The sequence below is a fragment of the Lates calcarifer genome, linkage group LG7_1, assembly GCF_001640805.2.
Source record: "Lates calcarifer isolate ASB-BC8 linkage group LG7_1, TLL_Latcal_v3, whole genome shotgun sequence".
NCBI lineage: Eukaryota > Metazoa > Chordata > Actinopteri > Centropomidae > Lates > Lates calcarifer.
In genome coordinates, this window is record NC_066839.1 from 13,330,964 (window position 1) to 13,403,052 (window position 72,089).

Sequence of the window (72,089 nt, forward strand, 5' to 3'; positions counted from 1 at the left end):
TTACTGATATATCTACTGAAGTGCATCTTAACAGTGATGCGATCGCTTAGCTTAGAAAAAAATTGCTCAAGCTACATATAGTCAGTGACTAGAAATCTTTATACTGACCTGACTGAAATGATTAAAATCCTGAGAGTGATTTGTAATTTCCACCTCAAAATCACAGGAAACTAGCAGCAATGTAAAGTGTAAGAAACATTTGAAGCTAAAATCTGGAGGCTGTTTCAAATAAAAGAACGCCTTTTAACGGTATTGTGAGAGATTTTTGGGTTGACTGCGGTAGCTCCAAATTACTCTGAGAGAGGAGCAGTTAGGATGTTGAATTTACAGGAAGTTGTGTATCTGTATGTGTGTGTGTGTGCATGAGTGTGTGTCTGTTTTAGTGCCTTAAGCCCAATGGCTAGTGCACTAATCCTACCCATGCTTCCCTCAGCTTTTCTCATGGACCACGGACAGAGCAGGAATAGGTGATGAGCTTACAGTGCGGAAGCCACAGGAAACATTCATTCGTAATCTAACAGAAGTATTGGTGTGGAACCTCTCCTGACTGACAATATTGCACTGAAAAGTGATTTTGTTCTGCAATTCTGAGATTAGATAGTTTGTCTGCATGGATAGCAGAGGAGGACCGGTATATAAAACTAGAATTCTGGATTTTTTGCGTTTTTTTGTACTGGCAGCAACGTGTGTGTGTGTGTGTGTGTGTGTGTGTGTGTGTGTGTGTGTGTGTGATGAAGAAGAAGCGACCAATGGTGAGAGACAGAGATAGGGGAAAGAGAGAGGCTGCACTGGTGCGTGGCAGGCGGGTTATTACAATAATGAGGATGGATGTGTTTATCATGAGTTGTGTATCCCATTCCAATCCTTCCTTCCCTCTCCTCCTCCCTCGATCCCTCTTTCGCTCTCTTGCTCACTTGAGCAGTTCCGTCTGCGTCCTATATCTGCTGGACCGGGACCTCATCTCGATGCCCCTGCCTCGCTGTTACAGCTTGTCTCAAGGCGAAGGTGTACTTGGGGTGTGCGTGCATATGTGTCACCCTCCTCCACCTCTGCGAACCTGAAGCCACCCCTCTACCTTTTGCGGCCAAAGGCTATGTGTAGCTATGTGGTGGGGGTAATGGGGTGTGGAATTTGGGCAGGAGAAAAAGAGCCACTCCACGATTCAGCGCTTTCTCTGACAGGGCCCATGGCAATAAGCCCCCACCCCCATCCCCGCTCCCTCTCCACTCTCAGACCCCCGTCTATTTTCCTGTTGTTTTTAGCCACCCATCGAGAGAAATCCAATTTTCAGGGCACCTTCTTTCACGCATCCTTGTGCACATCCATCCATCTGTCCATCCACTTTTGAGTCCCAGACCACTAGAGTTCCCCTACAGGTCATTGCATCTGTAGAGGATTTGAGTGACAATAACAGACCCAGAAATAACCCTTGTAAATGATCGGAGTTGTTAAAAGGTGCCACACTATATATTGAAACTTTCTCTTTTGGGAAAATAGAAGAAATGTAAAACCTGTAATCTAAAAAGTTCCCAAACACATCTTTTCTAATACTGCTTCTGACAACAGTATCAAACTCCTAGATTTAACTTCACTTGGTGAGATCAAAAGAGCCAATCTGCCAAGTATCAGACTCAGAAATATTCTAACTTTGCCCTGGATGCACCTCACAGATTTAATGATGGCTTGGTTGTTTTGAAAAGGGCTGTTGAACTAAATGAAATGGAGCGTGGCTGGGCTGGCTGACTGCTCAGCAAAAGAAGGGGGAATCTGAGAGGGATACTCTGATCCGCAACGTCACACGCTATCACTTCAATGCTCCCAATTAAATAACGGAATCTAGCTGAATAGAGCGACACTAAATCAAAGCGATCACTGGGTCAACAGATCGATACTGTGCAAATCCTCCCTGCAAACACCCTGTCACTCACATTCTCCCTGTCTAACACCTTATTCATCTCTTTTTCACTCACCCGTACACACACAAACTTTTTCTTCCTTCTCTTTCACATTGACTCTGTCTTTACCCCTCTACCCTCTCTTAGCAGATCAATTCAGTCAGCTTCATTGGTTCGAAAATAAACATTTGCTTAATGGCACACAAATAATAGGAAAAGCATGCTTTCTAATGAGTAATTGATCTTCAATTTTTCTCCCTTTTTCTCTGACACCTTTGTCCTCCTCCTTTGCACAAATGGCATCCAATACTTGTGTGGCCTCACTAAACTTCTGACACCTCACAATCAGTGTGACTGATGACGCTCAGTGTCATAGAAAGTTCATAGTAAAACTGTGCTCCTCTCAACTCCCTTTCATGATAACCTATCAGTTGTGTGTGTCATATGAGTGTTGCTGGAGTGAGTGTACGTGTGTATTTTCTGTATCATTTTCCCAGAGATGGCCTCCTCATTCCTGGAAATGAGCGCAACCAACCAAAGCAGGCTCTGAAGTGCTAATCAGTGCCTGTGTGATTGGCTTTGGGTAATCGTTACAGAAAATTGCTGTGCTTTCTTGATGAGTCAAGAACTGACATGCCCTTGAATGAGTTGCTTGAGATATGAGTACAAGTGGCTTGTGTTTGTGTGCAGTGCAAAAATGCCCATTTTTAACACAGTATTTTAACTTCTTTGCAGTACTTAAATTACACTTCTGAAGGAAGTGGATAATCTCCCAATGAGATGAGATGATGCTACCCATTTCAATATACTTACTTTAAGAGTTTTCTTATGACTGACTTTAAAGTGGTAATATCCTGCAATCAAGATGATGCTTATACATATTTAAAGATGATCTTTTAAAAGAAAAATTAAAAAGTTTTAAAAGGTGTTTATTACTGTAATAACCTACTTCTCAATATAATTATCAAGTTTAGATTACATTTAAATAACACCTTTTTGCCTGTGTGACATTCATGTTTAAGACTGTGTATTTTTGTTTATATATGAACAATTATGTTTAAAATTATGTGCAGTTACATCAAAATTCAAGTCTACAGAAACAAGGCTAAGAGTCTTCAGCTCATGCTAGCAGCTCAGTCACAGCAGTGTTTTGAGCTCACTAGCATGATAATTAGTTATATATTTCTAGTCTGGCTCCTGATAAACCCCTGAATCTAAGTCATTCAAACCAGTGCTTCATATGTCTGGCCAGCAGGTGGACAGGGTGATATGGTAGGTTTAAGAAAACCCTACAATCCTAACAGAAAGCCAAAAAAACATACTCTATGTAAAGTGCCCTTGAACTCAGCACCTACTTCAAGTACCCCAGTAAGAGAGTAATCTCTAAAAGTGTACAGTTTATGTAGTGGTGAGCCTGCTGTGCCTGTGGCTAATAAGTGCTGCCTTTCAGAGTCTTTTGCTGTCATGGCATGATGCACCATGTAATCTTCCCCTCGGACTATTTGACTTATTGTGATATTTGAGTGTCATGGCTGACAGAGAAGGTTTCCCCCCTCAGGGCCATGACAACTGATGTACGATAAAACAGCTACAAGTCAGCCGTACACATGGGAAAGTGGGCAGATGCAGGACGCAGCATACTAAGCAAGTGTGCTACCATTCACTCAACATGAATGGTTTATTGACAGTGCAGATGAAGAAGAAGAGTTGTCTGGACGTCAGCGGGGCCTGTCTACTGTGTAACAGCTGTCAGTCAACATACTTTGATACAATTAAGTGGACTGCGGTCTTAGCAGGTGTAGAATATATGCAGTGACCAAGTCACACAAAGACTTGAGACTTGGATTTGTTGGTGAAGGACTTGAGACCTGAGTGTGGTCTCATGCACCATGAGGATGGGACTTGACTTTTCCAAAAGTGATTTTAGACTTTAACCTGAGATTTGACTTAGACATGTCCTAAAGGATTTTAAATTTCACCTGATCCACTTGAGATTTGATCTTGACTCAGACTTTCCCTAAAAAGACTGGCACTACAGAACTTGAGAACTAATGCAGAGGACTCAATACATGACTTGATCTATTTTTCACTTTGTATGTTCAGTTCTGAGCGCTTCCAGACCTACAGCTTAATACTGTGTGTTGTTTAGAGCAGGGGTCTCCAACCACCAGGCCGCAAACTGATACCGGGCCGTGGATCATTTGGTACCGGGCAGCACAGAAAGAATAAATAATTTATATTATTTCACTTTATTGACTATAGGAATCTAGGGGGTGTTTTATATTGAAAAATGACCGGAATCTCTGCCCATCACATCCGGCCGTGCCTCCTGTTAGTGCTTGACACACACCTGTCTGTCATTGGTTGTGATGTCCGACAAGTTAAACTAGCTGGCTAACTAGCTAAAATGAGTTAAAAACAAATGTCCATGGGGAGCTTCTTTGAAAAGGGAAAAAGGCCCAATGATGAGACAGCAGAAAATCCCTAAGACTGTAAAGAAAAACAAAGCTGCATTTGGTGGGAAATAGCAGGAGTCCAACGTAAAATACAGCTTTATCGCGTCAGGTGATTTACATGCTTCAGGACCTCTCTACATGATATATGGCTACAGGCTATCAAATGAGACAATGGAGCCTTCAAAACTGCTTCGACACATAGAGACAAAGAACCCTGCATTAAAAGACAAGCCTGAACCCAAGTTCTTTGAGGACAAAAACGTGAACAAGAAGGACAGGAGCAAGTCTTCAGGGCCACCACAGCAACAGGTGTAGCTGCACTGAGGACACCGTACTTCGTTGCTAACCGTGTTGCTAAGGCTAAGAAGCCTTTCACAGTCGGAGAAGAACTGATGCTGCCTGCTGCTGCGTTATGGTGAGTTGTATTTATAATTCACTTTACGTTTGTTTGTTTTTATGCCGAATCTATATTCCGGTAACACCCCCCACCCCACCACCCAACGACGACTGGTTCGAGAAAATATATAAAATACACGCTGGTTTAGGCTACACCTTCTCTGTTGACATAGTATGCGACCTGACAGACTTGTATCTCGACTTGGACTTGCTCAGTGACTTGAGACATGACCTGAGCTTACATGAGACTTGATGCACCCCACCAGAAATGCACAGAAGAATGATCTGAAAGTCGAGGCACTTTTACACAGACATACTGTACTGATGGTAATAATAACCAACTATCGCTGTAACTAATGGCAAGGGTGGCACATCTGTCAGCTCTGTTGGAGAGTGAAAATGAAGCCGGAGTGAGAGAGTATGGGTGAGAAAGAAGATTTTATTCCAGTCTGAGTGAGGGCTAACAGAAAATTGTTTCTGAGCCGCTCTAATAGAATGAAGAATAGAGAAATATTGATCATACCGGTTGCTGAAAAATCTCTTCTTACTCTGTCATCCTCACGCTCTCATCTCCCCCACCATGCCTTTCTCTCCCATCTTTCCCTCATCTTCATCATGGTGTGTGTGTGTGTGTGTGTGTGTGTGTGTTAAGATTTTCCATCTCTGACTGATAACAGTAACCATGTAGGCCGGGGATTGCTGGGAGAAGACGATTTCATTTCATTTTGGATCAGCAGAGGCAGGAGTGGAAAAAAACACATTCTTAAGGCCTCTGGTCGATGGTGCAGTATTTTGGGAGGGAAATTGATTTATACATTTTTAACCAGACAGTGATGAAAAAACATTATGTATCAGATTTTGGAGGGCGAGGACGCCCACTGATGTACCCCGTCATTACCTGCCCCACTGTGCGTGTGTGTGCGTGCATTTATGTGTGTGACGGTTAATGGAGAGTAATAGCCCACCCTGTGGAGAACTGCCCTAGCTGTCGCAGGATGATGACAGATGAAGCCTCATGTCCCCTGATGATGATGATGATGACACTAACGCATTCACAGTCCGTTTCCCTCGCACTGATCTCTGCATGACGGAGCGAAGGAGAAAGCACGGAGACGGGGACGGGAGGAGCGCGTGTGGCTGCAATTGAAACAGAGAGGGGAAGAAGTGCAAGGAGAGAGGGAGAGGTCAGCCAAACATTAGAATATTAATGATGGCCTCTAGTCATGCTCTTTCTCCTCTTCCTTCCCTCCTTCCCCCAACTTTCAATCCATCTCTCTTTTCATTTCAGAGCTTCGCTTTCTCAGCCTAACTTCCTCTCTCCTGCTTTTTCCTCAGTAGGGAGGGATTAGTGGTCATTAGCTGGGGACTCTGATATAATGAGGATCATCTTCTCCCACATGAAGGACAGTTTAATAGAGAGTGAGAGCTGCTGCGCCTTGCCCAGGGGTGAGCACATTAACCCTGACTCACATTCAGCCCTTATGGACGCCCCAGATGTGCGTGGGCGCTGGTACACACAAAAAAAACACACACATACACACGCGCACACACATACACACATGCACACAAGTTCACATGTTGTGGTTAGAGCACACTGATGAATGTGCATTCATAAATGATATGCATAAAATTGAGATAATATGTACTCAAGCAAGATCCCACATGTGCAAACAGACATTAATGCACACACACACACATATTAGCAGGGCTTTTTTTTAGACTAGAAACAATTTACATTAAATTCATATATTGCAGAGATGACACACACTCACACACACGCATCGACACACACGCAAACACCTCTCAATCTAGATGCGCCCTCCCACCTCTGACTGTGAAATTTGTTTCTCGATATTTTCACCACGTCTCCCTTCGGTTCATTCTTTTGCTGTCTGAGCCAGAGCTGTAGGTGTGTGTCAGAAGTCTTTTCAGCGGCACCCATGCTTCCGGCTGAGAGCTCTATCTCCTGTGAGAGCTACCTCTCTGAACACGACAGATAAGGCCTCCTCAATGCCACAGCCTCTACCATAAGCCAGCAAACACACACACACACACACACATAGACACACGTACACAGAACCTGCACAGCAACACCCACGTGCATATTTAGAAAACACAGGAAAAGAGCCGGTGACATGCACAGCTGGATGTGTATAAACTGTAGACTGTGTAAACAGGTGCTGAAACACACACATAGCCAGAGGTTGTGACTCACACTAACACAGCCTTAATTTAAAGGGATACATGCAAATACATCCACTCCTACTGCTGCGTTACAACTTGCATCAACACGAGCATTTATAGCCTTATCCCACTGCAAACACCATCATTCGGTTTGGAAACCAATGGGTGGGTGTGAGAGAAACCAGAAATACCAGATGGCAACTATGTGTGTATGTGTGTGTGTGTGTGTGTGTGTGTGTGTGTGTGTGTGCAAATGTGTTCGACTTTGAAATGTAAATGGCGTGAGTAGATGCGCTGCCAGGTACATTGACAGAGCGCGTGGCGGGGGAAGTGTGCCCGATGTTACTGTGCGCGAAGAGCCACTTAAGTGGGTCTTTGTACAAGCAGACGAACGTTTGCAGCTGGAAGAGACACAAGCAGCTTTAGATTAAAGGAGCATTATAAACAGCCAAAGGCGAAGCTGCATCTTTTTTTTTTTTTTTCTTCTACAGTGTCGAGAGCCGAATCCTGCGCGGGGGTCACCGCTCGCCTGGAATCAAGGCTGGAGATAGCAGTTAGATTTGGTGTCAGGCTTTCAGTAGCTGCTGGATGTATTTTTGGTGTGTGAGCCTATCAAACAGCCAGGGCTTCAGCTCCATATGAGCCAAAGGGACTGAATCATCCAACATACTGAACTGAAACATCCAGTCTAAGTTGTGTTTGTTGGTGGTGGCGGGATGATCCTAACTTCCAGTTCAGTGGTGGGACAGAAACCTGCTGTAACCAGAAGAGAACTAGACACTATTAGTTTGCTTTTGCATTTTTGAAAACACGTAACTGCTGCCCTGATTATGCATCATATGGATTGATGATTATGTGATTTAATACTCTTTATTTAATTCTGTGTCCCATATGTTGTCAGGTTTAGGTTACTAAAATCTGTGAAACATAAGAATTTTTGATAAATCTTTAAAAGACCACTGAGCCTTGGAATATGCAATTCTCCTTTCAAGGTTATGTACAATCTAACATATCATAGGAGGTGTCATCTGCTTACTATGCTATTTCTAGTGTAAGTGCAATTAATGAATAATGTCAAGACACTTTAGTGAGGCAACTTATTTTTTAGACCACAAGGGGGAGCTATTCTTTGTGCAGTCTCTGCTGTGTCCAGGGGGTTACGACATCTTATAGTTCTCAAGGTATAACTGTGTTTGAACCTGAAACACGCATTTATGCACTGTTCTTTTCGGTTTTCTGTTGTTCACTTTAGCTACACAAAGTACTTTAGCACTTTAGCCCACAACAGATTTCCTTTAGGACAATAAGGTTTATCTTATCTGATTTGACTTACATCAGGCTGAAAGTGTCAGTGTCTCCTGTGGCTTCTTTGCACCTCTAACCATGCCCAACAGTGATGTCACAGGGTACTGACACACCCTGGTGTACATCACTGATGCCTAAAAATAAATATTAGTCTTAAAACATTGATTGTGCTTTAACTGCCAGGAGTGGATGAGGGAGAGAAAACAAGCAAAACACACTAAGTGAACATTTTGCAGACACATACAGTCAGAACATTTTGTATTGATGGTGAACATACAGTATGAGACATACTTACAAAAGAACACCATCAGGGTCAAAATAAAGGTAAAAGAAAAAGATTGTGCTCATATAGCCATTACTACCAAAGTGCTCTTGATCAATGTACCTAACACATCATCTTATACCCTTTTTACATCAACATTGGTGCTTATATGTTGGTTTTCTAAACATGGGCAAACCCACTAAAAAAGGCGATTGGCTCCTTTCCCATTGCCAGTAGATGCTAGTAGTTTGCCTTCCTGTCAGTTTTTTTTTTTTTTTCACATTAAACGTCACAAACATGATGGAAAACAGCCACACACATGTGGTTACAATGCAACAACAACAACAAAACATCCTTTACAGTACCTACCGGCGGTGAAAAAAACAGCATGAAACTATGAATATGCATGATGTCTTATGTCATAGCCTTCATTTGAGGGATATTCAAGGCAGAGAGGGATGCAAGTGTTCATGTTTCATGTTCCTGTCTAGCAAAAAATTTGTTCATTTACATATAGCATGCTCTTAGATGAATAATGGAATGTAGCAGATGCCCTGAAGGAAATGAATGTTTAATGTTTACAGTATCTTATTAATTTTCCCTGTTGTTGAACATACTTGACATGCCAGCGCCATGCTGACTGAATCAATTTTCAGAAAAAGAGACAGAGGACAGAGAAAAAAACATCTTTGTATTTAACTACTATCTTACTCCTAATGTACAGTACAGTATCCACAACAGAGAGTTTAAGTACACATCTGCGAGTCTCTCACATGTCCTCTGTGCAGTGGGCCTCACAAGTGATGTTACGGAAAGCAGCTGTGTGATTTGGAAAGAAAAGAGTTGCTTGTCTTTTCTCTAGCTTTCTTAGAGCTGACCTTGTACCATTTTGTTGCTTGTTAGCCTGCTGTGTGTCCTTAAGCTCCCTCAGATGTACACGTTGCTCCGATCAATACTGTCGGATGGGGTGGTTGCTCCACAGTCACAGAGCAACATCAGACATGCAAGCACAGGCAAACAAACACCAACCACGCCTTTCTCTTTAGTCTCATTTACACACATATGCATATAATGTATATCCATTATATCTTGAATCAATATTTCCTTTGACTTTTCACTTTTGCTGGATGATGTTCAGATATAAACAAAGTAGCTCTCTCAGTGTGGCCATACTGTAAATATTCTTGAAGGCTTTCTGTACCTTTGATGACAGTTGCATTTTGATAGGGTTTCAGAGAAAATGCTATGCCTCTGCTGTCAAATGTGTTGTCTGCCAACCGCGCCATCTGGAACACCAAGCAAAAGACTGTCAGTGGGTAGTATGGGAAAAAAAACACTTTTATATTAACAAGATTTGCAGACTGTGTGTCCAGAGATGATGCAGGGGATAAAATTCTTCTCAGGGACTCTTGCTGGCCTGAGATACACTCCGACATCTTATCTCTTCTCCTGCAGTCTGGAATTAGTTTCACAGCGCAATAAAACTCAATTTTACTGCAACGGTTACAGAGCTTTACAAGCCATTAAGTCTCATATTCGACCTTAAAATCTTTTTTTTTCTTCAAAACTTGAAAAGTTCTGCCACTGGAATGAGATAGTTCCTCGTGTTTCCAGTGAGGCTGAACCTTCAGGGAAGTGTCATAAAACAAGGCGGGAAAAGACGATTCACTTTACAGGTACCATGATGAGAAATTATTATTTCTTATCATGGTACATTTAATTATTACTTGAAAGAAGCTCATTTGTGCTGCACTTGCTCAACCTATTGGCAGATATTTTTAATAAGTAATTTAAAGTATTCCACTTAAAAGCAGAAGTAACAAAGGTGAGCCTGTCTATTACAGGTGCAACATTTAGCATTAAGTTTATATTACACTAAGTGGTAACAGAGCAGTGAAAATCCAGACTGTCTGTCTTCACTTTCTGCTGTAAAAAAAAAAGTGCTTGTGCACAGTAGATTTGATGTAGAGTGAGAAGAAACTGCTGGAGGAAGGTGCCTTCAATGCACTCGAATCTTTCTGTTTGGAGTCACTGAATATGAGCCAGGCTTTGCTATTGATTTTGCTATGAATCCGAAAAACATCCACATAGCCCACTCTTGGGGACTGCACTAAAGTGAGAAGGAAGTGGGCGTTAACAGTGAACATGCCTCACCTGCATCTTTCCTCTATTGTTTTCTGTGTTGCTTCAAGACACATGCACTAAATGCTTTTGACCCAATAAACTGAGACTGCATTGATATTCAACCCCACCGTCTTTTCCTTTTCTCTCCGCTCTCTAAATAGGTTACCTTTCAGGCATTCAGACACAGGGGAGCACTGGCTTCCCCATGAGTGTTTCCTCCCTGCAACTTAACTGCATCTGCAGAGAGAAACCAGTGTGGAGAGAAAGTAAAACTGAGGGTGGGGGGAGGTGGGGTGTATTGTCTAGAACTAGGTCAAAATGGCCGTAGCTGCAACTGTTTTTGGCCGGAGACGGGGGGGATGGACCAAGGGATGGACTGAATTCAGGGGTTTGGACCTGATGGGGAGGGAGAGGGGGATGAGTATGGACAGAAATAGGACTCTGGAAAAAGATGTTAAAACTTATGGCACACCTGTGGCCACTGATGAGAGAAAGTGAGTGAGTCAGTCATTGCATGAGAGAGACAGAAAAGAGATGACTAGTCAAAGGATTAGATATATTTCAATACATTCACTGCTTTGCATTTTTAGTTGTGGCAAAATCTGTAGCTGATAAAAGCTGTTTCCCCTCTGTGTCATGTTTTCCATCTCTTCGAAGGAAGAGTTGATGTCTACAGAGGTCCCTCAAACTAAGTCCACGCTTTTCCTGTCTCCCAAAAACCTTCTCTAAAGCCGCCGTCCTGCTGCTGCGGCTGGAGATAAGAGCCAAGACAGAACCTTCTGAATAATAAGACTGTCGGATTCTCACTGTATTTTTGCACGTGTGAGTCTATGGGCTGCTTTGGAGAGTATACAGCATGCATGCAGCTGTGTGTGTAGTGGTGGAAACTAACTAAGTACATGCGCTACTTAAGTACAATTTTACAGTTAAATATTGTACTTTTTACTTGTCATGTTTCAGATGTCTCTGAGTTGTTAGCAGCTTCATGCACCAAAGACTAAACTAAACCCCTCAAATGGTTTCATTTTAAGTAACTGTTTGGAGCCCAAAGAAGTAAAATCATTCAATATTTCACTGAGACTTCAAGATTCTTTTAGTGTTTACTGTGTTTTGTTTCCTTTCTGATTGATTGGTTTACAGCTGCAGCCTTACATATTCAACAACAGAAATTGAGCTTTGATGCAGTAAATCTAATCTGCCTTCAGTATCAACCTTCCTTCAAGAAACTCTTGTGTAGAGTATGTGTCGCAAATAGTTTTGCTTTACCTGAGTTTACTGAGTAAAACTTCCAGTTCATGCAAACTCCACAGTCAGCTGAACACCCTCCTCGACCGTGATTCGCACCACCTCAAGGAGTCACCGTTATAGCAGGGCTGAGGGGCCACATGTGTGGGCTGAAATAGCGCTTCTCCTTTACTCCCTGGGTCTGTGCAGGCAGAAACACACTTTACTCAAATCCTGATTAGTGGAGTGTTCTCCAGGCACAATAGCATGGTGGGTTAATACACAATGTCCACAAGACTCACTCTAAATTAGAATTATTTCAAATTAGACCGAAAGCCTTTTGCGCACCACAAGATTGCTGGCTGGCCCCTTTGACTGGTAATTTTCCTCTATTCTTCCACCGGCGCAAAGTGGCTCTCTTATAGGGAGTGATTGTTTTTCAGCACAAGTAATCAGTTTGTGTGTGCGTGCGTGCGTGTCTTGGCTATGTGTTTGTTTATCATCTACAATCATCCTAATCAAGTCATAGTTAAGTAGGCCTGGGACCTTGGTCGCTTCCGACAGTCACCCTGATTACTGTGAGTGTGTATCAGTGGGATATGAAGGGTTATTTAACTCATGAGACATGACTCTTATGTATAGACAAGCTCATGCATCCTTCTCTCCCAAACCCATTCCCACCCACATGCAGCCGCTCTCTTCCCTGTTTTCCATTCCAACTCAGATATTGCACTGCTTTACAGCTTTACTCCTTCTACAACCACAATATGGTGCCTTTACCTCCACTAATCTGCAGATGCATAGCCAAACATATGCACACATACACACACACACACACACACACACACACTCAATCTCATACTTCAGTATGGCCTCGTCTGTATAAGAGGTGTGTAAAAAGGTGCAATCTCAGCAAATCCTGGTATAAGAACAAGAGCTTTAAAGAGAATATTTCTCCTTCTGTCTGCCTGCCTGCCTATCGATCCCACTGCCTGCCTGTCTGCTTGTCTGTCTGTTTGTTGCTCCCTTCTCTCTCTTTATCCTCTTTTTTCCTAATGTTCACAGGCTGTAAACTCTCTGCATGCTACATGTTTACCTAGTTTAAGATGCATCAGATGTTTTAAGTGTGTGTGTGTGTGTGTGTGTGTGCAGCCTTGTTTGTGTGTCTCTATTCTTTGCTGTTTTTGGCTGTCCCCTGTGGGATGCTACATGTACAGGTTAAAAAGAGGACATGTGAATATCAGATTAGTTGCACACAGCAACACACACACGCACGCACACACACACACACACACACAGTCACTGACAGCCTCAGACAAACACAGGCACACAGATATAGCTCAGACTTTGTTAGCCCAAGGCAGGGGCATGTTATTTCTTATATGTGTGAGCAACTAGAGGGTGTGAGGAGGACAAAAACAAGTTGCACAAGGAAGAGGAGTGGAGAGGAGAGGAGGGGAGAGGAGAGGAGTGACAGGCAGTAGTTGTCTTCTGGCTGTAGGAGTCACAGAGCGAGAGAGGGAGAGTAGAGCGGGGACATGGAGATGGGCTCCAAGTTGTAGCTAATTAAGGCTCTCTAATAAAAAATAATTAAAAAAAAAAAACGGAGAGAGGCCCTGGACATAGCGCTGAAGAAGATGTTATTAAATCATAGCCAGTGGTGAGGGAGAGCGTAAAAACGTTAGTGCCCACATTCAAAGCGCCGCCCAGGGCCTATTGGCTAGAGTTAGATTTAAAAAGTAACTAATATGAAAAATTAATTAGGGCTCTTGCATCGTTAAGGGGAGTGTCCCTCTCTGTCTTCTTGAAAAAGAAAATCAGAGGCAAACCTCCAGGTGACCCAGCTGTCAAGCAGAGAGCATCCACAAATGATGGACCAGCTTTATTGCTAAATTTAATACCTGTGACCTGTCTAAAGAGGCATAAAGATTTAAGAGTGCTGTCCTTTACTGATATTATTTCAGCACGTGCAGGTGAAAATATGTAGCTTCCACCAGAATTTAAACAGGAAAATGTTAAATTAATTCATCAAAGCAAGGAACCTCGACATACAAGAAAAGGTTTTTTCAGAGAACAATAAAATCTTGGACTAATCCCACTGCCTGTCTGTCTGCTCGTCTGTCTGTTTGCATTTGTTGTTCCCTTCTCTCTCTCTTCACCCTCTTTTTTCCTAATGTCCACAGGCCGTCTTGTCAGGCCGTCAACTTTAATGTTTACGATTCAAGTCACAAGTTCAATCCTCCCAGTAGTCTCAGGTGTCCTGTTGAAATGCCACTGAGCTGATTCCCTGCCTGCTACCATAAAAGTTGCATGAAGGAATACATTATTCCCACTGACAAATACAAACTTTCTTTCACCTTCATCAAAAGGTGAAATCACGTTGATCAATTGAGATAGGAATAGAAATAGTCTTTAGGCTGACCATGAAGAAATTAGGTGAAAGTCAAATCTGACAGAGTATACTCAATTATTTAATACATGAGCAGTTCATAATTTATTGATTGTTTTATGAGGGGAGAGTTGAATTGAGAGAAAATCATGGCTTTGAAAAATCACATGACCTACATTTGTATTTAGTGCTTGTGTGGTATCAACTTGCTAAACGCCTTTTTATCTACTTTTTAACCTTCAAAATACTTTATCTACAGTGTATGACTATAAAATAGACTCCCGTGGCTTTCACAGTTTGAGGCTATCCTAGCAAAAGCAAAACACTTATTTGGAAATAATAATTCGGGCAAATAGATTATTTCTGTCTTCTTGTTTAAGACGTAAACAGAAAGGCTTGTGAGCCAATAGGTGTCAAAGTCGCCTCTCAGAGTCAAAGGAGCAGACGTGGGATCCATGAGTGCTCACTATTAGGGGAACAAAAGAACAAAGCGCAGGAGGGAATAATAGCTCTCTATTGTGTTGGAAAGAGGAGAAAAAGAAAAAAGTCTTTCCGCTCCCTCTCTCATCTCTGGGTCTTAGCAGCACAGAGGCTGATGATCCAAAGAGCTGCTCCGGTATGCCAGGATAAGCCGTGCCACTCGGATCCGTCACCGTAACACCGGAGAGGATGGCTGGAGGTGGGGGTAGAGGGGGGCCTGAGGGAGTGAGAGACAGAAAGAGCAGCAGGGAAAGGCCAAAGGGGAGCAAGAGCAATAAAGCCAGGTCTGGCACTCATCAGAAATCACACCTTTCCTGACCGGGAAGCCTGCACACACCATCATGCACGCTGATTACTTGTTGATGATTCACTCGCAGCAGGTTCCCAGGGTGTTATTCGTGATGGTATGAAAATGGAAAACCTCTCCCATCTGTGTTAGTGCTTTCCATTTTCTTCCTTTTTCATAAAAGACATTCAGAAAGCGCTTCTTTTTTTTTTTTACGCCTTGTGTTTATCTCGCCCCTGGCTTGCTAACTGAATTATCCAAGCACAGCTGCAAGGCATGCTTTGGTGGTTTAAAGTCTTGGTATACAAAACAGCACTGCCTAGTGAAATTTAATGTTAAATGTAAAATGTTCCAGGATCCCCAGTCACACTGATTAGATCTTTTACATCTATGAAACAGAGAGGACTGTGATTCACAGATACGACAAACACTTATTCCATTTGTCTCTTTACTCAGGCCGTTATACCACTGCCCTGTGGCGCTCTAAGTAACTCATATTGTTCTATTCAGGGTGAGTTGTTTTTGAAATCCAGACAAGCAATTTGCTGCATAGGTGACTGGCAGTTGGAGCATTTCCAAGGCTTGAATGGGCATGAAACTCTCCAGGCTTAATCATCAGCACTAAAGTTGAACAATTGTGCAAGAAAGTATTGTTCTTTAGTAAAATGTTGAAAGTAAAAGCAGGAAGCCAGGATTTTTACAGTCATCCCCCAATGCATTTATTGATTTTGCTGGTTTAAAGATGGTCAAACTGAAATATAGGAAATCTGAATATATTGGCTTCCAGCCAATTAAATACCTACAATTTGTAATTGTTTAACTGCTAAACACCCCTAGGTTGCTAAAACTCCACAAAATTCATTCAAAAGACATGACCTCTGTGTCCTACAGGGCCCTGGATACAAGCCTGTTTTTATAAAAGATTGAGGAGAAAAGTAAATTACAACTCCCATGAAGAACTGTGGTGAGAAACATCCAACTGCCAAATTCTGCTGCATTTCCTGCAAAAACCAAGCTGAAGCTAAAAATGACAATTTACAGAAACCTGAAAGAAAGTTTAAATTGATGAATTTTTGGATCTGAATTTTCTTTACTGTAATCTGTGCTTTCCTCACCATAGAAATATCATCTGAGGCTCATGGATATGGTTGTATTTAGAACCATGTACCAAACTGAGACAGACAAAACAGGATTTCTCTCAGTTGAAGTTGAAATAATTACCTGATGGCTCTAAACTAATAAAACCATTAACATGAGACCTTATATATTTATGAATTTATAGTTATAAACATTACTTCCCTTCCTCCCATTTCTATAATCTATGACATACATAAAGCCGTACGGTAAAAGGACTGTGTTAAGAGACTCAGTAGCCTAATCCATCTCCTCCTTCACCATCACTCCCTATATGGCCAGATAACATATCATACAGAGAAGGCTTTGGTAAACGTCTTCCCAAAGGAGGCTGATACATGATATCTCTCTTTTATTATATCCTCTCATCTCTCCTGAGACTCTTCTCATTAAGCAATCGCGCCACGTTGCAGTATAACAACGCTAATAGGAGCTGATGATCAATCCTAATTGGTCTCTTCAGAGCGCCTGTCCGCTGTTTGAGAATGTGACCGTTAGCTGGTGGCACCCTAATGAACTATTCATCTAGTATCAGCTTGCCCAAAGGTCAGCCTCCTCATATATCACGCCAGCTACACATAAACACGCCCAAAGTCAACAGATATGCACTTGCACACATTAACAACTGAGAACGGGAACAGATAAGGGCACTGACATCCATATGAAACCCACATTTCCTCCAGGAATGTGTGCATTTTCATGTAAATGGAAAAGTTCACATGCGTGCACACACGCAAATATGAATGCTTCGCATCTCCCCATGTCTGCACACGAGCCGGCTTAATGGTGCTGAAGTCAAATATTATTCGGAGGAAAGTGTTATCTGTATTAATGATGACAGTGAAAGATGTTCTGGGCACACTGTGTGCTGTTAATAAAAGAGATGAGAGAGAGAGAGAGAGGGGGAAAGGTGGGCAGCACCCACATTGTCTGGCTGACCGCACAAACGTGTACTTTTCTATGCGTTCTGGTGAATTTGGGCATCTGTTGAGCGTTCGTGCTGACCAACTGCATGCTGAGTGTGAACATTAACCAGTTAATGTGGGCGGAAAATGCTAATCACAGTGGCAAAATGCTAATCTCGCCTTCCTCAAGTTGTTTTGCCATATGCACAGAGCACAGTGATGGCATCAAGATGTTACGTACACACTGTGCAGTCCACTGCACACACTTGCACAGGCGCACACACATATACACACACACACACACACAAAATGACAGAAAAGGGAAAACTTGCAGAGCACAGTGAGCAGTCAGTGTGGTCAACCATGAGAAAAATAACATCAAAGATGGAACCTGCTGATATAGGAAACACAGTCACATGTATGTGTCTAGACTCTGTGTGTGTGTGTGTGTGTGTATTTCGGGTCCTTCCCACAGGCTGAGGGCGAAGCTGCTTGTACACGCTGACTGTAAGTCTGTAGTTCTGTTTCCACTTGGATGGTTAGAATAAGGATTTGGTTTAAGGGAAAGCTGTTCCCAGATCTGTGTGTCCATGAAAGAAGAAATCCTCTGACTTGAACCCCCTCAGAGTGCACTCTCGCTCTCTCTCTCTCTCTCTCTCTCTCTCTCTCTCTCTCACACACACACACACACACACACACAGAAAGAGTCCTCAGTTAATGTAATGCTTCAGTAGGATGAGCATCAGGCACTGAGGGCATGACCAGCAAACAGGCTGCAGGTTTTCTTTGACTGCAGAGGAGGCAGAGAGAGAGAGAAAGAAATATTACCTGACACAGAGAGAAGGAAGGTGAGGGCATTCTTGTGACACCATTCCTCATCTCTCTCTGTCTCTCTGCCCCTCCTGTCTCTCTAATCCTCATTTTAATTTTCATCATCCCGGATGTAGCAGCCACCTCCGTAACCTCTTTCTCGCTCCTCTTCCTTCTGCACCTCCCCCTCCTCCACACATACACACATCCCCCACTTTCCTCTTCTTTTCTCACCCTGTCTTCCAGTCTGTACATGTTTCTTATCATCTTCATCATCGCCTTCTATCCCCTCATCGACAACCTCCAGTCCACATTGTCTGTCTCTCCTTGGCCTTCTGTGTTCTGCAAAGCAGGCCCGATGAAGAGCTGCTTGTGAATACATGAGCTCGGCCTCTGCTATGGAAGTGGTACAGGCGTACATGTGAGTGTGTGAGTGTGTGTGTGTGTGTGTGTGGAGGAGGAGGAGACAGTGAGCACTTGTAAGTATTCTTGTGCGAACACTTCACTAACTGCCACAATAATCATTACAGAAGCCTTGCATCAAGCGGTTGGTGTAAACACAAACAGTCATGCATTATGAAGCGAGGTCAGGGAAAGCGGATTTTACAGGTATTATTTTGATATATGTGTGAGCACGCTCATATGCAGCACATGAGCACTGACATAAGTGTCACTGCGTACACATATCCCCAGGCAAGACCTTTTTTTTTCCCCTCTTTCTTCGATACCTTCAGTGTACACACCATTGCCAGGCCAGCAGTCCCCTAATTCCACCGTCTCTCTTCGAATGATTAGCGCACATCGTATACAGCACAGCACTTTGTTCTCTATGATGGGCCTAGCAGGAGAGTGTAAATCATATACAAACAGAGTAGATGCATTCTTTTATGTAGATCCCTTTTTGTGCACTGCTTTGTGTTGGTGTCTCTTTGTGTGCACTTGAGGAAAGCCCTCAAACTTTCCAGGAAATTGAAGGGAGAATTACTGGAGAAAGTGAATTACTTCACACAGCACATACATACTCATGAGCGAGTGCGAAACATATACAAATATTAATCAAAAAACACAGGAAAAAATGAGTGCCTTGTTATAATAAAAGTGTCTGTTCAAATGATAGACAGTGAGACAAAAGCCAGCAGTCGTGCTTATATACAGTGCCATTCTCTTAGTCACTAAGTCTTTCTGTTATTATTGATCTGTTATTTCCTTCCTCCTCCTGCCTTTCTGTCATTCTGCCTCATCCTTTACTTTGCTCTACCATTCATCCTTTGTCAAGTGTATTCCCACTTGCTTTCATTCTTTCATTCATTATCTATACCGGCTTAATTGTTAACAGTTGTGAGTGGGGGGCGACATTACCTTTACAATGTGTAGACATCAGAAAAACACCTCAAGGTCAGAGCAAATGTTAGCTGTTTACCTACCAGTCTAGAAGAAGCGTTGACGTCATTCCTTTAAAAGCAACACCAACGTTAACTCTTCTTTTGCTTCTATTACTTTTTTCTTTCATAGAACTGCCATTGCAATCTTGTCTAATTTATACAAACATAGTCTTTAACTGTAGTTAACTTGGGTTGTATTGTGTTGCTGTGTAATTTTTGGTCACTGGAAAGCTACTAATGTAGAACTGAAGTGACTTACATTTGGACTGAAACTGATGAAGTACAATGAAATAAGCATGCTGCATGGATGCAGAACTGATTCATGACAGAACTGAGATGGTAAATCGTTCTGCAGAAATTGCAGATCGTGCTCCTCACCGTGACATTGTTGATCAGTAAATAAATACATAAGGAGAGGGTACATTTACATGCAGCTAGAGGAGGAGGCTTGAGCATGGATGATGGTATGGAGGAAATGGAGCATGGAGGGATCTGTTCATGCATTTAAATGGATCAAAATTATTCTTGCTCTTGCAACATTATTCAGATTTTAAAATTTGCATGAAACGAATTAGCTCCAGGTTATTCCCTATTGCATTTTGGATGCTGCGTTGACACTGATTGTAGATGTAGCTTTCATTGAATCATGCGACAGAGTCTTGAAATCCCCACTGGTGCTAAAGGCTTTTATGCAGAGATAACATTAGATCAAATTCTTATTAAAAATATGTTCAAATTTACAGACATGTAAATAGATCCATCAATTGCCCTATAAACGTATGTGGGTATAACATGTAACATTTTAACCAGTGCTAAACCAGTGGTTTAATCCAACAGCACATGACAGTGGGATGGGTCCGAAACTGCCACATAGTTTCTGTATTGAAAGGATCTTATTTATCAAAAACATCTCTGGATTCACAGCAGTCGTTCCAGCCAAACAAGAGCTGAGTTTGTCTGTTGGAAGCAGCATTTAGTCATGCTTCATTTTAACAGACCAAATAGATAAATAAATAAATAAATAAAAGCATTGTCACAGAGGGTTACCGTCTCTACAGGGAACAGACCAATCAGAGGATGTCGATCCAAGCTGTTGCCATGTGCGAGAGTTTCTCCCTCAGAATCAACATGATGTCTGCAATAATTTCAAGGTGATAGTAAAAGAGAATCGTCAGTGTCATTGAAAATGAACACTTCGCCAGTCAAACTAATCGTGGAACAGGAAAAACATACATTTCATTCCTGATTCTTCTGTGGTTTTGTTCATGTGGGCATTCTGCAGATTTTCTTTGCATTTTTCAAGCATCTAACTCCAGTGCACTAAAGAATCAATTTAAAATTCAGTGTATTTAGTCTGATTTAAAAGCAGTACATGGGAAGACAGAATGCAGTGATAGAGGATTTAGACATTTACACATTTATATATTGGAGATTATTTGTATGATGTACTGACAGAAATCTGTTGTACCAAAGTTTGAAGTGTAACCTGTTGTTGGATTTTCCATACTCTAAATATTAAATTGCATACACGATATTTTGACAGTAATCCATTTTGATGAGCTGGTGTTTGTAATTTGTCACAATGTACACTGGAAACACTGTTTCCCCACACATACGTCATATATACCACTCATTACTACACAACCCTCCCTCAGGATTTACATTGTTTCTCTTCATTGTGCCTACTTTAATTATTGTTTATTTCCCTGCTGGTCATTACATGGGTCTTGTTATTTTCCACCATGTTGTTTCATTCTGTCAATTAGATTCTGTTATCTGGGGCAGTTTTGTCTTTGCCTGTCATCTTGAATTTCGCTCCTGTCTCATTTGTTTTCAGAGGAGATGTTTTCACGGACCTTCCAAGGTTTTTCCACCCCAGCTACTCCTACTCTGCTTTGTTTCCCCCCCACATTCGCATTTTATTGATCTCCTGCTTTTGGTTTTTTGTAATATTTTTTCCACAGGGGATTCTCTTTGTTACATAGTGGAAACGAATGGAAAAGTTCTTTTTGCTTTGCTGTTGTGTCGACATTGATTTACAGCATTACCATTCATGACTATTTTAAAGTCAGTTTCTGTTAGGCTCTTAAAATCCTTACCTTCTCTTCGTCCCAGGCCGCTCCTGAACTGTTGGTGATTTTTTGTTTTGGGGGCAGGGGCAAACGCAAGTGCACTTCAGCTGTTACACAAAACATGAAGCTTGTGTGTCACTTGGACAAACAGAACTGCCTCTTCTTTTCTCGACTCATTCACCCTCCCTCTGTGCTCTGCTGTTTGTGTTTCTTGGTGTGTAAGTAACAAATGAATGGGCCTTTTGCTCACTCGCTCATAATTACTGCTAATAGCTGCAGTATCTACAATCATGGAAAAAATTATTAGACCACCCTTGTTTTCTTCAATTTCTTGTTCATTTTAATGCCTGGTACCACTAAAGGTACATTTGTTTGGACAAATATAATGATAACAACAAAAATAGCTCATAATTTAAGAGCTGATATCTAGCCATTTTCCATGGTTTTCTTGATAATAACCAAAATTACTTAAGTTCTTACATCAATAGCTATGGCATTGTACTGCCAAAAACAGTGCTTTTAGGCATTCCATGTTTTCTGTCTCTTTTAGTCACATGATACACACAGGAGTTAGTACTTGATTGCATAACCATTGTTTTTGATGACTGCAGCCATGCGTCTTGGCATGCTCTCCACCAGCTTCTGACATTGTTCTGCTGTCACAGCAGCCCATTCCTGTTGCACAAATTCAAACAAATTTGCTTTGTTTTTGGGCTTGTGGTTCTCCATTTTGAGTCTGATGATTTTCCACAGTTTTTCCATTGGATTTAGATCTGGTGATTGAGCAGGCCAAGGCATGGTTTGAATGTTCTGGTTCTCCATCCAGGCTTTAACTGACCTTGCCATGTGGCAAGGGGCGTTGTCTTGTTGGAAAATCCAGTCATTCGAGGCAGGAAAGAGTTTTCCAGCTGATGGAAGAAGACTGTTTTCAAGAGTAGCCCTGTACATGACCTGGTTCATTCGCCCTTCACACAATTGCATTTGCCCTGTTCCATCCATACTGAAACAACCCCAGATCATCACTGATCCACCCCCAGTAGGGGCAAGACAGTCTGGTTTGTAGGCTTCTCCAGGCTTCCTCCTAACCAGTAAGTTGGCTGGAGTGGGCATCAACTCAAAATTGGATTCATCACTGAAGAGAATCTTAGCCCAATCATCAACAGTCCAATCCTTGTGATCCCTAGCAAAGAGTAACCGGGCCTTCCACTGCCTTTCGTTGATGAAGGGCTTTTCCGTGCCCTGTGTGACTTCAGACCAGCTTCAAGAAGTCGGTTTCGAACTGTCCTTGCCGAACAAGTCACATTTCTTGACAGTGCCCACTCATTTTTAAGGTCCCTAGAGGTCTGACAACAATTCCTGATACAAGAACGGATGAGTGCACGGTAATCTAGTGGGGTAGAAAGACGTTTCCTGCCTCGACCAGCTAGCAATTTGGTAGTACCATGTTCGGCTTGTTTTTTCTTGGTGTCTTGGAGATCTTCAGTTTTTTGGCTACCTGTCTCTCACTCATGCCACTTTCCAGCAGTGCCAAGGTGGCTGCCTTTGTGGCTTCACATAATTCTTTTGTTTTAGGCATTATGTGAGAGCTGACAACTTCTGAGTTGTGCTACAGCTTGAATGTAAGCAGGAAACCACTCCATGCCTTTGCATGTGCAGTGCTGCTTATGACATGAAATGGCCTCTTATATACCCGGGGAATACAATTCAGCTTAAGCATGTCAAATAGGACATAAAGTATTATGTAATCAGCTGCAGTTTTTGTCGTGTTCATTGTATTCTTCAGGTAATATACCTTTAGTGGTACCAGGTATTAAAATGAACAAGAAATTGAAGAAAACAAGGGTGGTCTAATAATTTATTCCATGACTGTATAGTGTCGCATAAAACGCAGCTTGTCCTGCATGTGCGACACTTGTGTGAGAAACATCGCTTCCTGTTTGTGACATGTCGCATTTAAATAAAAACTCTACCCATAGAGCCCAAGTTTAAACATCTACCATGCACTGATGATAAGTATAGGTACCTGTGCTTATGTGTGTCTGTATATGGGTGTGCATTTGTCTGTGAGTGTGTATTTGGGTGTGCAAAATGTGAGGGATATCAGCCCTTGATCCCCAAGCTCTCAGAAAACCTTCATAAATGAAACCAAGATTCTATTTACATGAGGAAATGGGAAGATCAGCTATCTCTGCTGCTTTGCTGTTTGCGAGCGCACACATTCACAAACACACATGCATATCCAGATAAACGCCCCCAGAAAAAGCCACCAAATAAAGTAACAATCCCCAGGTGAGGGTCGATGTACAGACAGCTCAACAGATTCTTGTCAATTATTTGATATAATGAAAAATATTTATACAGCTGATGATATTCTGTGCAGTTGAGGGCAAAGAATCCAATATCTACAGGCCAGAGGATTTTCATTCTGTTATGTGTGTGTGCGCCTGTGAATGTGACAATAATAGGGTTTTGATTGAAACCCCTCTAACCCAGACAAAATGGGTCGCAGTTTGAAAAAAGATCAAGTGTGTGGCGTGGAGAGCATCGAGAGCACGTGATTATGAACCAACGGGAGCAAGTCGGGGTGTTAAAATAACAGTTTGGAAAGTTAAAGGTGATAAACACACTGTCAGTTAAAGCTGTGATCATCCCCACAAAAGAGGATGAAAATTTCAACAGGTTAAAACGGGCACTGAATGCAAAAGCGTGGTCGGAAGAGATTGAATCATTAGCTCATGGAGAGGAGATGACAACAAAGCATTGCGAAAGCTAGAATGAAATGAGCTGAGACGTTAGCTGTGTAAAGGCTAATGAAAACCACTATTAATACAAGGCCAAAACTGCCTGTGTTGTTAGCTGATGTATGACCAATGTGAAAACAGTATTAACCCAGGACCAAAAGTTAGCAGGCTGACATAAGGGGCAGTGACGAAACTGTATTGAATAAAGGGGTACGGAGGTGAAGAACTGACAGAGTCTTTCTAGTCCTCATTATGTCTCTGGTATCAATGCTAGAACCAGTAGTACTGATACAAACGTAAACCGCACAAAAACCCTAGGTTAGTGTTTTCACACAAGTGTGATTAATAGTTAATCTTATGGAGATCGTAAAAGTGGCTATTGATGCATTCACTGTGTCAGCTGCTTCTAGTAATAGTACTGCAATAGTAAAAACAATTTCAAATTCATAGTAAAGACGAGATTAGGAGTCTACAGCCACACCACTGGCTTTGTGAGGCTGTATTTACAGTACTTACAGTGGTGCTTTGAGCTAAATGCTAATGTTAACTACAAGAACAGTGCTAACATTGTGATGTTTAGCAAGTAATGTCAATCATGTTTACTATCTCAGCGTGGAAGGGAGAGTGACAGGAAGCTCTAGCTCTAGGACCCTGAAAGTTGCTATAAAGGGGGTGGGAAGCTCATCTGGACGTTTCCTCGTGCACTAAGACGCACCTGAAAGAGCAGCTGAGATCAGCTTTTGTTTGGTGCTTGATTTGGTAGGTATGATTTTAGTAGTGAAACTGTATTAGTAAGAAACATTTCTTTTAGCTCATAGGATTAAAGATCTGTTAAGGAATTGTTTTGTTAGATTCTTAATGTTTGGTGAACGATGGTATGTTCAAGCTGAAGTGATGTTTTTCAAGTAGATTTAGTTCCTTTAATGCAATACTAACATGGCTCTTTATAAATGTAGATTCTAGTCACTTGCATGTCTCTGACTGGGGGAGTGCAGTTTGTTCCAGTCTAGTGATAAATTATGTTCTATATTGCATGTGCTTTATAAAATGTTCATTGTATAGTATCTGTATATTAACATGTATTTGCTTTTTTTAAACCAACACCCTACTAGTGGAGCCAACCACTGTTTTCCCCAGACTTATTAGATTTTAGTGTACCTTTGACTAATTAATTAAATGGGTCATTGTTTTGATTAATTTTTTTGTGGGGCTTTTTTGCTGTGTTACAGGGGGACTGAGGATAGAATTGTATGTTCTTTATTGTGTGGTTTGAGTCACCTTAATTGGCTGTGAGTAGGTACATTTGAGTTTTGTATAACAGTTTTGATTTGGTTTGAATTGGGTTGTGTGTAGTGGTGGTTTATTTACAATTTGCCCATATATTTTGTGATATGGGCAAATTGTTTTTGTGCATAACTCTACACCAACCTCCCTCTTAGTGCATGCTAGACGCACATTGTTTATTGTTTTTGATTTATGAATTAGATACATTTTAATCTCCTCCTCTATTATTATAGCCCATACTTTTATTGAAACTCTATATTTGTTGCTATATTTGTGGTTTAGCAGCAGTCTCTGGTTCCAGTTTGTTCTGGGAATTCTGTAGGGAGTATCCCCAGATCACATCAGCTTTGTGTGTTAGCATGCTAACTTTGTGTGTGCAACTGAGACTGATGACAATGTCATTAGTTTTAAAAGTATTTGCCACGAACCAAAGCATTTGACTAATTGAAAATGTTGTGTATAGATTATTAGATGTAGCCCATTTCAAACACTGTCAGCGTCCACTCTGTGTGTTTACCTGTGTCCCCTGCCTGCCTCACAGCATCACTACCACTTAATCTCTGATTTGCTGACTCCTGCAGAGAAAAGGTTCATTTGTTTTCAGCGCCAACTAGCATGAGTGGGTGGATGTGTTAATGGCTGCTCTGTGCTCATGTGAAGATACTGTGATCCAGTGGAGGAAAAGCATCCCAAAAAGTACAATAGAGCACACTGATCCATGTAAATAATGCATATACTACCCCTCCAAACCTGGGTCTGATGTTTTAAAAAGCAGCATTGTTGTTGGAAAGATAGTGAATATACAGCACATCCTGGATGACAGGTAGGTATTTTCATGTTGTCTCTTGTCGCTTGGAACTAAATGAACAGCCTGAGTACTCTAGACAGAGAGATTGCACATTTTATAGATATGTGAGATCAAGCCGATCTTTTGGGTATAGACTTATGAGACGGCAGGGGAGAGACAGGAGAGGATATATGAGTCTGAATTGAATTATTCAACTCTGGGCATATAAGCACAGTCTGTAGAATTACTAACCAGGAAAACCACTCACCTACTCAAGGTCTTTCTCAGACCAGACGACTGGGCGGCTCATTTGGCTGCATGAAACCAACACTGTTGAGTTTGTGTTGTGTGTGCCAGCACGCATGCATGTAAGAAAGAGTGAAGCACAGTGTTCTGCTCACCAGGGTGGTCTGTAATTTGCCTGTTTGAAATGACAGACTCTTAACAGGAGTCCTCTTCCTCACGCATGGGCGACCTGGGAATTAAAAGAAAAGGCGAAACAGATACTCGCAATTGGGCGTAATTACTGCCAACCCATCTGACGACGCAGGGCCTTGCTGCTGGGTGAGGTCAAACACATTTAAATGCAAATGGACGTTGTTGCCAACAAGTATAACTTTCAAGTTTAATTTCGCCTTTTGCCTTGGCTGTCTTACAAAGTGACGACCTGTCTGTGTATAGGAGAGATTAGGACCGTCCCTCACTTAATGCCGTTTTGTCTGTGTGGCTGTTCTCCTTCAGCCTCTCTGTGCCTGTCTGTCACACTCCATTCGAATGGATGAACACAGCTCACAAGTCGAGGTTTTCTGAAGCACACATGATTTCGAGAACTGAACATGTACTCTCTTGATTTATATGATCAGGTTGACATATACTTGGTCAAGCCCCTTGCCTGTTTACATTCAGTTCTGTGTGTGTTGTGCTTAAAACAGTTAGACAATCGTATGCACGGCTGGGGTAGAGATGCAAGCCCACACCTATTTTAAAACATTATTAAAGACATATATAGCAATGAGTCCTTTAAATTAAACAACCATATAGGTTGTTTGTTCCTGTACTCTTAGGTACAACCCATAGGAGTGAGAAACAAACCAGAGCTTTGTTGTCATGGTAACAATAATAAACATGCAGTTAATGTTGTGGAACTGTCTCAGTTTGGTTAGGTTTAGGCATAAAAAGTACTCAGGGATTCAGGAAAAGATTGTGTTCAAATTAATTGTGTAACGGTCATGGATTAAAGAAACAAAAATGGTGTCTCCTGTGTGAAAGTCCTATGTTTTGAAGGGACATCCATCCACCCCAACCTCATGTAACATAACATGGACTTTTTTGGTCTTCATACCACAACATCATCTTTGTTCCTGTCATAATTAGATGTTGCTTAACATAACAGGGTCGTAATGATATCAACAGGCCTTGGAATAAGGGTTGAAACTGGGATATTTTGTGCGCTGACAATTAATTGTAAATCTACAAACACAGAAATATGTGTGAAAAAGCCATCTGCTCGATACGTATAATCTCTACTGTTGCACATACACATACACACACAGTCATTCAAACATTCTACACCACAACCACTACACAAGACAATATCTCCTGGGATATTAGAAAGAAGCAGAGGGCCATACAGAGCTGAACTTGCTGTCAGTGGGGAGCATCAGTAATGAAATTGCATATGCATACAATAGCATAGGCCACAGACTGGCTGAACTGACAGCACAACAGCAAAACACATGACAGGCACCGCACGGCGAGGAAATATCACAGGGAGAAGAAAATAGGATGCTCAAATAGAGGCGAAGGAGGGATGGAGGGCAATATAAAAGACTGTGGGATGTGGAGAAGAGGGAGACAGTCACTGGGAAACAAAAGCATCCCTGCACAGAAGTTTGAATAGACGTGTCTAATCTTACACAGGTAAAGCAAAAACTAAACAAACAGCTACAGAGTGAGGTATTAAACATGCCAGATGCAGCCAGGCTTATACAATCCCTTACATATGCACACTCAACTGTAAACATACTCATGAGGTATGTGCAGAAAAACACTGTCAAGGATCCATCTTGGACTTACATAAAGAATTTCTACAAGCCAGCTGCACTGCAAGGTGTATAGAACACTGTGCCACAGTTTTCATAACAAGCTTTTGCAACACATGACAGCTTGCATGTGAAGTGGAGCCTACAGGCAGCATGACTGAATGTTATTGGGGCTTTAGACAAAAGCCTGCATTTTCAGTAGGCCCTTATGACTGTGTTTGTTAAAGAGCAGTTAACCATTCAGCCAGGTCCTCAGAGATACGACAACATAAAAGAAAAAAAAAAATCCAATATTGAAGAAGCTCGCCAGAAATGTAAGCTGAGTCAGTGTTAAAAAATGTGTCCATTCTGTCTGAAAATAAATTAAAGTTCAACTTGGGGAACGTATTGATTATTTCATGAAATTTCCAACATCTTGAGTCAACAAAAACTTTTTAAAAAGAGAACCTTGAAGAAACATCCAAAGTAAACAAGAGAGTAGTTGACTATTATTATACAGGATGTTAGCATAAATCAGTCTGTATTGTTCAGTGGCTAGCAGTGTTAAACTGAATATAAAAAAGAAACACAATTCCTACACAAGAATATTTAACATTAAAACACTGAAATACTTGAGGACTTTTGCTCCTTTTCCCTCTTTAAAAGCAGAAGTTGGTGAACACTTCACTTGCTAGCTTAGCCCCGAGCTTTTAGCTAGAAAGTGTCATGGCGATGGAGGATAGCTCTTAGAATGTTGCAGTTACAATGTGCAGTGCTTTGTATTCTAGATAGAAAGATATTTGTAGTTGTAGGTACTATTCAGGACTTGCTTTACATTGTAAATAATGATGGCAAATTGTTCCTCCATAATTGTGAATTACTGCATCTGTTGTACTGAGGTCATGGAGTAGTTTGAAGTTATTTTCTACTAAACTCCTCAAAAGCTGTTTTTTCTACATCACCCTTCAGTGGTGGTTGTTTTTCTGTTACTCAAACATAATAATATTAGTGCTAGTATTTGAATTAGTTACAAAGAAACAATCTTTACATCTACAAACCCTTGAAATGAGTATTTTTAGGATGGTCCTGGTGTAAGATGCTGGCCAGCTAGGGCCTTTATTTCTTTTTCTTTTCCTTTTTTTTGCCTTTTCATCTCCTCATTTACTGTTCATTCATACTGTTGCTTTCTTCACAACAAATCATCCTAGCTTATGACAGCAAGCTGTAGCTGTTGGTGAATATGAGGAGAGACAACAGTAACTTGTATGTTAATATTTCATTTACTGCACCAAAATCGTATCCACTGATATTCGGTTGACCTCCAGCTGAACAGATAATAATTGGATCATTCAAAACCTGCATAAAAAGTAGAACTGCAAATGCTGTTTGTGTACCTGGGCGGCTAATGTCTTCACAATAAACATCCATAACACCATCACCACAAACTATAGAGATATTTTTGAAAACGATGCTACTGCGTTTCAGAGCGCTCATGGCTTTATTGTCTGGGTAAGCTGACATTCACCTTTTGTGCTTATTTTTTGGGTGGCATTCACTGATTGAATTCTTATACTGCCAAGTTTCTCCCTCTGCTCCTTTCACACATTTAACAAAGGCTCCTTCACACAGTGAGAGGAGAGGGGGGGGGGGTGGGTGTTGATGGGAGCCGAAAGAAGGACAGAAGGAGGAAAGAAAAGTATATATTGTATGACACTGCTAGCGATTTTTTTTAAAGCATATTCCGAGAAAGCAAAAATGAAGGGGAAATGGGAAACGGACATGGGAAGCTGGTAGGAGAAAGAAACATACTGCAAGAACCAGACTGAAGCAACCCCAAGCTGCGGAAAATGGCAGACCTTTTTAGATTCAAAGCACATGGTATATCCTGAGATTACTGACTAGAATTGTCAGCAAGGAGAGAGAAAGCATTCACATGCAAGAGGCAGGCAGGAGGTGAGAGAAAAGAGACACAAAAAAAATGGAAGAAGAGACTTGAAATAACATGAAAAAAGGTGAGGATGGAGGATGCAAAGGGAGGAAGGTTGTGGGGATGGGAAAGAGAAAAAAACAAAGAGAGTTAGGTATGAGAGAGGTCAAGAGAGAGGTGAGCAGAGGAGACCCAGAGAGTGGGACGGGTGAGAGAGGAGAGGAAAACATTTGTTTTTCAAGATCAGAGGTAGGGAGTGTCTGAGAGCGCGAGGTGGAGAGGAGGACCAGTCAGGACTTCGGCTGGAGGACAATATCAGAGTCATTCATGCTCACACGTGCAGATACCTGTTAAGCTACAGGAGGGACGACATGGGAAATCAGCGGAGGCTCTGAGCGAGCCCTCACTGGAGCGCATGCACACGTTCATGTATGTCTGCATTTAGCCTTCAGCATTTTAACAGGCTACGTGAAGCCCAGGGGAGGGTGGGAAGCGGGACTTTCTCCTCCACTACCTGTGTCTGGAATAAAAAAATCTATTCAGGCAGTCTGTGGCTGACCTCCAACTGACTGAGAAGCCATTTTTACACCCCCCCCTGAGCTCTCTGGGAAGGGGGTCGGCTCTCTGTCCTACATTTCACAACCTTCTCCACTGGTTGCAAGGTGCGTTGTGGGCCACGGTCTTTTAGAATAATTTTTGGTATGTTGTAAATTGAAGGTCGCTGAATGTACAGAGCACTTTTCACTCTAAAAAATGAATGATTTCACATTTTCTTTTAAGCTACTGTCTGTACTTTTGTCCTCTATTTTCTGACTTGTTTTCTTATTTTAGAAAAAATTGAGACATTTTTTTGAGAAGATGTATTTTTCCAGGATTTTGAGCTATAGTCTCCATGATAATGACTAAAGGTATCAGTATGAGTTTTTTTGTTACTGTGGCTAACGGGGGCTGTTGAATTTCTAGTAAATATGAGAGAAAACCACACTAGACGGTTAATTTTAAGTATCATATCATATTTAGTGACAGAATATTCCAGCCAGAGGTCTACTCACACCGGCTCCAAGTGAAGCTCCTTGGAGCTGGTGTGCTCCAAGCTCCTAGTTGCATTTGCTACTACTTCAAGGCTGGGCGCTGAGGTCTGTGCCCCCTGCTGTTCCAACGCCTTTTCACTTTCTCTAGTTTTCTGGTTCCTCTCTACAGCATCTTTTGATGATGAAAGGATGCATTTTATCACACTGTCAAATCTTGCCTGACGTGAGCAAATGTGCGTGGTCTTGCCCTGGCAATTCTGGTATACAGAAAGTTGAGGGCTAGTATTGGAAGAGGAGAATGGGAGAAACAGCAGCTGATTAAAGGAAATCTTCTTGGTGACTTCTTGGTAGGGCTATTGAAGTTCCAGATGGGGCTCTATAGGCACATTCTCATTTTATTGGGGCTGTATTGTATCAGGCATTAAATGACTCAACATTTCACAGGATATATACAAGACCTCCTCCTGAGGTTGTAGCACATGCTGTTGAAGGGATTTCCTTTTTGAAATGTTCTCATTCTTCCCCTCATGCAATCTTATCTGACATTTTGGTTCTTTCAATACATTTCTGTAAGATACAGGATGGAATATCATTGTAATACACTGAATACATTGTAGAATATGTTGTTCGTGACCAGAAACATCTGAGTTCAATTCAGTCCTGTGGGTTTTTTTTGTTTTTGTTTTTTTTTTACATTTTTAAAACTGTTACAAAACATTAATCTCTCTCTGTCTGTGGTTGTACAGAGCAGGTCCTTTTTAGGCAACTCTCTGTCCAGTTCCTTCTTTGACTTTCTAATTAGCAGAACAAACACAAAAGAGCAGCTGCACTAATTGCATTGGTGGCTGCTCGTATTCCATTATGCATCACAAGCTGAATGTTCTCTCAAATCAGAGCAAGTTTACATTTTACATTTTTATTTCATTATTTTCCCAAAACCAACCTCTGTGGAGGAGACCTTTTAAAATATTTTTTCCAGTCTTAGTGCCTCTCTTCCTTTCTCTATGGAGAACATACCAGAGGTAAGACAAAAGGTGAAGAACAATAAAGGAGTTGAGAAATACCAATAATCACCTTAACAGAAGGATACAGTGATTATAACGCCATTATCACCTATATAAAGAAAGTGGCTATGGAAAAAATGCAGCTGTTGTGTTTAAGGAGTGATATTTGGTATCGCTGAATGCCAGATTATTTATGAATAAACATGGAAGTTTGTGATGTTGTGAGGGTTTATGAGCGTGTGAAGGATCACAAAGCCTCTGGAGGTTAACTGAGGAGAGAGCTCTCTGCGGGGATAGTTGTGGTCTGTGCTGCTGCTTGTTTGTTCTGTGATTCTGCGGGTGAGAGGGAGAAGAAAGGACCAAAGACAAAGCAAAGAGGATGAGAACAGAGTCATTATCTGAGGATGAGCTTTAGTGTATTGAGTTTGTGTCTGAGCCAAACCGGAACTAACGCCGGCCTCCCCACAGACACCGGTAGCAAATCAAAGCCCCCTAAGCTGCATTAAAGGGCACCAAAGAGCTGGTAAAGGGGTAGCCCCCCCAACTCAACATCACAGGGAGAGTCCCCTCTGCTGTTGGACAATACGAGCAACCTCCATCACCAAGGAAACCTCCCGTTGCATACATGAGTATGCAGTTTTTTTAAAGCATATCTATGCAAATGGTTTACCTTACTACTAGTCTTGTACAGCCAAACCAATCTCCACAGTGTTGTGTCAGCTGTCTGGAGAATGGTCAATCTGCTATAGAGGAAAAAACAGTTGTTCTTCAAACCAATCACAATCATCTTGGGCATTAAGCCCAGAATGTATGAACGAAGCATCTGCAAAATAGTGTCAGGGTTTTAATGGAGCACTTAGAACGAAGGGAGGTGATCATTTTCATTTAAATGGTAAATTTCCTGAAAAGAAGACGCCACAAAAAACAGTGAAAGACATACGTCGACTGTGCGATTGCATGATCCAAATCATTCAGAGTGAAGAGGATTCTGAAAATGGTAACAGGCAGGATGAGGAAGGGAGGAGAACGCAACCTGAAATAGGAGCCCAATGGCAGGCTTATACCCACAGTTCCAAGAGAGAGTTTTAAGGGCTCGGTTCTTTGAGAGTACTCTCAAAGTGTCTTAATAGCAAAGAGGGAGTAGTAATCACCTTAAATAAACATATACATAAAGAATAAATCGTAGTAAAATCAACAACAACAACAAGTTTTGGACCTGCAGCAGCAAGTGTTTATATGGAGTGTATCAGCAGAGTAAAGACAGGTCGTCTAAAATAATTAATTCCAGTCGAATCACTCATGAAGGGGAAATATATCAAGTCAAGTTCAATGACGCCATGAAACCATCTTGATGTCATGGATCCAGTTCTGGACTCCAGGTTTTCCTTGTGTTTCTCTGTGCTCTCCCTCCTGTCTTGCCTAGAGTTTCCTTCCCCTTTGTCTGCGTGTGAGAGTGTGTGTGTGTGCGTGCGCATGTGTTGGGGGTGTGGCCAGATCATCAAGCACCTGATCCATCTCAATCAGCTCTTGTACAAAGACCCCGGCTTTCCTTTCTTTCTTTGCCAGATTGCTCTGCCTCCATGCGTGGTGTACAGACTGTAGGTTACTCTGCAGTATTCTTGTTTGGAGTTAGTGAATCTCTTTTGTTTTACTCTTAACCTCTTGTGCCCAAGAAGCCTTTCTGTGTTGGTTCCGCTGCCCTGCCACCTCCACACCCACCGCTCCAGCCAGATCATCAGCCAGACTTCCATTCTCCCCCCTACAACCAGCCAGTCTCTACCATTTCCCCTCACTCGCCTGCCTTTTCCTGACTTAGCTGTTCTCTCATTTCACAGTTTTGTTCATAAAAACCTTTTTCCTTTTCACAGTCCTGCCTCTGTGTCTCCTTCTGGGTCCTGAACTAAAACAGAGCCATCACAGTTGACAGTGCTACCCTTTAAGGAAAACAAACTTATTACCCCTCTGTTGGAAGTTTGAACTGCTCCACAAATGAGGGATAGTGTGCCAATAGTAATAAGACAAAAATTACCCGTTCAAATGTCTTTTGAAAAAACCTCACTCAGATACTTTGTGGTGGTGTGGGTCCTAATGATGAGAGGTTTAAAGGGCCGTGCTCTCCACCTCTATGAATACGACTGGACATTAATTGTCAGCTCCTAGCCGAGCAGCTGATGAATGAGCCGCTGGTAATGAAGCATGAATGAGGCGGCTGATGCCACTCAGCTAGTGCAAATGCTACTTTAATGCTCTTGCTGCACAATATTCTTTTTAATTTCCCTTTGTAGCTTGGATGCCAAGTGTTTTGTGGTTGCAATCATAATAAATCTTGTGAAAGAAAGCCTCCATTCTGTTATAGCTGATCCCAAGAGCAGCTAATGCTAGAGGTGTGCCCAAATTTTGTAAGGAGCGCATGCTGAGCGGTGAAAATGCGAATCCCAAACACTTGGATGCAGGAAGTTCCATAAGTGAACACCAGTGGAGCAACTTGGCAATGAAAGACAAGATGAAGATTGAGGCGCATGATCCAACGCAGTTTTGGCTGCTAAATTTATTGCCTCTGTAGCTTTGAAAGAAGGCTTTTATTAGTGTGTGCCTCCTGACATATTACTGAGCCACTAGGGGGCTCTAGGGAAGAGATTGCATCGTAACCACCACAACTATATCGCAGTGAAATATAGGTAATTCCCCAACACAGCTCTGCCTTTAATTTATCTTTGTGTGATTGTGTGTGCAGACATGCATGGGTTTGAACATGTGTGCAGTGGACGTGGTACGTGTGTGTGTGTGTGTGTTCAGTCTCTAGGCCCTACAATCCATAACAAGAATGTTCTACCTTGCCCCTGATTTGAACCCCCTACATCATGCCTTATTGTCTTCCACTTCTCCTTTCACACACACACTAATCAGGGCTAGGCAGCCATTGTAAGAGGCAAAGGTCTGCAAGGCTGTTTGATAGCAGATTAGGTTGGCGTGTCAGACAAGGGACCAGGCCACACAGGAGGTAGTCACATGCTGAATCCACACACACACACACACACACACACACACAGACAAACACAGAGTCACAATCAGAGGGGGGAAAAACATATGCGGCTACATGGGCATATTCTCTGAAAGAAACTCACCACACACCTTTTTGAAGCCAGACCCTCAAGGTCAGCCCTGTTGTTGTAAGCTGGTAGCAACTCAGATGGGTGAATATGGCAGTGTAGCAATTAAGAGTAAACAAAGTAGAGTTTAACATAAATAAAGCTCTGTTTTTGCGATTCAAGCTGTGGCACCTGACTCGGTAGTTTCAGTCCAGAGGCGTACAACTGCTGCACAGCTTGTGAGGGCCTTGGAATATGGGGAAATGTGTTATCTGGAAGTTTGGTAGCGGCTGGCATCAGTCATGACCAATCTTATCATCGCTGCCTTTACAAAAAAGCTGTGCTTTCTGCATTTCCTGATGAGAACAGTCTTTGAGCACAGCTGCCACAAAAGCCTCTCCCAAGGGGAACTCGATGTCCTTGTGCAGGAGGTGCAGAATCGGCACAAGTAAATACACAGCACCTTAAATTAAATTAACTTGGGAGGAGATAACGCTTTTGCTTACCTCCTGTGCAGTGGTCCAAGGAGAACTGTGGCACTGTTGGAAACACTTGAGCGAAAAGCAACACTGAGCCAGTGGTATAGACAGTTTATGGTGAGAGGGGGAAAACCACAAGCCATTCATGATGCCTATAGGGAGTGAAGTCAATTATTCACACTGCAACCTCATTTGAATAGAGTCAAATAAAATCAATTTACAGTATATCATACACTGTGTATCAAGTTGGCTGGCATGCCATTCATTCTTTACTGTTCTGTATGCTTTTTAATAAAGACTGTTCGTGTGCACAGTTCTTTGTAAATCCATGATAACAGCATAAAACACAGGCTTATTCTATAAAACGCTGTGCACCTTGGGCACGGTCTAAGCAGGCGGCAAACGCCAAGTACACAAACGCTTGACATCAAAATTCCCACTGTGGTGCCTGATAATAACTGACAGACCCCCACCGCACCTGTCCTGACAGTCAAATTCACATCAAGTCAATAAAAAAGCAACCACACGGAGGTGAGAACGCTCGTTCAAGCATCCAATAAAAACAATATTGAGAAAAAAAAAAAAAAAAACACCACTCCACTAAAATCCTGGCCAGGTGCCATCACAAAATGAGACCACCTAGTATCATCCATCTTTTGACAATAAAAGCCCAATTTGTAATTTAAATTCATGAATGTTAATTCCTCCGTTACTCTCAGAGAGACTTGCTGACTCAAACCTTTGACTCTTTGGATCCATTTGCATATTAAAACTGATTTGAATCTATGATTCAAGTTTTTTTTGTAGAATTTAGTTGATTATGATAAAAGACTTTTTTTCATATGAAACATAATGTCCCAAGTGATGCATGTGTACTACAGCTAAACCACAAAAAGAAGTACTGTATAGTCTCCTGTTGGATGGTAGATCTTAACATCTAACAGTGCTGTGCAGCGGGTTAGATTTTCCCATTGTGGGAAGACTGTAGGAAACACAGAGAGGAGGAATGAAGTTGTCAAGCTCCAGAGAAATGTCAGACAAATGCAAACTGAATGCCAAACTAAAATGTACAAGTGGTCAGAAATAAAATGCCAGCAGGCCCTGTCAGTAAGTAATAATACACTGATCTCACGTAAAGAGCCCATAAACTCCAAACTAAAAACAACATAAGAAGTTGACTCTGCATTATTCCTCATTGTACTGCAGTAAACTGGATAATATTTCAACCGATCAAAAGTAAATGTTTTTTTCATTTTCCTGATTATTCACATAAATAAATAAACATATGTTACGTTATTTCAGTCTTTAATTTGTTCCAGTTTGACCTGATGTCACTCCTGTCCACAGATCTTCACATGATGCCTCTATAGCTATAATGAACATGGTAGAAACAGAGAGGAGGAGGGAGCATGGACATAAATAGAGAAGCAATATGTTGGATTTGAGCATCACACCATGAATGTGTCTATCACACACCATCTGGAACAGTCGTCTCAGTCAACACTTCTCACTCAGCCAGATATTCAGTCAACAGTTTAAATCAAACAACTTTATTGACAGAGGTAACACAAATGGAGGGGGGAAAAAAAACACATAACTAATGTGTGCTAATGTGCTGGATGGTGAATGTGCTGTGGTTGAAATGGTGTAGGAGGATAATCACAGTTGAGGCCACTGATCTCCATGTGTTAATTATTTTAGCCTTTGTTTTTATCTAGGTGAAGTTTGCTTAGACGCATTGATACGTGGGAGCTGCCAGCTGGAAGCTGCTGCGTCAGTCATCCACCGGGCACTTAGCTGGTTTACTGAGGCATTTGATGGTTTAGTGATGTGCTCATTGGCACTAGATGTTCAGGGTTCACCTTTCCTGTCCAGAGTTCACTCATTGAAAAGGGGATCAGGATAACATCTTGGATGGGAATGGTATTTGTCATTATTACATTTTGATATGTGACTCCTAGTCTTTTAGTCTACACAACTATTTGTATTGTGCTTTTTTTTTACTTGAGTCCCTGCCAGTGCTAAGCAAATAAAAACAACAAATGCATCTTGTTGCATATTTTCCATCCTGGAATAAATTTCACAACAGTTGCATCAGAACCATGCAAATTGGGTCAGTGTTTCCAAGGGTGTCCAAGCCAAATTTATGTGTAGTGAGTAAAACATATGTCTCTAGAAGGAACAATTCTTCCTCCCAATCAATTCAGTTTGGGCAAAACTGAGATAGGCCCCTAAAAAAATCAAAACAAAAAAAAAAAAAACAGTAAAGCTAAGCATTGCACTTTGATGGCTGTTGCACAGCCAGCACTGCGTACAAAAAAAAGGGCGTATAACATTGTCCAAGAAAATGACCTCTGTCTGACCTCTTTGATACCGCTCCCTCTCTCTAACACTCACATCCACACAAAGACACACACACACGCAGTACACACTGACACACATGGTCTGGTGGTGTTGCTGATGTTGGCACATTTGTGCTCTGGGACAAGAGCTGCTTCATTGGCACTGATTACCGCTTTATCCTTCCCTTGCAAAGACCAGCCAACATCACCCTGCATACCAATGGACTACACCAACCAGAGATAGATAAAGGGGAAGAGGGGAAAGGAATGAAGAACAAATGGGAATGAGAGATGAAACCAAGAAGGGGAGGAAAGAAGCTGAGAAAATTAGTAGGCAGGCCAGTGTAGCAAAACAAACTTATGACAATACATTTTGTCATGAGTTGATATAAATATGTTTCTGCTGACATTAAAATTTCCCTAGTAGTAGATTCAGGATGTGAGCAGCAGCTGTGATTTATGAGTACAAACAGGAAATCAATTTTTTTTATAAATAAATAATACAAAAATAAACCAAAATATTAACTCTCATCTATAAATTCTTGAAATGTTTGTGGTCTGAGAGCTCATATCTTGGGCCTTTTACTTTTATCTGCTTCCACCCCTCATATTGTCATGCACATGCTATCAACACCTGTCTGTCTTTTCTGCTATATTCTAACAATTTTTATTTTTCATTATTTATACTTATGTAAAGTATGGCGACATTGTCTTATGTCTCGCCTCTGTTCAACTAGCCTCTGTAACTCAACGCAGTCTCTCAGTGAGAAAAAACTTAACACATAAATTGAAACCTTTGTGACAGCATGACAAAATTAGAAATACTTTGTGAGCTCAGAAAAAAACGTCCACTCCAATGAAAATTGAAAATACATTCCTTATTCAACTTGGTTTCAACCATATCCGTAAAATCCACCAACACTCTCTTCTTAAGTCTTTTTTTTCCAATTTTTTAGTTGTAGTCTCTGCTGCCAACATTACAGACATGTCTGAATGAACCACAGCTCCTTGACTCTTCCCATGAACTTGCCTCTTTTGCTGAGCCGCAACCCGTGAAGGTTTAGGGCTTATGGGGAATTGTCTTGGTCAAAAATGAAAAATAAAAATATGAAATAAACAACAAAATTGAATCATTTTTCAAAAAAACTATCTATCTATCTAAACTATCTAGATATATGAAATGAGCAACATAAAATACTGTTGAGAAAGGCTTTTTCCAAGGCTGATTTTTTAACATAAACAGGATTTTGAATTAGGTTTGTTTATTTATCTGTTTATTTATTTATTTGCAATAGAAGCCTTGGTACAGCTTTGTCTCTGGGATTGGGAGTTTGTTAGTCATTAAGCAGTGTTCCCCATTTACAGTTTATCTTAATGTCATACTGTGAAACTGTTTTGACATCAGTATATCATTTCTCTTGACCAGCCCTTCAATAAGGGTATTAAATGCATTTTAAAGGCAGAGCAAAGAAGAAAAGAAAGATAAATGGTTACACTTGCAGCAGTTAATAAACCATGTTTGGCGAGCAGAATTTTACCTGATTCATGCCACTGTGCGCTGTAGTGAGCTACAACCTTCTGGCAACTCAGCACATTGGACATTCACACTATGATTTTGTTAACAACAGGATCAGACTAAACTGTAATTCTCCTCTGTCAGTTCAGCACAGAAAGAATTCAGCATGTCTGCCTTTCCTTGCACACACACACACACACACAGACGCAGGTCTGTGAAAGGTACAAGTCTTTTCAGGGGAGAACTGTACTGTAGCTGCATTAAGTTAGAGATGGAGAGGAGTTGAAGCTGCAGAAGTTAACATTCACAGCCACATCGATGGGCTACTGATGTGTCAGGACGAGGGCCCCCTGAATGAGTCACAGTCTGCAGTCTGAGGAGAGCTGATAAGACCTGACAGAAGACCTGCGTTTCTGTGGGAGACAAATGGAGTTGGACCAAAACATGTGATGCACACACACATATACAAAACCTGACCATACACAAACACACACATAAGATTGAGGTAGTGTTAGAAGTGGATTTGAATGGAATGTAATAATACCATTGTAAAACATTGAAAGATTTTGTCTGTTACAGCTGGTAAACAGAACCAAAATACTGCAAATACCTAATTTATAGAATCACCACTGAATGTTTGAAGAGAAAAAGAAAAATCGTAAATTTAAACAATGCCAAAGTGTAGATAAAACACTGTTAAACAAAGTATAATCTAAGCAGATGACTTAACTTTCAATCCAATTTTCAAATTCTGTTATTTTTGTATTTAAAAAAAAACTTACTGAAAATAAAACACAAACAATCACAAATATATTCATCCCTTTTTTTTAGATGGAAATTGTTGCACAAACACAGTGCAACAGATGAAGTTGTTATGTATCACAATAGGAGGACCAACTGTATTTGGAGAGGCATGGATGGAGAGACTTTTGACTGTATTTAAGAACTTCTGCATTCATCTTATTGCAGAAGAATGTTCGTGACCAACTATTCCAATTTCTTCCCCTGTTGAATTGCAAGATGTCTTGGGACAGCTTGATGCCATATGTGACTGCCTGGATGTGCACCAGGGTCTTTAAGCCAGTAAAAGACTCGACTGTTTAGACATTACTGAACATCTCTATTAAAGCTATACTGGTCCAAAACAGCAACTTCAGGCAAGCATGCTTGGCCTGTTTATGAACATTCCAAAACAAGAAATAAAACCCTTGCCTTTATCATTTATAGCAGTGTCTGCCATCTCTAAATGTTTCTGTCCTCTCGCCTAGGAAAACAGATGACGCTCTGACATGGCAAACATCCTCCATTTATGGCATAATTAATATGCTGGGGCAATTGATTTTCTCTAAGATTTTTTTGCCATTTGTCTGGTTATTTATGCTGAAATTTGGGGCAGTGTCTAATTTTTTTTTTTTTTTAACAAAAAACAAAGGTTGCTGACAGAGATTAGAGAATAGACTTTAGCATATTTCTGTAACAGCAAGATTACAATTAAAAACAAAAAACAAGTCTGTCTGAAAGATACTGTGTCACACTGTGCTATACAGACATAACACAACATAATATAATATAACATAACAGCATGACATAACACAGCATAGCATAGCATAGTAAAGCATAACACATCCCAACCCAGCACAACCCAACACAACACAATGTTCCACTGAGAAAGACACACACAAGTGTTCCTGAAAAAAAAAAGGAGGAAAAACACTGTTTTCACAGAAACTATAGTGGTTAAATTACTTTTAAAGAAATAATTTTCACTCATTAATTCCACTAGAACAGTTTCAGTGTAGAGTTTTATTCTAAAATTTGCTTATTATATGGTTTAACCATGCAAAGACACTGAGCTCCAATGCTCCTCTTTCCCACTAAGATAAAGACTATGCTCAGTTCAAGAAATAACACCCCAGGGGGAAGTCTTGACTGTGATTATAGATATGATGATGATGATGTTGATGGCTACCATCTGCAGCACCTAAGCACCTACAATCACAGCCATAAACAAAAGACATGCTGGAGGGTATAATTGCTTTTATACATCGTTTACAACAAAAGCAGCATCTAATTTTCTTTTATGTAATAGCCATACCCTGAAACAATAAATAGTATCTAAATATTTTGTTGCGCAAATGTGTAAATAGATTAATTAACATCCGCTCAGTAATGAATAAAATGTTTTTTCTTTATTATAACACAGCTGAAAAACTTGGCAATCAAAGCACTGGGCTAGTTTAATTCTGAAATACATATCCATGGGGGGAGGAAGGGAAATAATGACTTCATTTTTTTGAACTATAGACACATGTGGCACTGCTGTGAATAATTGTCATCAAGCATTTACATAGTTGTCATTATGTACCATGACACACACAGAGGAGGTTAATTGTGGAGTATTTGTTGATGCAGCTGCGACCTTTACACATACAGGGCTTGGCTTTTCTGTCGCCTGTGCTGTTTGGCTTTTTACTTAATATATCACAGAGCTGTTTGTTTGTTGCACTGGGCGACAACTGTCTTGCAACCATTAAAAACACCGTAGCTAAGCACTAATTTAATTGAAGGTACCATGTATGTGCCATTTCCATAAAAAAGATATACTCAGTTTCCTCTTGAGAGAAACTTTTGCAGCCGATCTTCTTCAGACTTTTTGCTCCGTCACAAAATTGTCAGAGCGAGAACACACACAGAGCGCTGCCTCTGAAGAGGAAGAATACATTTCAGGAGATATGACTGGTTACGACTGAACGTGCGCCACCTCACTGCTCCACCACCGCGTGAACCTCGCCTTTAGACTCCGACTCACCAAACATCAGTCACCCTGTCTTGTACGTCTTACAACAGACTGCGCACAGATGATAGTAATGTTCAGTTTTTTGCCTGACACTGCTCTGTAGCTGACCCTGCTCTCTGACCTCCCTGAAAAGGCACAAGCGAAAAGATTATTTCTCCCGCAGGGATCAATAAAGTATCACAAAAAAAGCTTACATTGTATTTTCTCCTACCTTGGATTTCTTTTTATACAAGCCAGAAAAAAAGGGGCATCTTTTAAGGATTTGGCGATTTAGAAGAGAGAATGCTAAAATATCACCATGGTACAGAGTGATATACATTATGCAGGTGATGGAAGTCTTCAAAATATTGACATGACATCTTCTGTGTGCTGACTTCAGCTCTAAAAATCATAAAACAGGCACATGCATATGGCAGAAAATCTCTCCTAACTCTTTTATTTCTACACCCCCACTCCAGCAGCAACATGCACACAACAAACACTTCTTGTGCCTCAAGGGTTTATGTCTTGATGTAGAGCCTTTCTTTCTGCAAAAGACTCACCCTTTGTATCGCATGTATACAGCATACCAAGAGCTTTTATCACTCGCACACTTCATAAAACTATGAATGTGGCCGCATGCAGGGGTGCAATAGTCTGATGCCTGGATGGATGGTGAAATGTATCCATACACTTGTGTTCACAAGTTAGTCAGTGTGAGGCAGATGGACACACTGATGTTGAATGAATACACTTTTGTGGACAGCTGACTGTGTATGTGTCAGTCTGTTTTATCTGCACGGTATGGTACTGCAGCGTATATGATTTAGTTAGTAATTAGGGAATAGAGACATATCCAATTATTGGGGTTGTGAAATATCACCCTGTCTCAGTAGTTATTCCAGTACTGTCTGAACCCTGCCTTATTATTACACCAGCTGCATATATGATTAGGTGTGTGCGTGTGTAAAAGAGAGAGAGAGAGAGGGGGAAGAAAGCAAGGGAGTACAGTATGTGTGTGCGTGTGTGTGTGTACGCGCGTGCATCCGGGGAAGGCGGCGTCTACAAAGGGAAACTCATTTCTGCTCATTGTAGATTGTAGGTGGCAGGACCACATGCCCGTAGGAGCTGCAGCCAAAGCCCATTGCTGACAGCCTCGTGACACATTGTGAATGTGTATATGAAAAAAAGTGAAAAAAAAAAACATACATTTCACACACACACACACACACACACATATATATATATATATATGTATCCCTTTCTGTCTGACTTTAAGTACATGGATACACACAAAGGAAAGCACTATATCATAAACAGCTCCACACATGAATTAAAAGGCGCATCAGTCAGATACATACACACCTGCTCTCTGATGACAGCATAAACAACATAGAAGGACATAGCTGTGTGGACCACTGTGTTTTTCCTTTGTGTGTGTGCATGTGTGTGTGTTTGTGTGGGAGAAGGTGTTAAATCTGCACAATCATATCTCACCTACTGAAAAAAGCCACCATCCGCTCCACCTGTCACCAGTGGAAACAAAGACCAGGGACTGTTCTATGTCAGCAACTGGAGAGCTGCTATCTCCAACCATCTGGGAGAGGAAAAGGAGAGATACGATTAGGAGCTCTTCGGATGCTGCCAGGAAAGAAAAAAAAAAAAAAAAAAAACAGATTTCTGATGTGGAGGTAGACGGACAAAACATTCACTCCACGGAGAGGGGGGTCTGATATAAACGGCAAGATGGCTATCTGCTCTGGGCAGTGGTGATGAAAAGAGAGAGTGTCAATAGAGTGTGGATGACATAAGTGTACTCGCATTTATCTCGCAGGCACAGTATGCGAATATACAATATATTATGCATGCAAAAAGTGAGTCACTGGCTGGAATTCGATATGCATTTCATTTCAGTCATATTTTGTTCCTCGACACAACATCAATGCAAAGTAAAATATGATAGAGTTTGTATTAATCTCCCTGTGGACTCCTTTTTCCTTTTGTTCCTACCTTGCACACAAACACACACCTGCCTCCAGCCCCTCCCCTTCCCTCAGCCTCTCTCTCTCTCTCTTTCACACACACACACACTTACACACACAGAGTGACAAATATGGAAGAAACAAGTGATGCGGTGGATGTAGCGAAGCATATGGGAAATAATTCACAAGTTACACATGGGAACTGAAGGACAGAAACCTACTCGTGTATTCAGGAAGGTGGGAACACATTTGTCATGTCCTGCAGCAACAGTGTGCATATGATAAGGCTGCAGTTGTGGAGCTTTTTTCTCAGATAGTAGAGATGTTTATGGCGCATCAGAGCGCAATAATATATATTTAAAAAAAAAAAACCTCCAGCGTCTCTGGCGTGCTCCTCTTGAGATATGCAGGCTCTTATCGCCGTCGCCTTGAACTTGCCCATACGGACTCCGCTGATCATGTAGAGAAATTCCACAGCTCTCTGACAACAAAAAGCACGCCACGGTAACAGCCGCCTATCGCCAGCGACCGCCCCGTTCTCACCCGATTGGATCGTCCGTCTGACTGGCACGTCCCTCCGCTGCTCCCATTGGCTCGGCTCGGGCGACGGCACCCGCGACTGCGCTCCAGTCAAAATCCTCCGAAGGCGGAGCGGCGGTGCCGGGGCCGAGGCGGAGCTCTCCCTGGTACTTAAATGGAGCATAGGGGTGTTCGCCGGGAAGAGAGGAGTGGAAGTTACGAGCACGCAACACGACAGCCGGAGCTGGCCGGTGGCGCGGCGCCGAAGAGTGAGAGACGAGCGTGAGAAGAGAGCGGAGAGAAGAAGAGAAAAGAAGGAGAGCAGGGGAAGGAGGGTGACCGTGCAGCCCTCTGGTACTCATGGACCATAAGGATATTTAACCATTTGCCCGGGGAGCGCGCAGGTATCCTTTTTTTCCCCTTCAGTTTTCTTTGCGTAAAGACACGACAGTGGCCTTTATTTACAGTACCGTCTCTTTCCTCACTCTTTTTCACGCAGCAGCTGCCACCCTCAGACTATTTCCCCTCTTTTCCTTGCTGCTTCTTCCGCGTGGGAACCGCAGACTCTTTTCAAATTCCACCGGAATTAATGATTGACTAATGGGTGTGAGGAGAGCAAGGGAGAGCAGTGGATCATTGATTGTGTTAGTGTACTCTTTCGGCTCAGTAACACGCGAGAGCTCTTGTCCCTCTGTGCAGGTGACTGCCGAGAAGTGTTGAGTGTTTTCTTACTCTCACATCAGTTGGCCAAAGGGACGTTTTTAACGCAGCCCAGCGTCTGTGCATAATGTGTGGTGCCGCGTGAATTTGTTTGACGCTGCGTTTTGCTCTATTGACACCCGTCTCTCTCTCTCTCTCTCTCTCTCTCCTCTCTCTCTCTCTCTCTCACCCCCTCTCCCTCTGTCCCCTCTCAGACACCGCAGTCCATGCCTCTGCCTTGCCAGGTCATTGATGGGAAACCAACTGGATCGGATCACCCACCTCAACTACAGCGAGCTGCCCACGGGGGATCCGTCCGGGCTAGAGAAGGACGAGCTTCGGGTCGGTGTCGCCTACTTCTTCTCTGACGAAGAGGAGGAGGTGGACGACCGCACTCCGTCTGACTGCGGCTTCACCAAGGACCACAGCCCGACCGAGGAGGGACCCTTCTCGGTCAGCGAGGTGGAGTACTCCGCGTTCTGCTCCCAGGAATGCATCTTCTCCAAGCTGCGGGAGAACGAGGACTTGAACGTGTACTCGGCCAAAACTTTGCTGACTATGTGCAAACCGGGGGACCTGCTGGAGCTGGTGGGCACCGCGCAAGCCCCGCACTGGGCCATCTACGAGCAAGACGACCGGGTCATTCACCTGCACAAGGGCGAGATCCGCAAGGACAGCCTGCTTGAGATCAGCAACGGTCGCCACGGGAGGATAGTCAACAATCGCTACCGGTACCGGCCGCTTCCCCCCGACCTGGTGATGCAGAACGCGGCGGGACACCTGGGCCTGAGCAGCGAGGAGATATGCTGGACCAACTCGGAAAGTTTCGCAGCCTGGTGTCGCTTTGGGAAACGGGAGTTCAAAGCCGGGGGAGAGGCGCACTCGGCGGAGCAGCAGTATTTCCTCAAAGTGCATCTGTCCGGCAGCGGGGTGCACACTCTGGTCTTTCGCAGCCTTGAGGACATGATCCGGGAGAGGAGGCGAGTGGACGCCAGTGGAATTCTCAAAGAGCTGTCTTTGGTTAACGGGGGCAAGGAGTGATCAGGGATTCCGTTTGATATCCTCCTCTCCTCCACCACCACCCTCCACAACCCCCCCACCCCCTCCTCGGCTGCCTCTCCTCTCGCCGACGCGCACCGGACGCACAGTTTGTTTGTTTTTTTGCGCACACACACACACACACACACACACACACACACACACACAAAGCGTACTCACACACACAAGCACACAAACACACGTATAGACACATGCAAGGACCTGTTGGTTTCGGACTGTTGTCACGGATGGACCCCCCCCCCCCCCCTCCCTTCCTCCCTCCCTCCTCTGGGCTGCGCACTGGACCACAGGCGCTCTGTGGAATTTCCATCAAATTGCAGAGTGTTGAAAACTGAAGAAGAGAGCGGCCATATAAACAGACAACGCCCCTTTCAGATTAGACTTCGTGTTGAGTGGGACACACGATTTCTATGAAACCCCTTGCCCCCCCCCCCCACCCCCCCACCCCCTCCTCGGACAGCTAAAATCACCTTTACACCCCCCCCACCCCCTCGCACACAGCGCACACGGCACGGTTTGGTTTTCTGTTTTAATTTCTCGGGATAAAACGGAAATGTGGCCCCTTCCTCTGCATAGGGGCGCCTGCTGCGGCAGACCAGACGGTGAGACCGGGAGAGGGAGAGAAGGATCTGGGGAGGTGGGGGAGGGGGGTTGTGCTGGAGGGGTAGGGAGGGCAGATGAAAGATAGGATCTGGGGTGGCTCTCGAAAAGTCTCCCTTCTATTTTTTTACTGTTAGCTTTAAGACCGGGACTGACCATAACACAGATCCAAGCCACTAATTCATAGACCTCTTTGACAGTCCCAGATGGCTACGCAGTTGCCTAAACAAAGCATTTTTGGCTTGTTCAAGCTCCCCTTTTGCCATATCGAGAGTATTGTCATTTTCACAATGCTGTCATCCTGCTCCACAGCACTGGATGTATGTGTAAATTGTATTCATATATTGATTTCAATTTGAGTCCCTTATTTTTGTATTTAAGTTTAGTGGATTTAACCCTGATCTCTCTTTTTTTGGTTCAAATAAATGGAGGTTGAAATATGAAAAATAATCACTTGGTCCAGCAGGTGTTGTTTGGTTACAAGTGTGCGATAACACACGATCTCTCACTCTCACTCACACAGGTGCACACTCTGAGCACACACACACACACACACACACACACACACACACACACACACACACACAGGGATGCGTGAATTATTGATGTTCTGGTGCCTCCTGACCTGCCTCAAGCCAAATAGGCTTCATATATCTCCACAGTATTTGGAGGCTGTAAAATGGTCATCTGCATCAAACCCATAAAGGCTTTATGAAAAATCCATATGGGATCTGGGAGCTACTGTATATAGGCAGCTGTATAGAGTCAATGGGAACACACAGTGTTTGGCCACAGGCTGTATTTCCTTGTGTGGGTTTTTATCCTGCTGGTGTTTAGACATTCACAGGCATGTTGATCTCTCCTGATTATGCGTTCTTCACAACAGCGCTACTTAAGCTATGCTGGCTTCTTAGCCCAAATTTTCACATCTGCATTCTGAACAAGATGTCTTCCCTATAATGCTTATCATGAGGAAAAACCTTTGTGTTATTATGGCACCTGTGTTTTATCAGTCCGCAGTGACTTTATCTCTTGATTGATGCTGCTACCTCCTCTGTTATGAGACTCAGATAGTGCCTTTGTTTTCTCAGGCTTGTGATGTGCTGTAGTATAGGTGAAGGTGGGATCAATCACCTCACCAGTCCGTTTACCTTGGCTTGTCTCCTCAGAGTCTGAAAACACCAGAGGAAGTGTTTTGCTGTAATGCGTGTCTTTGTTCAGGCTTGTTGCACCTGTGATTCCTTTTTGATTGTATACATAGGTGAATGGCACATAAGTGAGTATGACAGTGAAGAGTGAAGAGGTTTTCAAATACTATACAGCTTGTCTAGTTGAATTCTCGCCTCTAGTTACTCATGATTTTAGCCTCAGTGATGGTCATGAATAGCAGAGCCGTTGCTGGTTTAGCGGCTGGAGGGGAGAGGTAGACAAAGAGTTTGTGTGTGTTTGTGCGTGAGAGAGAGACAGGGAGAGGGCACGCTGGAAAACCAGCGGGCATGCTGGGATTTACCATGTGTGTATTTGTCTCTGCTGGGCCTGTTTGGGCATAGATGATGTTTGTTGCACTGACAAGCTCCAGCAGACGCAGGTCTCCTGTCCATTGTGTGTGTGTGTGTGTGTAATCTGAGGGCTGCAATCTCAGCCCTCAGACATCTCTCATGTCAGAGTACAGACTAATAAGGCTGTGAATCTTGTAAATGTGCCTTGAGAAGATTTTCTCCAGCTATTGACCCAAATACTTTATTGTATTGGACTTTGCTGTGAATATATTGACACATTTCCTCTCTTGTTTCTTCCCTTTTCCTCTAATTCTCTCTCGCCCCTGTTGGCCAGTATTTCCTCATTATTGCTGTGTATTGCTTTACTCTCCTCACCTCTCATTGTTTTACCAAAGCCAAAAATCACAGTGTTTCAATTCCTTGCAAAATCCACATTAACATAAAATTTTGTTGATTTTAAAAATAGGCAAAAATGGAATCCAAAGTCCCATAGTCCAAATTTAGGCACATTTCAATAATGCAATGCAATAATGTGTCGCTCTTGCTGACAAACATGTATTCCAGATTGATTTGGATAAACATCTATTTACAGCTGTTTTATCCCTTTACTTTCTTCAGTTTTACCCAGTAATGACTGTTCTTTCCGCTCAGTACATTTTGGACAGGCTCAGTGTTAAATTGAGGTTGCCCCAGGTGTATGTGTGTGTGTGCATGTGTGTGTGTGAGTGCGTCAGACATCCCCTGTGAGTTTGAAAAATCAGGGTACTGGGGCAGCTGGTGTTGGAGTTTGTAAGTGTGTTTGTGGTGTGTGACTAATAGACCTCGGAGAAAGATCTACTGTGTGTGTGTGTGTGTGTGTGTGTGTGTGTGTGTGTGTGTGGTGTTGCACACAGCATTGTTATCTCGAGGCGAGACTTCTGCTGTCTGACATGACATTGTATGTGTGTGCATTTCAGTTTCAGCTCCATATACTGTGTACGAGTGTGCGAGTAGGTGAAAATGTGGCACCTAACTACCAGAGCTGCGAGTGTCGAGTTGTTTGTGTGAGCTCAGGCTACTCTGTGTGTGTGTGTGTGTGTGTGAGTATATATATATATATATATACATATATATATATATATATATCAGCCATATGCTGTGTGCATGTATATTTATGAAGGTCTGCATCTTTGTATCCATCGGTGACAGTGTGAAAGTAAACGCTGTTACTAGGGAAACACATGTGTCTCCATGCATGTGTGTGTGACTATGCAAACGCTCCACATCTCTTCTTGTTAGCCTTAATAATTACTCATGTAAGACAAACATATGACAACCAAATCTTCCTTACTTTGTCTCTCTCTCTCTCTCTCTTTCTTTCTCACACACACACACACACTGAAGACAAACCCAGTGTGAATTGAATACATCCATGCCACCGCACAAAGGAACAATAGCTGGTCCCCAGTGAGTCAGTGTGTGTGTGTGTGTGTGTGTGTTTGCGCGCATCTGGACAAAGCAGATCGCAGCTAGTCCTCTGCCAGCTAAATCAGTGGTCTCAGAGGAGATGTTCTGGGGAGGAGGGAACAAGACAGAATATCCTATCTGCACGATGCCTTTAAGAGGATCTCCCTCTAATCTAGACACTGGCCTGGACTCCCAGTAGACTTGAATGTCTTGTTTTCCTCTTCCGCTGTTCTTTAGGATGGGTGTTTTATTCAACAACAATGACTACACAGCTGGTGATGGAAATGAGGCAGTGGTAAATGGGTTACACGCTGTTGGACCATTGGCAATAGCAGTTTCCTCTAAACATCTGTTGTAAAATGTGTGCATACATCATACCTATGCAGCATTTCGGTGTTTGAACTTGCACCTACACACTGACATTTAAAACTGATTACACGCAGCAGCACATTTGTAATTTCAATTACATGGCCAACTAGACCTGCTTATCAGTTCCCCTCAAAGCATCGTCTTTGCGCAAGGCTGATAGAACCTGTAATAGGTCGGTATAAACATGAAGAGTCTGTAAATTGAACTCTATAAACCCTACATGGCAGCGTCCTTGTCTGTCGTGGCATCACTATTGTTTCTTCAGTTAAATAACTTCAGCAAAGTCTTAAGTCTTTTTTTCTCTGTGACAACAAATTGAATGAAAAGACCAAAACCAATTATGAATTCTTCCTATCATCAAGAGTTATCTGTTTATCCAAAGCCTGATCATGTGCACATATCAACTGTACAAAAGACAATTAAAAACACATCAGTGAGCCACACTATTACACTGGGTGACATCCTACTGCGTTACAATGAACATGGCCACTGTAGTTTATTTTAAGTCGATTCCTTGTACACCATCCTGCTGCTGTAAATACTCCCTGGAGCAAATCCACCGCTGAAAAATAGTCCATAACGAATGCAATGCTTACTCCTGTTTTGGTAAAAACTACAGTGTTCAGCTGTTTTGGAAAAACACATAGCCCTTTTAAAATATGAAAATATATATGTGTGACCTGATTTAAAACTTTAATGAGAACCTGTGGGTTTGGGGCTGAGAGGCACAGACAGGGTTGGGAAGTTGGAGAGTACTGACAGACGGATTAACACACTGTTGGATTTGATCAATTCATTGGTCTCTCTCATTGAAGTCTCAGTTGTAGAGCAACTAATAATCATCCTAAAATGTTGAATTATTCCTTTAATGACATCAGCATAGTACCATGACCTGTGTAAACTGAGAAGAGACTCGACATGCTGCTCCCTGTCACTTCCTGTCAGGTGACTTTCATCAGGTTACGATTGGGGTTAGATTGTAATTTAACCTGTTACCACATGAAGGTCTACTGTGCCAAAACATTGGATCTAAAATTTAAGTACAAGTGGCCAACAATAACTGAAATAACAACGTGTAAAGACAGGTAAAGTTGGCTGTACCTGATAGTAATAGATTTTGACCAGACAAAGAAGCTAACCTGCTTGTCTGTGTGTTGGTCTTACACTTAACAAGGGAGGACTCCAAAGCAAAGAGGGAATCCCTGCTCTGTCAGGACACGTAGAGCACATGACTACACCCACATTAAATTTACACCAGCTATTCAACGTGGTTCCGGTGCTAAACAAAAAGACTGACAAAACAAGTCCTACTGGAAACAAACGGCGTGCAAACACCCCCACCCAGTTTTAGGTGCAGCAGGTGCATTAACTGACATGCAAATAAACACCTCTGTTCAAACAAACTCCTTTGTCTGCACCTGGCCACTGTGGATTACGTGACGTATTCTGTCAAAATCGGTTGGTTCAAATCAAATTTAGTAACAGCTAGTGTTAGTAACCAGTTTGGAAGAAATATAAAGGTTCAAATGAGGAAAAAATATTTTGGTCTCAGAGGTTATTGGGCGAGCTCCTTTACGTGTTTTGCTGTGCATCTACATCAGTACATGCGTCATCTAAGTTTTTTGTACCTACACCAAGTTGGTATTTCTGTCATCAAGTGTGGACTTACGTCACATTTCTCTTTCCTTTGTCAGTCCTGCATCCTAAAGCCTTTACAGTTACTTTTAAAGTTAAGTACAAAAGTTGGACTCCTGTCAGTGTTGCTATATTACTGGTTTGATATTACTGATACATTAACATGTGAGCAGTACTTTAATGCTGTAGCTGGTCGAGGTGGAGCTGATAGTTTTTAATCTGTAACAGTGCATCATATGTGAGAAGATGATCATATGTTTTGTGTGTAAAAAATGTACGAAATGTTTCCCTCTGAAATGTGGCAAAAATTGGAAGTAGAATCGGGCCTCCAAGCTGTAAACATGCTTTATTATTTTTAACCAACTTGTTCAGGAGGCTGCACGTAATAATCTTTAGGGGGCTTGCCTTTCTGTTGTTGCTTGATGCAAAATAGCAGGGGTTAAGTTCTTTGTTTTGCTATGTGTTTTGGTAAACTCTTAAAGGTCAGTGGCAAAAGAAAAAAGCACTTTTAGGTGATAAAACCCAACACTACCATTTCCCACAGCCCATAAATTTTCTATTCTAAGGGCAGGTGTTCCAACATTTGACTGTGCTTCACTGAGTTTAGGGACTGAACTGCCTCAGGATATGTGCTCTGCCACAGCTGCACCGCTCTGTCCTCAGTGCCTCTCCTCACCTCTGTCAGGAGACAGTGACTGCTAAAGTGTCAGCAGCATATTGTCAACAAGCGCTTCAGATGCTGTCATTCATTCGGTGTTGCAGCATCACAAACATTACCTTTAAATTTACTCTCAGTACCAGAGATGAAGCTATTTGATTGCTTTTGTCGAGGGGGGACAAAGAATCAGATATCTTGGTATTCTGATCTTCTGAGGATGACATTTGTCAGGTGAATTCTAATTTGTTAAAGTTCTGGCCGTAGAAGTCATTTCCTGTTCCTTTGACAGCACTAGGTCTCATTCACAAACATTTTATAAATGTCTCATCACATTTGTGCTTAGGTCTTTCATAATCAATGTTTTACAAAGCAGCCCCCTTTCCCTTAAATCAACTCAATTTAGCCGCTTTTTTCCATAATTAATGTGCAAAGCCATAGTTTCCAAAACACATTTGTACATAATAATAAGCAATTTGGCAATGATAAAACATTCTGAGCGTGCAGTTTGAATTCATTTTATTAATGATAATGAGTTGCTTTGGCTCCCCTGTGGAGATGAGAAATAGCAGGGATTCTTTGTCTGGCGCAAAGACACTCCAACAGCTCTGTCACGAGTCTCGACCCTGGCTTGACTGGTTAAAGGACAAATATTGTAGCAGTCAGTCCACCCTGCAGCCCTGACTGTTTAATGTATGTGGCCCTCGTCCTCCTCCTCCTCCTCCTCTTCACTTTTTAACGACTGGGAAGAGAAATTGCCCTCGGGCTGTGGCCTGGTGCAATCATAGTTTGATTAATGGGAAAGACCTAACATAGCCCCATCTTTCCGTCTCTGTGGTTTTAACCCTTCTTAAAAAGTCACAGGAAAAGGTTACTGTAAATGTCATTATGAGCATTTCACAACCTTCCTGGCTGCCCTGCTCTGAATAACCTTGCGCTAAATGTCATTCTCTTAACATTTTGTCATTATATACACTCCCAAGTGTTTCCTCAGTAAAGGTTTAAATTTTACCATTTCCCAGTGTTGGTCTTTACACGTGGAAATTTCGCTTGCATCTTTTACAATTGCACACTGTTGAATAATGCCCTCAGTGAATTCATTTTTCACAAGAGGAGTTTGAACAGAGATTTTTTTTTTTCCCCTCTCTTTCAGCCTCACACTGCAGTAGTTCATGTGAGGACTGTGATAATCTCTCTCCCCCTCCCTCCCTCTATCTCTCTCTCTGGATAAGAACTTAAAGACAGCAGTGAAAAACAAGCATGCGGCCATTTGACAGTCAGTGTGTGGTCTGCTAAGGCTATTTAAGAAGTGAGAGGTCAGTGAATAAGCATGAAGCATTGTGTGCTTGCATATTCAGGACTAATTTTTAACTTACATACATACAACAAAATTAGTGTGATATGGAGCTGAGCTATAGAAGTAATGTCTAAATATTTTATTTTTCTTGATAATGGACTGTAGGCTCTATGAATATCTATTCATGTTCTCTCTGATGGATTTACCAAGGGACTTTTCAGCATTTAATACAGTGAAAGCATTAAATGTACAGTATAGTATATTAAAGAATTATTCTTTCTTTTATCAAAATGAATTCAAATACAAAGTTAGAGTAACTTTTTCCTTTGAAGCAGTTGAGGACAAAAGAGAATTCCAGGTCATTTCATTTCTGGCTAAATGGTGAAGGCACAGTGAAGTACTTAGGTACTTATGTATATGAATGACTAACACCAGCAAGTTTACAACCCTCAAAACACGCAGCAACTTGTGTTATTTTTCTGCCTCCCCTAAAACCTGTAGAAGTGTTTCGGCATCTTCCTTCATCCCCAAAACACAACAAACTACGTTGTTTACGTTAGAGTTGCAAAAATTATGCAAGGTTGGAAAAAACGGGTGATATCAAGATTGTAGTGTCAGATTTATTGAAACTTTGTTTGAATATACAGTATCAGCTGAAATATTAAGGGCATTAAAATTGCTACATGTCTTTTGCTGTTGTTTTGTTACCAACATTAACATGTTTACTTACCACGAATTTCAGTCATCATTGGGTTTGTAAGACAAGCACTGAAGGCAGACTGGAGGCTACAGTGAAGTGGTATCATGAGACAGAACAGGATGGGGGCAGCTGGTTAGCATGTTAAGTTTTGTGGATGAAAAGAAAGTTGCTTTCCACTTCTGGAGGCAGCTCATGGTGAGTAAAAGAATGAAGCTTGATGCTGAACTTGCAGCGTTTCCCCTAGACTGGTAAGTAAACAGCTGTTAATGCTAATGTTGGCTATGTAGCAATAACAAAAACTTACATATAGCACCTTTAAGGTAAGACAAGACGAAAATACTCCCTGCTTTATTACCTGATCTCAAGGCCATGTCTTGATATTTGTGTTTGTGTGTTTAACTTTTACATATTCATGTTTCATCAAATTACCATAACAGTACACCTGTGGCCAGGTATCATTCAAAAAGAAAAACACAGCATAGTGAGGCATGAATGTGATGTTCATAGAGGTACAGCAGGTCATTTTTGCCCCACTGCTCCCCAAAAAGTTAATCTGGCTAAGAGTTGAAGAGTTGAAGAGTGGAAAAAAAAATGGGATTTATATGTCATCAATTTTATAACATATTTTATCAAACGAAATCAGCCAGCAGACACAACATGTCTTTGCCTCTGCTGAAACATTGTCTAAAACACACATGACACAATGTGAGGCATTGTAACGCTTGACCAGGTCGCTATGACAGTAATATTGTAATATTGTGAATGAAAGCAGAAGTAGTGGAACAAATTGATACCCAACTTCTAAAACAAAAATAAATAATAACAGCCTGCGTTCTCATCTTTTCCCAGTATTCAGCTTGTAACTGTAAGTTAGTGACCTCAACCTGAAAATGACTGAAAATTGTTGCTAATGCTGGGTTTTATGTCCTCAGTACAGAATCAGACACTACACTGACACTATCTTCAAGTTTAAATTGCCAGGTCATGAATTTGGTCAAACAAACAGGAAGAGACTGCCCCCAACCTGTGGTAGAGACCAACAATTTAGGGTTGTTTTTTTGTTTGTTTGTTGTTGTTGTTGTTGTTTTGCATTTCCTTCCCGGTTTAAATAATAAATAATAATAATAAAAAAAACTCAAGGATGAAATAAACACCCTTAATAAACACTATCAAAGCCAGTCATGTGTATCAGCAAGTAGCAACAGGTTTACGGATGAAGAGGTCGAGAATGAATCATAGCTGGCTTGTCAATAACACCACTGACACTCATCTATTAGTGTTGATGTTGTTTAACTGAGCTTAATGAAATCCTCAGTGTAGAGCTCTCCCCACAAACACACACACACCAATTTCCTGAGGAGGTGATGAGTGCTACTTTAACATAAAATGAGTGATGGTACACACACATCTGCCAAAGCACAACTGCACACACAAACACACAACCACCCATGCACACATTCATCCAGTGGTTACTATTTTTGACAACAATTGTGTCCTCCCTCATATTTCCACTGATGATGCACAGGCCTGCCAAGAACAACACAATTTGTGATGTGTTTTATAAAACACCCTCAAACTGCCGCTTTTTCTGGTATTTTTCTTGTCTGATTCCTCCACACTCATTTCAACGCTGTTTATCACTTCTCCTCTCCTCCTGTATGCTTCCATCTCTAATGCTCACCTCTCAGTGACCCAGGCTGAGTTTCTATTCTCGCCCACCATCACACCAGACTCAGGACCAAAAGAACAGGCTCTGCTCTCTTTTTGGTTCTGTCTCCTGCACTGTCTGTCTGTACGCCTCAGAATAACATCCTCTGTTTTTAATATATGTATTACTTTAATATATCTGGAGCATCAGCACTTTGGAAAAATCTCCATTTTTGGCCAGGTCATGCAGGAATAGGCACATATTTTCTAACCTCTTGTCTTCTCCTGCTGTACTAACATGTTTGCCCTTCTGTAGGTGCACAGGCTGCTGTATCCAGAAATGTTTTTAATTGTTGATACATACATCACAAAACTGTTTTTGACATATTTGCTGTGCAAAGCATCACTTCACTTCACCTTTCACCCCTGGACCTGGGAACAGATTAGAAGATTATTCTCTCCTGGATCCAGAGTGACCTCTGACCTTTCCCTGTTATAGGAGCTTTTGAAAAACAATGATACAGAAGCAAACACTATTTATATCATTTCTCTGGCATACAGTTCATCTTAATCATCTCATCGCTCTCAATATTACCACTCATTGTCTGTCTTATAGTCTTGTGTCATGGTTGTTGTTGCTGTGAGGTTAATGTCCCATATAAAAACAGCCATGAGAGTCAACAGGTAAGTCAGTCATTGTGTTTGGTGATGGATATTAGTAGAAACACAATATATAAAGCATTTGAATTTGGTTACTTTTATGGGTTTGATTTATTTGTCTTTCTTTTAATTTTACTGTGTTCATGTTACATGTTGTTCACTCTGGCACAAACCTACTGAGATAGCAACTAAATGTACTGAAAACCTTCTCAACATTCAATACTGTTAGAGCTGAATAATAAATGTCTTTGCAACAACAGCACAAGGCATCAGCTGAATGGAAATATACTGTTTATCATTCTTTGTATTAGCTGAAATAGATGCTCCGTGTCCCTGTCTGGAGGGAATAGGAGAGCAACATAAAAATAAATAAAAAGGTCATTCCCTCCCCTAAACAAAGTCTGGACATAGAATGCAGCAATATAATTCAGGATTCAAACTGAAGAATTTATTTCCTCGCAAACCGCTGAAACAAACAACTATACATTTACTAAACCTGACTCACTGCAATACAGCAAAACAGGAGACAACAGAGCAACGGAAAATGGCAGCTTGCCCCTGCAGCTTCTGTGCTGTTTACAGAATATGGATTATGCTATTTACAAAGTTTACACAGATAGTTACAGTTGAACAATGAGGGCACTGAGCCCAACAAGGCCTGACAGATCTAACACACAGATCTACTACAAAAAGGTATGGAGGCAGAACAGGTGATGCTGTTTTACCCGCCCCACTGCTGTTTTAAAAGACCACCAATCTGAGAGAGACACCTATAGATTGACACTCAGAGATCCTAGCAGAACACAGTGCACTCTCTTACACAAACACAGCCACGCAAAACACAGGTTAGGAAATGCAGCCAAGATACTGTAAGTTTTTACAGTGTAAGCAGTATTACAATAAGACAGAGGATCCAGAGATTTTTGCAGCTTATTTTTCATGATCCACTTTGGAGTCTGTCACAGCCCACACCCTGGACAGGATGCCAAAGTGTGGGCTGGAACAGACCAAGGCCATCAACAGACAGACTCTCACACTGTGTGTAAAAACGCAGGAAGGGCGAGTTATCTCTGGGTGCTTTTCATATAGAGCAGACCCAAAAATTCCAACCATGTGCAAGCACTCGGTGACAGTGGCAAAAAAAATGCAGAAACCTTGATCAGAGCTGGACTCTGGGTGGGTAGCCACCTGCCTTGACTGGTTGGGTTGAGAGCCAGAGGCATTTTGAGCAGCAACAGGCCAAGTCAAGTCCACAGCGAACCTGACAAACACATGGAGGACAGAGGGGGGCGATTTGCTCACCCACACAGTTCAAGGCTCCTTTAGAGTCATCTGTCTTCAAATATTGATCAATTATGGCCTCCAAGAAGGTCTCCATGTCCTCCTCTGTGAGTGAGGGTTGAATAGGAGGAGAGCGAGTGGGGCCACTTTTCTTTGGCTGTAGTTGGCTGTCGCTTTCCTGCTGCGATTGTTTAGCCATAGTGAGCTCGGGCTGGGAGGCAGAGCCTCAGGCTGCATCCTGGGTCTGCGGGGCTGTGCAGCTAGTTGTCCTGAGGATATTAGAGGATCAGCTGGCTGTAAAGCTGAGGATTGGCTGTCAGTACATGATCTCAGGCAACAGTTTCTCTGTCTCAAGTCCACCGTGTCCTTCAGTACATGAGGGAAACCCTGGATGATGTCCCCTTCCTTTCTGATACCATCCATTTTGTGAAAGTACAAAATGGATGGTATCATGGTTAGCTTTGCTGTGACGACCTCCAGATCCTTACAGATAATCCCGAACAGCTCTCACAGGCACTCCAATTCCTCATCTCAGGTTTTTACAAGTGTCTTAATACATCTGTGCATACAAACCTCGTTCAGAATGCATGATTATCTATACGAGACAGTGGTATATGTTTCCACAGATGAAGTTGGTCTCAGCATGACCTTCTCAAAGATGAGGTTGACAACTGCCTTCAACCTCTACAACCAACTCCTTCAGCTGTGTTACTGAATCCTGAAGTGTTTCAGAAGTCACCCTATTGAAGATGCTTTTGACACAGCTGATGAGCTTTCCTTCGGTTCCTCAGAGGGAGCTTTATCTTTACACTCCCTCTGTTTGGGCCCCCTCTTCATCCTCCTGGTGAGACGTCCGATTTCTTTTTGTTCGGATTAGGCTGAACAGTCTTGTGAAACAGCAGCCGCACTCTGTACACAATCTTCCTTCATCCTCCTCTGGGTGGACGAAAATCCAAAAGCAACATTAAATTATGGTTACTCTTTGGAGAAGGCAGAATTCACCAAATCAACGGGCTCAGTTTGAATGAGTCCTCTCTTTTGGCTCCTCAGGTTAGGTTAACTTTCATCTCTTTTCTTCCTTGAGGAGGCTGAAGACTCCACAAACACAACCTGCTCCCTTTCACTGAGCCTCCTGTAGATCCTTCTCTTCTCTCCTGCTGTCAGAGGAACTGGCACGAGGCTTAACTTCATGCTTTTCTGCACTTCTCTCATCATGTTCTTTTTTTAATGCTTGTGCTGTATTCTTCTAACAAATGGAAGTCGCCTCTGTGTTGGCATTCAGTAAACCATTGCATGTGAAGACTGAAACTGAACCAAACACTCTGTAAACCCAAGTCATGTCACAGTGTGTGTAGAACATTGTGCTCTTGTGTTCTTTTAACCTCATTAATAAAATCATTACAGAGTTCCAAATGAAAGTGTATAATATGATAAAGTGATTGTGGGATGATGGGAAGGTTTAAAGCTAACAGATAGAAGAAAAGGCTAAAGACATTATGAATCTGCAGACAATAAGAGAAAACAAGGTAAAACAGGGTGATTTCCTAGTTCGTGGCCTTAGCTGCCTGCCAGTCCTCTTTAGCTGTTAGTTGTGGTGACAGCTGGAAATCCCTGAATAAAGGAAACAAAATTAATGACTTTTTAGAGGTCCTCAAAAGTCTTTAAATGCGAGTCACACCATTCATAAAGAATGGCAAAGACTAAAGTGTCAAGTGTTTTGGCAACTAAAACTGGACTAAAAGAGTTTCCTTCAATTAAAATGAGACTAAAATGTCCAGAGTTCTAGTCGACTAAAGGTTGAAAACTAACATGGACTTTTGACCCTAGGAACAAGACTACATCTACAAATAGCTGACAAAGTTAACTTTGCTACACTGTCACATCTTTTGGTGAAGAGCAGATGCACACAATGAACAAAGGAACACAGAGAGAGTCGGCATGGATGTAATACACAGATACAATATACAGTTCTATACAAATCCAAGATCAGGAATCATTTTGGATGTCACAGTTCTAAAGACAAACAGCAGCTTGATGAATAAAGCTGTTTGTAAACGCTGTCATGGAAAAGTGTATCAAGATTATACCCAACGGCACAGAAGGCAGATCCAGCTCAACATTGTGTGGTGTTAAACACAGAATGAGACAAGACAACCTGTTGTTTTACCTGCCAAAGCCATACAAAAACAAGCCTGTAAAGTGTATTCAGACCAACTCATGTTTAGGATCATGAAAAACACCGACAGTAACAGCTGTTGTGCATAATCCAGTATATGTGTGAACATTAAGAGTTGGCTGCATCAAGATAGCAGTTGGTGGCACTAATTCTCCAGTTGGATGCCTTTATACCACTGCAGAAGAAGAGGGTGCAGCAAAATTGGGTTCTTAAAAGAGCAGCTGTCGAACCTCAAGCAAACAAAATCAATGTGGAGAACATGATGGAAATGTGGCATTAATGTCTCTTCATTAGCCCGTCAGTGTCTGAAACACTAGTGAAGAATCGCCCATGATTAAGGGAGAAAGGTTCTGATACTAGCTTCTATGGGTGGAAGATTAGTTTGAAATCTAAAATGGCAAATTAGTGCATTAAGTTGCGAGTTGGATGTTCAGAGCTGAATATCAATTCCTTCAAGGATAAACAGAATGATCCACGCACATGAAGAAACCTAGACAAGCGGAGGTGAACTATTGTCCCGACCAACAGGATAAACCAAAGAGAGTTTAGAAGAGCCTGGCAATATTGTCTGAGGTGAAAAAGCAACAACCAACATGTGGATGAGGTGACTGAAGACAAACCTTTCATTTTAGATTTCAAGACACAGCAGCCAGCTCTCTTCTCTTAGCATTAAGTCAGTAATTATATATGTATATATATTTATCTTGTGTTACAATAATATTTAGTTATTTGTGAAATATAACAACTAGTAATCACTTACATTTTAGGTGATTCTTGTGCTATTAAAACATGTGCCCCAAATGAATACATATTACACTATGCCATAATAAAATATACCCAAATACTGCCTTTAAACTTGGGAAAAATGGAATGAAGAAGCAAGCATGAAATTGTGTGCTAAATTAGGAGCCTGAGCAGTTTGCTTGTGCAGTGATGCATCTCTAATGTTATTTGCACAATACAATATTACAACCTGTCTTATACATTTCCCTTGTTGCGGAATGATGCCATTGAAACAAGAAGAGCCTGCATACTGAAAGCACTAATTGTAGCACTCCCTTCATAAGGGTGTACCTTGTAAGTATTTTGGCCTCACAAAATTATTCTCCAGAGAAATGTGAGTGCTGTTTGCACTTTTTGGAGCGGTTTCTAAACCAACTAGCGTGACCAGACTTTGCAGTGAAAAAACATGGCACCCACTGCAGCAGTGTCTCATTGGCTTGGTTTTAACAGTTTCTGGACAACAGCAGAGGTCAAAAGCAGTTGTACAATGTCTTTTCACCACCGTTATTAGTGGACGTATCTGATTTATGGATGGTGCTGCTTAGTTTCTCAAATGTAATTAAAACTAGAGAGGCTACACCAAATGTATCCGGGAGGGATGGTAATCTGGGGGCTGGATAGATGTCACTTACTGTAGCAAAAGGCAAAATGTTGTTTTTTTATTGTGTGTATGGCTAAGGTTAATTTGTCCTGTTTTTTGAGAATGTGGGGGACAGACAAGAGGCAGACGATCATAGGAATCTTTGCCATAAAGAAGGAAGATGCAGAACCTGCAGATGACCTGGAAGATGACAACCTTGGTAACATTGCTAATGCACTCACCATTTTATTTGGCCTCATGTACTCACTGGACTTGAGCTGCCCACACACACCAACAAGTACACATTTGAAGTTGTACAAAAGCTTCTGATGGAGCTGGATGGCAGCCACCTCTCAATAAAGGCTTGAGTGCTTAAAAAACTAACTGTCTGAAGGAACAGTTTGGAATAGAGTGTGGAGCTGACCTTTTTGAGGAACACTGTGAAGGGGGCACAGAGGAAAGCTTGGAGCAAGGGTTTTATCCCAAATCATTTAACAAGAGAAATCTTTTTGGATCTGCACATTAAACTTTTGTAATTAGGAATGGAATGGTCTTAGTTTCAAATGACTGAATAACAGACTTTCGAATGTTCGCAAAAGGGAGAGAATATGTTGTGCACTCCTGGAATTTTCCTAATTGTCAATGTAAAACTTTTTACACTGTATTTGCACTGTGGCATAACATTGGTTTACCCTTTATATGTAGATGAGTCTTCTGCTCATCCCATACCATCTGAAATTATCTTCGCTGCAAAAATAGATGTTTTTTTCAATGAAAAATATCTGTCATATTATGTATTACAAACTAATACTGCTAGATATTAGAAGAATTCAGAAGAAGGGCATTTTAATTTAGAAACTGGAACACAAAAATAAGACAGGCTTCATTTTCTGTTTATTTCCTCTTAATGTGTATATTGTAAAATATTGTAAAGAAGATGATGGAAAATGTTGTTTGATAAAGTCAAACCAATACAAATCAGCCTTTCCCCACTGGTTGGTTATCTGGTGCTATATTGTGTTTCATTGGTATAAAATGGAACTTTTTCACAGAACCAAATTAGTGTGATTTGAATTTAATTGTTCAAACATTCTGCTAATCAGCACTAAACACAAATTACAGCTGACACTAATGGTCATTCATTTCACAGGTAAATTAAAAATATGATGGCACTAGAAGTCAATCAATCCAATAATCGTCACCTTCATGGTGGTGCTAGATGAAATTTCAGTGGATCAGCTAAATCTACATCATCTGGGGACCATGAATGACTGTAGAAAACTTAATGGAACATTACAGGTAGCTAGGTCACTACGTTTTGAACTTATGAACACTACACTTCTCAAAGTACAACTCAGTAGTGTCATTCATTAGACCTTCTCTCCCTGGTTAACATCCACAACTTCTAAACTCTGTGTCAGCAGTTTGTAATGCACGCTTTCTGTTGACAAGTCGAGATAACCCTCATTTTGTAACTGCAACATCATTGGTGTTATTTCCTCAGACTTAACAGATCTCCTCCAGAACTAAAGATATTGTACAACTGTTGTAGTACTACTTGTGATGAGTAAATTGACTATCAAATGTTGAATCTGTGGAGTGCCGCTTCAAGTCTCATAATACATATTGAATGTGCACTTTAAGAGTCAATATAATGTACTGAGGTTCCCGCCAATTTCCCATACATACACACAAAATGCACACATGCACATTCAAGTAAACAGAGACAGAAGTTAGGATGAAATAAGGAGTATAAAATCCACCTTTCCCTTCACAGGGTGCCTTTAAATCATCCATACAGGTAATGGGTTTTGGAATTGATTTTACTTTCATAGTAAAGGAAGCAATTCAGTGCTGGTTTAACTACTGTCCTCTCCTCTAGGCAAGCTCTCCCATTCACCATTCAGCAACCAGTGGTCCAGTAACAATACTGCATGGGATCATGAGCATTCACAATATGTGTGTGTGTGTGTGTGTGTGTGTGTGTGTGTGTGTGTAAGTTCTGCAAATGTGTTTGTGTGTGAGCTCATCCATAAATGAGTGTATGTGCAAGACAGAGAAAAAGCATAATCTGCCGGTAATGGAACATGAAACCGAGCAGAAAATTGCAAAAAGAAATGACTCCTAGGGAGGGTGTCAGCTCTGATGAAATAAAGCCCTTCATGTGTGGCCTAATAAAGGCAGGCAAAGGGGCTAATGCCCTCTATAATCACACCTTTATACTGATACACATAAAGGAAAAAAAAAATAGTAAAAACACACACATGGATGGAGCACAACCAAATTTTCCAAAGTGGCCTGACAGTTAATTAGCAACCATTTGCTCTATTGGGTATCAGTTGGCTACACATACATACAAGTACCTGCCAGAGTTTTTCTTGATGGACTCAAAAATATGACATGCTTTTCAAATGACATGACTGCTTTTAACAGATAAAGCAAAACTTTCTCTGAATGTTTTTTTGAATTATATAATTTTGAATTATAAAATAATAAAAAATAAGACATTTTAGCAAGATTTGTTCCCTCTAAAGTCCGATGACCAAGTATATGTAATTATGATAGACTAGTAAATGCACCACTTGTCCTTATAATTCAGGAATACAATTAATTTTGGAGATTTCAGTGGCAAAAATTATTATATGCAGCGACTTTGCCAAACCTTTGGGTTTAATGGGTTGATTAATTGGATTAAATCAATTCACTAAACTGAAACCGTGATTTTGAATCAGGGATCATGATTCAATTATCTCATTATTTCAACAAATAATACTGTGATGTGAGTCATGACATGTCTGCAGCTGAAATGATGAACCAAATCTAAATTTAGAATTTTAAAATGATCCACACAACCTCTAAAGATGACTGAATAATCTGTGGGTGATGTTTATTAATACACATTATATTATTTTGATAAACTTCATACTGTGTGTGTTCTGTGTTGAATAAAGTTGAGTAATTAAATCTGCTATTTGTAAGTTTTAGCTACCACGACATCCTCTCGTGTTGGACTGACAGCAGGCTGATGCCACGGTGACTTGCTGTCTCAAAGTGGTATAACAGACAGGACAGGCCTGGCTGATTAGCATTGCTAACTTTAGTAGAAGAAGTGATAGAAATAGGAGCAAAACAAGAGTTAACATTGGCGTCACTTTTTGCTGCTGGAGATAGCTCTTGGTGAGTAAAGAAATGACATCTGATGCTAAACTCTCCACATTTCTTGTAGACTGATAAATAAACAGTTGTTTATGCTAACATTGACTAACTTACATACAGCACCTTGTTCTTCATCTTGCTAGAAGAGGTGCTTAACAGATACTGCACTCCACTGGAGATCCGCCTTTGTGGTTGGCCAGTGGCCCCACTGATCACTTGCCATCCCACCCACCTTCACAGATATCTACACTTGAAGTTGCTGCATGAAACATCCAAGTCACTCTGCTCACAGACTGTTTGTCCCATTAACTTCACAGGAGAGACTATGGCTGAATCCAAATGTCTGGACCTCCACAGTTGCAGATTCACAGACTTAAAAGGCATGTTCCCTGGAGTGCTGAGGGCTGTACAAATCCACAGTTCATGAAGTCTGCAAGGGGGCTTTGTGTAGACTTTCTGCACACTTCTAAAGAGTCTGCTGTCAGTGCAGACTTTACCAGGCTTCCTTTCCGAACTACTCACTTATTGCAAAACAGATGATGCTTTAAGTGTTTTAATTGTCAATATAAGAGAAACATAATAAATCTAAATGTATGAAAACATACAAGGATGATGACAAATTACTTGCATCATGTAGAAACAATATGTAACCATATAATATTATAGAATAATTACATGGAGGAAAAACGACACAGAATGCGTTGAAAAACATAATTTTGAGAAGTGATGGTACAAGAGCCGCAACAGAGCAAGGACTCTCATAAGGGATTTATGTGGCCTTGCTGATGACAGTGAGAACAGTGTGAATGCCCCAAGTCCACAAGGTCTACTCTCCAAATCTGAAGGGTGGACATTTGCATTTTACCTACATACCAGAGGTCTAGAATCATGAATCTGGTGACTGTAGACTTGACTGACAAAATGATTTGACTGAGACTGAAATTATGAAATTTTAGGCAGATGATTTTATGCAATCCCCTTGCATAAATATAGAGAATATATGTTATATGCAGCAAATAAACTCTTAATATTCATGACAATAGATGGGATACATTGATTTTATATTCTATTAAGTTTGTTGCCTTACATAGGTCGAGGGCTGAAAACAGCTTAAGCCAGAAATAGAGTGTTAAGAGAGGGGTTTCAGGGCATTTTTTCGTCGTAGTACCGCGAGTGACCACTAGAAAAAAATTGCTGCAAGGCTGAGCGGCGTCACCATATCCAGTTCTTATAACGAATGATCCAGATCGTATTGGTATACACCCTCCTCTATTAGACCAATCAGAGGCGGTTGCTAGGCGGAACAGAATCAACTGGCCAATTGGCGTTCTTTCTGTCGATGTTGGCTTGCGTGTGTTATCATTGGTCATGACATTGTGGGAGGAGCACAGAGAGGCGGAGAATCGGAAGTCAGAAAGCATATTAAAACCAACGCTTGAGCTGGAAGCCTCGGTTTGTCAGTGCTGTTAGAAAAACGAATTAGTGAAGAAGCCTGAATATTAAAACAAGTTTTGGAGCTGCTTTTTTTGTCGAACACGAATGAGACTGGACGCTGAATACACTTGCGGCGTGAAGGTAAGGCTAAAGAGCAAACTAGGGTTAGCATTTGCGTTAGCAGCGAACGTTAGCATTAGCCTTCTCTTTTAATGACATTTTTTGACATTAATTCCAGTTTAATCGTTTTTATCTCGTGGGTAAGAGTATGTTCGTGTTTCCGTGACTGAGGCGTCCCTGACATGAGTTGAGGACCCTTAACGTGGGCGGGTGAAAACACAACTAGAGGCCTATACTACAAAGGGAGTTTAACCTTCTCTGATTTAACTCGGGGTAATCACGGAAAGTCGGGGCTGACAAACCCTGACTGCCTCGATCTGTGTTAAACGGTACTACGACGGTGGTTAAGATGTCGGTAACTTGAGCGTTAACTTAATCAGAGTTAGTGCGTCTGCATATAACTGGCGTGCACCGTATCCCTCAGATGAAGAGCAAACGTTAACTCTGTCGGTTTACGAGGAATTTAAAGAGACTCTAGCGACACAATGTAAAACCCCGACTGCCAACAAAGCCACGGAGACTTGTCACATGTTCTCTGGGTTCTTAATCTGAGATGTAAAGACACGGAAAATATGTGATGATTTTTCGGATACTTGCATTACAGTCAACACGTGGGTCACATGTCTGAGAATGAGCTGTTACTGTTAATGATGTTCTGCCTGGAACACTCAGACTGTATATGTATGAATGTAATGCTGTTATGTTCAGTATGAACTTCATGTTAACAGTATTTCAGCCTCAGTGAAAATCTGAAGCCTGGAGCCTATCCCAGCTGTCATTGGGCGAGAGGCAGGGTACACCCTGTATGGATCACCAGTTGTTCTGGTTTAGCAGTAATGATTACAGTTAGAAATCATTGCACCAAAATTTAAGCTTTTAAAGTCAAATTTATGCTTTCAGATTTTTTAACATTGCTTTTCTCTTTTAGGTCAGTCAAGTTTTATTTGTAATTGTGAAGGCTTTAATGTTTTCACTGTTGTGTTCTCCTACACTGTGTGGGTTTTAGTGGTAAAAAGTTACTATATTGTATTAGTTAGTTAATCAGTGTTTCAAGTGTTGTACTTTTGTTTTCCAGGTCTACTTGTATAGCTGCTGCAGCATGGACAGAGACACCGACATCACCTTACAGACCAACAGGTATGTGTCCAAAACATTTACCCAGTCTGGAAAATGTGTGTTGATGAACTGAATTATTAATGCCAGCAATCGCGTTTGTTTTTTGTTTTTTTTCGTTTGGTGTCACTGGGTAAATCCCAGCTCAAATCTTGATATTTAATGAATTTAGTACTGAATATAATAAGGATTGATTAATCGTGTCTATTAAATCACAAAAATGATGACAGTCAACTGTTGATTTTCTGAAACAGCCGCTAATGTTTGTTAAATGTTGTGTTTAGCTGTAATGTTGAATATTTCTCTGTGTTTTCATGGTTAAACTGTTGATGAGGAATAGGTAGTAGTGTATTGATCATTTTCCTTCATTATGTTTCTCTTTGATATCCTCCAGGTGTCACCACTTTGTCCACAACATTGTCCACAATCGCAGAGACATGGTCCATGACCGGAGAGACATTGTTGAGGATGAGGGAGACATCGTCCACGATCAGAGACGTTGTCCATGATCGCAGAGACCTTGTCAAAGATGAGAGAGACGTTGTCCGTGATCAGAGACATTGTCCCATGCTTCGTAGAGACCTTGCGATAGAATCGGCGGAGACGGGGGTCACCGATTTGACGGCATTGCCCGCGATCATGGAGACATTGTCAATGGTCTCAGAGACAGCGTCTATGATCTCAGAGACATCGTCCACGATCACAAAGACATTGTCCATGATCATAGAGACTTTGTCCATAATCTCAGAGACATTGTCCGCGATCACAGAGCCGTAGTCCACGATCACAGAGCCGTAGTCCACGATCACAGAGATGTAGTCCACGATCACAGAGAGTCTTCATACAGTGAAGAAGTTCTTTCAGACCAAGACACAGGCCTTCAGGTAATTCACAAACAGCTTTACATCAAATGTCCAACACAGAGCACTGTCTAGTAAGGCATCAAAAATGTTCAGAATATGTCATAGTATAATAAGGCATCAGAAAATGTCATAGTATAGTATGGCATCAAAAATGGCCAGAAAACGTTAAATGTTGTGGTTCAGCTGTAATGTTGAATATTTCTCTGTGTTTTCATGGTTAAACTGTTGATGAGGAATAGATAGTAGTGTATTGATCATTTTCCTTTGTATGTTTCTCTTTGATTTCCTCCAGGTGTCACCACTTTGTCCACGATCACAGAGATGTCGTCCGCGATCGCTGAGACATGGTCCGTGATCGTAGAGACATTGTTGAGGATGAGGGAGACATCGTTCACGATCAGAGACGTTGTCCATGATCGCAGAGACCTTGTCAAAGATGAGAGAGACATTGTCCATGATCAGAGACATTGTCCCATGCTTCGTAGAGACCTTGCGATAGAATCGGCGGAGACGGGGGTCACCGATTTGACGGCATTGCCCGCGATCATGGAGACATTATCAATGGTCTCAGAGACAGCGTCTATGATCTCAGAGACATTGTCCACGATCACAAAGACATTGTCCATGATCATAGAGACTTTGTCCATAATCTCAGAGACATTGTCCACGATCACAGAGACGTAGTCCACGATCACAGAGAGTATTTGTACAATGAAGAAGTTCATTGAGACCAGGACAGAGGCCTCCAGGTAATTCACAAACAGCTTTACATCAACTGTCCAATACAGAGCACTGACATTAAACTGTTTATGTTGAGTATTCAATATATCAGAAAAGTGTAAAAATAAAAATAATGTGCAATATAAAAATAATGTATAAGTAATCCTTATTAATAGAAGTAATGTAAAAGTAATGAGCAACATCAGAAGTAAGTTGAAATAATCAAAGTAATCTCTTACTAGATGTAGTTTACAACAGTGAAAGTTATCTGTAAATTTAGAAGTAATATGTAATAAGAAAAGTATTATGTAATGGTAACAGTAATGTACTACTCAAGGTAACAGTAAAAGTAATCAGTAATATAAAAGCAATGCAGAAGTAATAGTAATCCAAAATAGCAGTAAAAATGTCTCGTTATGATAAGACGTCAAAAATGTCATAGTATAAAAGGCACAAAAATGTGAAATGTTATTGTTAAGGATCAATCAAAATGGGATTGAAAAATAACTTCAGTTTGATCCTACATGATCAGAAATTCTTAATTGTGTGTATGTGCTAGACACACAAGACTATACCATACAAAACTATCAATTCTACAATAAAATATTGGAGTGAGTTGTTCATAAGTGTGTTAATTTTAACTGTTGGTCAGGGGGTGATTTTAAAAATATCTTCACCGGTTATAACAAGGTCTTCTACACTTATTTACTTTTTCCACTTATTATTTTTACATAAGCTGCTGTTAAGACCTTTGTACATTTGGTTGTTATTCGTTAAATGAAAACAACACAAAACAAAGACATTTTAAATATGTCTTAATAAGAAGGTTGAAATGTGAAGTAATGATTCTGTATGTGAACGTCTGTGGTGGAAGAAATACTCTTGACTTTTTACTGAAGTATAAGAAACACCACAAGTTAAAATCCTGCATTCAACTGATAAGTGTTTATCATTGTTTGTGCAGTTCACAGTAACATACGTGATTGCTTCAGTGATTCAGTTCACAGTCAGACAATCAATAATCATTTGACTTTTTCCCAAATATTTGTTGTTGTTGGTTCTTCAGGCGGTGATGACAGTCAACTGTTGATTTTCTGAAACAGCCTCTAATGTTTGTTAAATGTTGTGTTTAGCTGTAATGTTGAATATTTCTCTGTGTTTTCATGGTTAAACTGTTGATGAGGAATAGATAGTAGTGTATTGATCATTTTCCTTTGTATGTTTCTCTTTGATTTCCTCCAGGTGTCACCACTTTGTCCACGATCACAGAGATGTCGTCCGCGATCGTTGAGACATGGTCCATGACCGGAGAGACATTGTTGAGGATGAGGGAGACATCGTCCATGATCAGAGACGTTGTCCATGATCGCAGAGACCTTGTCAAAGATGAGAGAGACGTTGTCCGTGATCAGAGACATTGTCCCATGCTTCGTAGAGACCTTGCGATAGAATCGGCGGAGACGGGGGTCACCGATTTGACGGCATTGCCCGCGATCATGGAGACATTATCAATGGTCTCAGAGACAGCGTCTATGATCTCAGAGACATCGTCCACGATCACAAAGACATTGTCCATGATCATAGAGACTTTGTCCATAATCTCAGAGACATTGTCCGCGATCACAGAGACGTAGTCCACGATCACAGAGAGTATTTGTACAATGAAGAAGTTCATTGAGACCAGGACAGAGGCCTCCAGGTAATTCACAAACAGCTTTACATCAACTGTCCAATACAAAGCACTGACATTAAACTGTTTATGTTGAGTATTCAATATATCAGAAAAGTGTAAAAATAAAAATAATGTGCAATATAAAAATAATGTTTAAGTAATCCTTATTAATAGAAGTAATGTAAAAGTAATGAGCAACATCAGAAGTAAGTTGAAATAATCAAAGTAATCTCTTACTAGATGTAGTTTACAACAGTGAAAGTTATCTGTAAATTTAGAAGTAATATGTAATAAGAAAAGTATTATGTAATGGTAACAGTAATGTACTACTCAAGGTAACAGTAAAAGTAATCAGTAATATAAAAGCAATGCAGAAGCAATAGTAATCCAAAATAGCAGTAAAAATGTCTCGTTATGATAAGACGTCAAAAATGTCATAGTATAAAAGGCACAAAAATGTGAAATGTTATTGTTAAGGATCAATCAAAATGGGATTGAAAAATAACTTCAGTTTGATCCTACATGATCAGAAATTCTTAATTGTGTGTATGTGCTAGACACACAAGACTATACCATACAAAACTATCAATTCTACAATAAAATATTGGAGTGAGTTGTTCATAAGTGTGTTAATTTTAACTGTTGGTCAGGGGGTGATTTTAAAAATATCTTCACCGGTTATAACAAGGTCTTCTACACTTATTTACTTTTTCCACTTATTATTTTTACATAAGCTGCTGTTAAGACCTTTGTACATTTGGTTGTTATTCGTTAAATGAAAACAACACAAAACAAAGACATTTTAAATATGTCTTAATAAGAAGGTTGAAATGTGAAGTAATGATTCTGTATGTGAACGTCTGTGGTGGAAGAAATACTCTTGACTTTTTACTGAAGTATAAGAAACACCACAAGTTAAAATCCTGCATTCAACTGATAAGTGTTTATCATTGTTTGTGCAGTTCACAGTAACATACGTGATTGCTTCAGTGATTCAGTTCACAGTCAGACAATCAATAATCATTTGACTTTTTCCCAAATATTTGTTGTTGTTGGTTCTTCAGGCGGTGATGACAGTCAACTGTTGATTTTCTGAAACAGCCTCTAATGTTTGTTAAATGTT

General features: G+C 41.3%; 1 protein-coding gene and 1 long non-coding RNA gene across 4 annotated transcripts in view; both read left to right on the top strand.

Annotated features, from left to right (window-relative positions):
• The first annotated feature begins 4,362 nt into the window (after positions 1-4,362).
• lratd1 (LRAT domain containing 1) lies at positions 4,363-47,610 on the top strand. 2 transcript variants are annotated; one of them, XM_051071920.1, is made up of 2 exons: positions 4,363-4,766; positions 45,717-47,610. In XM_051071920.1, the coding sequence occupies exon 2, from the start codon at positions 45,754-45,756 to the stop codon at positions 46,540-46,542; it is 789 nt and encodes a 262-aa protein (XP_050927877.1). In that variant the 5' UTR covers positions 4,363-4,766; positions 45,717-45,753; the 3' UTR covers positions 46,543-47,610. The 2 variants fall into 2 exon arrangements, with proteins under 2 accessions (XP_050927877.1, XP_018551528.1); XM_018696012.2 differs by lacking the exon at positions 4,363-4,766 and adding an exon at positions 44,979-45,206.
• Positions 47,611-66,453: 18,843 nt separating this feature from the next.
• LOC108896783 (uncharacterized) overlaps positions 66,454-72,089 on the top strand; it is a 14,425-nt gene continuing 8,789 nt past the window's right edge. Inside the window, exons 1-4 of one of the 2 annotated variants that reach the window (XR_001963174.2) lie at positions 66,454-66,619; positions 67,674-67,735; positions 68,106-68,595; positions 70,537-70,993. This is a non-coding gene — a long non-coding RNA (uncharacterized LOC108896783). Of the gene's footprint in view, positions 66,620-67,673; positions 67,736-68,105; positions 68,596-69,010; positions 69,324-70,536; positions 70,994-72,089 lie in introns of those variants that run through there. The other variant, XR_007813624.1, reaches the window with a different exon arrangement.

Coding starts and splice junctions, on each gene's coding strand:
- lratd1 (XM_051071920.1), top strand. CDS start 45,754: ATGGGAAACCAACTGGATCGGATCACCCACCTCAACTACAGCGAGCTG.